The 71,101-nt window shown below is 51.1% G+C and overlaps 1 protein-coding gene across 1 annotated transcript; it reads left to right on the top strand.

Annotated features, from left to right (window-relative positions):
- Nucleotides 1-4,838: 4,838 nt before the first annotated feature.
- On the top strand, nt 4,839-34,392 carry FGF9 (fibroblast growth factor 9). Its single transcript, XM_038761888.1, has 3 exons — nt 4,839-5,319; nt 22,106-22,209; nt 33,143-34,392. The coding sequence occupies exons 1-3, from the start codon at nt 5,043-5,045 to the stop codon at nt 33,386-33,388; spliced, it is 627 nt and encodes a 208-aa protein (XP_038617816.1). The 5' UTR covers nt 4,839-5,042; the 3' UTR covers nt 33,389-34,392.
- The last annotated feature ends 36,709 nt before the right edge of the window (nt 34,393-71,101 follow it).

Here is a 71,101-nt window from a genome sequence, read left to right on the forward strand (position 1 = left end):
TCATTCACTCAATCGTATTTATTGAGCGCTTACTGGGTGCAGAGCACTGGACTGAGCGCTTTTGAGGTACAAATCGGCAACATATGGAGACGGTCCCTACCCAGGAACGGGCTTAGGTGCGGCTGCCGACGCTGGACTGCCCATCCCTCTGCCCATCCGCCAAGCTAGCTCTCTTCCTCCCTTCAAGGCCCTGCTAAGAGCTCACCTCCTCCAGGAGGCCTTCCCAGACTGAGCCCCTTCCTTCCTCTCCTCCTCGTCCCCCTCTCCATCCCCCCCATCTTACCTCCTTCCCTTCCCCACAGCACCTGTATATATGTATATATGTTTGTACATATTTTTTACTCTATCTATTTTATTTGTACATATCCTATTTATTTTATTTTGTTAGTATGTTTGCTTTTGTTGTCCGTCTCCCCCTTTTAGACTGTGAGCCCACTGTTGGGTAGGGACTGTCTCTGTATGTTGCCAATTTGTACTTCCCAAGCGCTTAGTACGGTGTTCTGCACATAGTAAGCGCTCAATAAATACGATTGATGATGATGATGATGGACTGTAAGCCCGTGGGGGGAAGGGACTGCCTCTCTTTATTGCTGTCTTGTGCTTCCCAAGCGCTCAGTACAGCGCTCTGCACCCAGGAAGCGCTCAATAAATACGATTGAATGAGTGAATTAATGAATACACATATACACACACACTCTCTCTCTGTCTCTGTCCCTGCAGCGGGTTGCTCCTCCTTCCCCTCCCCGGCCCCCGCGCCCCCCGCCCGGCTGCCGCTCTCGGAAACTTGTTCGAAGTCTTGGGGCTGAAAACGAGGTTTCCCCGTGAGGATCCGCAGCCGAGTTGGAGAAACAGCTGCCGCCGCCCCCTGCTCCCGCTCTCCCTAATAATAATAATAATAATAATAATAATAATAATGGCATTTATTAAGCGCTTACTATGTGCGCAGCACTGTTCTAAGCGCCGGGGAGGTGACCAGGTGATCAGGTTGTCCCACGGGGGGCTCACAGTCTTCATCCCCGTTTGACAGACGAGGTAACTGAGGCCCAGAGAAGTTAAGTGACTTGCCCATAGTCACACAGCTGACAAGTGGAGGGGGCTGGATTTGAACCCACGACCTCGTGACTCCACTGAGCCACAATGCGCCCACCCACTGGGGTCCCTGCCCCTGGCTCTCCGGGAGGGAGACCCTCGAGTCACGTCTCCCGCCCCCCGGGCCGGGTGTCCCCGGGCGTGGGAGCGTGGCTCAGTGGAAAAGAGCCCGGGCTTTGGAGTCAGAGGTCATGGGTTCAAATCCTTGCTCCGCCACTTGTCAGCTGTGTGATTTTGGGCAAGTCACTTAACTTCTCTGGGCCTCAATTCCCTCATCTGTCAAGTGGGGATGAAGACTGTGAGCCCCCCGTGGGACAACCTGATCACCTGGTAACCTCCCCGGCGCTTAGAATAGTGCTTTGCACATAGAACGCGCTTAATAAATGCCATCAAAAATAAAAATTCCCAGGCCTGCGGCCGCTCCCGCCAACCACCTCCTGCGGTGGCACCGGGGAAGGTGGGGGGGAATAACCGGTGCAGGCCGGGGCCTGGAGCAGCGCTGGGGAGGTTACAAGTTGATCAGGTTGTCCCACGGGGGGCTCACAGTCTTAGTCCCCATTTTCCAGATGAGGGAACTGAGGCCCAGAGACGTGAAGTGACTTGTCCAAAGTCACACAGCTGACAGTTGGCGGAGCCGGGATTTGAACCCATGAACGGAAAGAAGCGAGGAGGGGTCGCCGGCCCGTTTCGACCCCTCCGACGCGGCCCAACGCCGTCCCCTGGCTGCGGGGACCTCGCCCCCTCCCCAGGACCGGATTCATTCATTCATTCAGTCGTATTTATTGAGCGCTTACTGTGTGCAGAGCACCGTACTAAGCGCTTGGGAAGTACAAGTTGGCAACAGATAAGAATAATAATGATGGCATTTATTAAGCGCTCACTACGTGCAAAGCACTGTTCTAAGCGCTGGGGAGGTTACAAGGTGATCAGGTTGTCCCACGTGGGGCTAACACTCCTAATCCCCATTTTCCAGATGAGGTAACTGAGGCCCGGAAAAGTGAAGTGACTCGCCCAAAGTCACCCAGTTGCCAAGCGGTGGAGCCGGGATTCGAACCCATGACCTCTGACTCCAAAGCCCGGGCTCTTTCCACCGAGCCACGGTGCTTCTCTGTAGAACAGTGCGAAGCGCTTAGTACAGTGCTCTGCACACAGTAAGCGCTCAATAAATATGATTGATTGATAGAGACGGCCCCTACCCAACAGCGGGCTCACCGCCCTCTGGGCCCGAGGGGCCGCCCCCGCGCCCTCCCGTCCCCGGGGGCCTTTGAGAAGCAGCGTGGCTCAGTGGAAAGAGCCCGGGCTTTGGAGTCAGAGGTCATGGGTTCGAGTCCCGGCTCCACTGCTTGGCAACTGGGTGACTTTGGGCGAGTCACTTCCCTTCTCCGGGCCTCAGTTCCCTCTTCTGTAAAATGGGGATTAAGACTGTGAGCCCCCTCCGGTGGGACAACCCGATCACCTTGTAACCTCCCCAGCGCTTAGAACAGTGCTCTGCACAGAGTAAGCGCTTACTAAATGCCGTCATTCTTGCTGTTTGGGCGGGGCCCGGGCTGGGGGGCGAGGGGTGGCGTGGGGCCTTTCGGTCTTCGAGAAGCAACGTGGCTCAGTGGAAAGAGCCCGGGCTTTGGAGTCAGAGGTCATGGGTTCGAATCCCGGCTCCACCGCTTGGCAACTGGGTGACTTTCGGCGAGTCACCTCCCTTCTCCGGGCCTCAGTTCCCTCTTCTGTAAAATGGGGAGGCCCCCACGGTGGGACAACCTGATCACCTTGTAACCTCCCCAGCGCTTAGAACAGTGCTCTGCGCAGAGTAAGCGCTTACTAAATGCCGTCATTCTTGTTGTTTGGGCGGGGCCCGGGCTGGGGGGCTCGGGGCGGCGTGGGGCCTTTGAGTCTTCGAGAAGCAGCGTGGCTCAGTGGAAAGAGCCCGGGCTTTGGAGTCAGAGGTCATCAATCAATCAATCAATCGTATTTGTTGAGCGCTTACTGTGTGCAGAGCCCTGTACTAAGCTCTTGGGAAGTACAAGTTGGCAACATAAGGTCATGGGTTCGAATCCCGGCTCCACCGCTTGGCAACTGGGTGACTTTGGGCGAGAGTCACTTCCCTTCTCCGGGCCTCAGTTCCCTCTTCTGTAAAATGGGGATTAAGACTGTGAACTCCCCACCCCCCCCCCACGGTGAGACAACCCGATCACCTCGTAACCTCCCCAGCGCAGTGCTCTGCACACAGTAAGCGCTTACTAAATGCTGTCATTCTTGCTGTTTGGGCGGGGCCCGGGCTGGGGGGCGAGGGGTGACGTGGGGCCTTTGGGCCTTCGAGAAGCAGCGTGGCTCAGTGGAAAGAGCCCGGGCTTTGGAGTCAGATGTCATGGGTTCGAATCCCGACTCCACCGCTTGGCAACTGGGTGACTTTGGCCGAGTCACCTCCCTTCTCCGGGCCTCAGTTCCCTCTTCTGTAAAATGGGGATTAAGACGGTGAGCCCGCCCTCAGTGGGACAACCTGATCACCTTGTAACCTCCCCAGCGCTTAGAACAGTGCTTTGCACATAGTAGGCGCTTACTAAATGCCGTCATTCTTGTTGTTTGGGCGGGGCCCGGGCTGGGGGGCGAGGGGGGGCGTGGGGCCTTTGGGTCTTCGAGAAGCAGCGTGGCTCAGTGGAAAGAGCCCAGGCTTTGGAGTCAGAGGTCATCAATCAATCAATCAATCAATCAATCATATTTATTGAGCGCTTTCTGTGGGCAGAGCCCTGTACTAAGGGCTTGGGAAGTACAAGTTGGCAACATAAGGTCATGGGTTCGAATCCGCGTTCCACCGCTTGGCAGCTGGGTGACTTTGGGCGAGTCACCTCCCTTCTCCGGGCCTCAGTTCCCCCTTCTGTACAATGGGGATTAAGACTGTGAACCCCCCCCCCCCCCCGTAACCTCCCCGGCGCAGTGGTCTGCAGAGAGTCAGCGCTTACTGAATGGAGTCATTCTTGCTGGTTGGGCGGGGCCCGGGCTGGGGGGCTCGGGGCGGCGCGGGCGGCGGGCCCGGGCGAGCGCTAGGACCTCGCAGAAGTCTCGTCCGTGCCGGCGGCGGGCAGGCAGTCGGGGCTACCTTAAACCCAGCCCAATGTGTCTTCCTGCGCCACTCCGCCTCCTGGATGGAGCTCCCCCGCGGGAAGCCGCCGCTCCGGCTGGACGACAGCCTCGGCCCGGCGGCCGCCCCGCAGCGTCGACACCTGTTCCGGGGCCTTCGCCAGGGCCGGGCCCGCAGCCGGGCCGCGGGGCCCCGGGCCCAGGCCGCCCGCCCCCGGGCCCCGTTGGCCCGCTGACCCTCCGCAGCATGCCGGGGGCCCGGATCCGGACGGCCCAACCTCATCCTCCCCCCGTCGCTTTTCCCTCCCTCCCGCGGGGGCGAGGGAGGGGGCATCCTTCTCCTGAGGGCTCCTCCGCCTCCTCCTCCCTTAAGGCTCCTCGCTGATGCCCGCAGAGCCCGTTAGGGAGTGAGGACGGCGCATGCCTTCCTGCGGGCAGAATCCAGAAATCCTGACGCAGCCCGGTGCAGCCTAAAAAACCCCCCCGGGATAAGGCCCGGGCGCCGGACCTGCCGGGGGTCATTCCGGCCTCGAAGCAGATGGGGATTGCTGCCCTCGTGGGCTGAAGAGCGACCGGACCGCACCTATAGGGATCCACCCACCCACCCACCCGCACACACACAGGCACACACGCGCGGGACGTGTTTATCAATATGTCAGGGCGCCGGGCCGAAGTGGTGCTTTCGTAGACTCTCGGTGGTTTGACCTTGAACCCGCGCTAGGGAGGGCGGCCGGTGACTTTCCTCCCCGTGCGTCGGATGGATTGAAAGAAGGAGGCCTTTCCCGGCGGGGGAAGCCAAGTGGGGGCAGAGCCCGCCGGGGACTGCCACCGACCGACCCTCACCATTGTTCTTCCCCGCTCTCTGGAAGCAGGGCCTCCCCATGGCTCCCCTGGGCGAAGTTGGAAACTATTTCGGGGTGCAGGACGCGGCCCCTTTCGGGAACGTGCCCGTCCTGCCGGCGGACAGCCCGGGGCTGCTGAGAGACCACCTGGGCCCGGCGGAGGCGGGGGCCCTGCCCCGGGGACCTGCCGTCACGGACCTGGATCACTTAAAGGGGATTCTCAGGAGGAGGCAGCTCTACTGCAGGACTGGCTTTCACTTGGAAATCTTCCCCAATGGCACCATCCAGGGCACCCGGCAAGACCACAGCCGATTCGGTAGGTGCACCGGGAAACCCGCCCGGGCCTCCTCTCAGTGCCAGGCCCTCGAGGGCGGAGGGCGAGGCGGGATCCCCGCCCCCGCACCCCCGGGGTCTTTTGGGGGGGAGGTTGGATGGTGGGGTTGGGATTTGGGGGGCTCTTTAGCCACCTAAGGACGTGCCTCCGGGTCGAACTGCAGGGCCCAGAGCGCTGGGAGGGTGGGAGTTTATTAAAGCAGGGGCCGAGATGCCCCCTCTCCTCGGGGCCGCCCGATGGATGGGAAGGCGGTGGTTAGCAAATCGCCGCCGCGAGCCGGCCGATTCCGCGACTTACGAGGTTTTAATCATTAGCCACTGAAAAACTTAAAATACATCCCGCTTCCTGCGGGGAGTGGCTATCTTCCCGAAGCCAAATTCAGAAACAGTTGTTGTTCTGTTGGGTTGCCCACACGAGCGAGCTGCCGGGGTGGTGAACTGAGCGGATTGTCTTTTCCTGGTGCGAGTCCCCGGGGGTGGAGGGGGGGATGCCGAGAGAGTCGGGTTAGAGACGGGAGGGGCCGGGGGGTAACTTCAGCAAGGGGGAAAGCCGACTAGGTAGGGATTTCCTCTCGCAGGTACCAATCCAGTTAGGATCCGGACTCTTCAATTTCCATAGCAAGGAAGTGAAATACGGATTTCCTGGCATTCCCTCCCTCTCTCTCTGTCTCGATGTGTGTGTGTGTGTGTGTGTGTGTGTGCGTGTGTGAAGCTGGGAGCTAATTTTAAAGAGCATTCCGAAGATTTCATTTCCAGAGGACGCTATTTTGTGAGTCAGCATCGAAGGCTGCAGACGGGAGGGCTCACGGCTTCAGCCTCCTTTAAGTGCCTGGACACATATACACAAATACACACACGTGTCACCCGGGCCTGGTGGCCAGTGCGGCCTTAAAAACCCAGCAGGACAAATTAAAGGAACTGAGGCCCTTTGGGGCAGGAAGAGGGAGGAGGGAGAGGGGACCGTCGGTCTCCCCTCCCCCCCCCCCTTTTTCCCCCTTAGCGTTAGTTTGGGCCACTAGACTGTTGGAAGGAGTTAACTTTTGAGTGAACCCACCTGACAGCACTTAAACTAGGTCGTAAAAGCGAAGTCCTGTGGTGATTCTGTCCTGCATGCTTTAACGCCAGATGTTGAATAAGATCTAACTGCTGTACGGCTCTGGGGGTTGTCGATAATGCCGGCTTGGGGGACTGATCGCCCAGTAGGTGCAGGGAGCCCAGGAACAGGCCTCCCGGCCCTCTGCCTCCAGGGCAGCAAAGATGACATCTCCGGGAGGGAGCGGGGACCGGGCCCAACCAGCCGAGCTCCCTTCTGTTCAGGCCCCATCCCGTACCCCTCTCTCCCACGGGAGAAACCCACGTCCTGCACCAGTCTGCGCTCGGGTGGGAACACTGTTTCCCTGCCTCGCCCCCCGCACATCCTCCAAGCTAGCCCTCTTCCGCCCTACTGAGAGGCCTTCCCACACTGAGCCCCCTCCTTCCTCTCCCCATCCCCCCCCGCCTTACCTCCTTCCCCTCCCCACAGCACCTGTATATATGTATGTCTGTATCATCATCAGTCGCATTTATTGAGCGCTTACTGTGTGCAGAGCACTGTACTAAGCGCTTGGGAAGTACGAATTGGCAACATATAGAGACAGTCCCTACCCAATAGTGGGCTCACAGTCTAAAAGAGGGAGACAGAGAGCAAAACCAAACATACCAAGAAAATAAAATAAATAGAATAGATATGTACAAGTAAAATAAATAAATAGAGAAATAAATATGTACCAACATATATACAGGTGCTGTGGGGAAGGGAAGGAGGTAAAATGGGGGGGGGGGATGGAGAGGGGGACGAGGGGGTTTGTACGTATTTATTACTCTATTTGTACGTATTTATTCATTTTATTTGGTTAATATGTATTGTTGTCTGTCTCCCCCTTCTAGACTGTGAGCCCGCTGTTGGGTAGGGACCGTCTCTGGACGTTGCCAACTTGGACTTCGCAAACGCTTAGTCCAGTGCTCCGCACACAGTAAGCACTCAATACGTACGACCGAATGAATGAATGAATGAATCCTCCCCCTTTTAGACTGTGAGCCCGCTGTTGGGTAGGGACTGTCTCTATATGTTGCCAATTTGTACTTCCCAAGCGCCTAGTCCAGTGCTCCGCACATAGTAAGCGCTCAATAAATACGATTGATGATGATGATGAATGAAAGAAGGAAGGAGTTCGGGCTGCTATCTTGTTCTCCTTCCAGCAGCCTTGCCCAGGATCGAGGCTGGAAATGCAGAAAAGAGAGAGGGGGTGCGCACGCCCTTGCGGATGGAGGGCCGAGCATCGGGGAGCGCTGCGGGCCGAGCTGGGCCGGACCGGGCCGGACCGGGCCGGACCGAGCCGGACCAGGCCGGACAGCTCCCGTCGCCCTAGCAGGTGTCTTGGCCGCTTCGGGCGGGAGGCGTAGGCAACGCCTCTCTCGCCCGGCCGGGCTCCGCAGGGTCCTAGCTGCACCACCTGCTGCTGCGGCTCCTCCTTCTCCCTCACTAGGCCGCTTCTCTCTGCCCTGCACATGCTCGGACCGTCTATTTTTAAAAGTGGGTTGCCAGCCGCATCCGAAAAAGCCAGCAGTCTTCCTCCTGGACCAACTGTAGTCTTCAGCCCCCTCCTTTTATGTGCCCACGCGCGCTGCACCGATTTCCCCCCACCCACCTCTCTCCCTGCTTCATGGATGTGCGTGTTGGGGCTGGTCCATCCCTAGATTTGAGAGCATCCACCTTGTTGCGGGATCCAATCAATCGATCGTATTTACTGAGCGCTTACTGTGTGCAGAGCACTGGACTAAGCGCTTGGGAAGTCCAAGTTGGCAACATAGAGAGACGGTCCCTGCCCAACAGTGGGCTCACAGTCTAGAAGGGGGAGACAGAGGGCAAAACATATTAACAAAATAAAATAAATAGAATAGATATGTACAAGTAAAATAAATCAATATCATCATCATCATCATCATCAATCGTATTTATTGAGCGCTTGCTGTGTGCAGAGCACTGTATTAAGCGCTTGGGAAGTCCAAGTTGGCAACATGTAGAGACGGTCCCTACCCAACAGTGGGCTCACAGTCTAGAAGGGGGAGACAGAGAACAAAACATATTAACAAAATAAAATAAATAGAATAGATATGTACAAGTAAAATAAATCAATATCATCATCATCATCAATCGTATTTATTGAGCGCTTACTGTGTGCAGAGCACTGTACTAAGCGCTTGGGAAGTCCAAGTTGGCAACATGTAGAGACGGTCCCTACCCAACAGTGGGCTCACAGTCTAGAAGGGGGAGACAGAGAACAAAACATATTAATAAAATAAATAGAATAGATATGTACAAGTAAAATAAATCAATAGAGTAATAAATACGTACAAACATATATACATATATACAGGTGCTGTGGGGAAGGGAAGGAGGTAAGGCGGGGGGTTGGAGAGGGGGAGGAGGGGGAGAGGAAGGAGGGGGCCTTGGAGAGGGAGATTTTATATCCATATAATAATAATGATAATCACGGCATTTATTAAGTGCTTACTATACGCGAAGCACTGTTCTAAGCTCTGGGGATGTTACAAGATGACCAGATTGTCCCACGGGGGGCTTACAGTCTTCATCCCCATTTTACATATAAGCATATAATATATGTATATATATATACCTGCATATATATGGCTAAGTGGAAAGAACCCGGGCTTGGGAGTCAGAGGTCGTGGGTTCTAATCCCGGCTCCACCACTTGTCAGCAGTGTGACTTTGGGCAAGTCACCTCACTTCTCTGGGCCTCAGTTCTGTCATCTGTAAAATGGGGATTAAGACTGCGAGCCCCACGTGGGACAACCTAATTACCTTGCATCTACCCCAGCGCTCAGAACAGTGCTTGGCACATAGTAAGCGCTTAAGAAATACCATGATTACATGGGAGAGAGAGAGAGAGAGAGAGAAAGGAAGATGGGAGAGTGGCAGGGAGGGGGACTGTTGCCAAGCTACTTTCCAGGATTAGAACTCACTTTTTTGTTTCCCATTCGCATGGGTGGTAGAAGATGCCCCGTCCTCCAACGCCGCCCGCGCCCCCATCCCTGCCCTGGCAGGGAGCGGGGCTCCTGGGCCTCAGTTTGCCGTTTTTCCCCCCGCAGCCCGCGGCCTTGCGGATTTCCCGCGCCCTCGGGGTGCGGTGCGGGGCCCGGGACCGGAATAAAGTCTAACCCAGCCCGGGCCGCACCCTGCCCCGCCCGGACACTTAGTTTGAACCCATCCATCACCCCCCAAGGAGGATTTACTGGGAATCTAGAAACTCTGTAACGGGGATAATAATAATAATGGCATTTATAAGCGCTTCCTATTTGGCAGCCGTGTAATAATAATAATGATGATGGTATTAAACGCTTACTATGTGCAAAGCACTGTTCTAAGCGCTGGGGAGGTTACATGGTGATCGGGTTGTCCCACGCGGGGCTCACAGTCTTACTCCCCATTTTACAGATGAGGTAACTGAGGCCCAGAGAAGTGAAGTGATTTGCCCAAAGTCACACAGCTGACAAGCAGCGTAGCTCAGTGGAAAGAGCCCGGGCTTTGGAGTCAGAGGTCATGGGTTCGAATCCCGGCTCCACCACAAGTCTGCTGTGTGACCTTGGGCAAGTCACTTAACTTCTCTGAGCCTCAGTTACCTCATCTGTAAAAATGGGGATTAAGACTGTGAGCCCCACGTGGGACAACTTGATCACATTGTATCCCCCCAGCACTTAGAACAGTGCTTTGCACATAGTAAGCGCTTAACAAATGCCATCATTATTATAATTGGCCAAGTTGGGATTAGAACCCATGACCTCTGACTCCAAAGCCCGGGCTCTTTCCACTGAGCCACGCTGGAGGAGGGGAGAGCTGGCAAGGGCGGCGGTGTAGACCGGAATGGGGAGGGGGGCATGTGCCTTGCGTCGGCAAGGTACAAGCTCGGGAAGCTGCAGACAGCCTCTGCCGAGGAGGTCACAACCACCACCATTCATTGAGCAAGCGCTTAGTACAGTGCCAAGCGCTTAGTACAGTGCTCTGCACACAGTAAGCGCTCTATAAGTCCGAATAAATGAACTGAGCGCTCGCTGTGTGCAGCACACTGCACTAAGCACTTGGAAAGTACGATTCAGCCACAAAGGGAGAAGATCTCTGCCCACAACGGGCTCACAGTCTAGAAAAGGGGAGACGGGCATCCAAACAAGCAAACAGGCATCAAGAGCATTAGTTTAAATAAACAGAATTCGAGGTATACGTGCACACCAGAACGAGTAAAACAGGCGTTCATATCAATAAATAGAATGATAGTTATGGACATTAGAGAAGCAGCGTGGGTCAGTGGAAAGAGCCCGGGTTTAGGAGTCAGAAGTCATGGGTTCTAATCCTGGCTCCGCCACATGTCTGCTGTGTGACCTTGGGGAAGTCACTTAACTTCTCTGAGCCTCAGTTCCCTCATCTGTAAAATGGGGATGAAGACTGCGAGCCCCTCAGGGGACAACTTGATCACCTTGTATCCCCCCAGCGCTTAGAACAGTGCTTCGCACATAGTAAGCGCTTAACAAATGCCATCATTATATGCCATCAGAGAAGCAGCGTGGCTCAGTGGAAAGAGCCCGGGTTTAGGAGTCAGAGGTCATGGGTTCAAATCCCCACTCTGCCAATTGTCAGCTGTGTGACTTTGGGCAAGTCACTTAATTTCTCTGGGCCTCAGTTACCTCATCTGTAAAATGGGGATGAAGACTGTGAGCCCCACGTGGGACAATCTGATCACCTTGTATCTCCCCCAGTGCTTAGAACAGTGCTTTGCACATAGTAAGCGCTTAACAAATGCCATCATCATTATCATTATCATATACACAAGTGTTGTGGGGCGCGGAGGGAGGGGGGATCACCACCACTCCCACCGCCGCCAGGAAGGGGCTCCTGTGGGAACCGGGTTTAGGAGCAGGGAACAGTCCGGTCCAAGGGCGGACTGGACCGGACCGGACCGGCTGAGCTGGGAGGATGCCGGGGAGAGCGGGCTTTTAACGAGGGCACCTGCGGGGCCAATGGCCACCCCTTTCCTCCCTCCCTCCCCCCGCCCCGTTAGGTGATGCTGCAGGAAAGCTGCTGCTGAGCCCGGAGGTGACCCCGCAGCAATGCAGAGAGCCGCAGCAATGCAGGGACCCGCCAGCCCGCTCGGAGACCGCAGCAATGCAGGGACCCAGAGGCCGCAGCCACCCTCGCTGCCAAGATCGGAGGTCCGGTCGGGGAGCAGCCGGGCACAGGCCCTCGGGCCCCGGGCGGCTGGACCCAGACCTTGCGGCCGCTAGCTTGGCCGGAGGAAGCTGGCTGCTTTTTGAGCCAGTTTCTTTCAGCGCCCGCAGCCTGGCGGGGAAAGAGGAGGGTGCTCGGGAGAAGGGAGGAGGAGGAAGCTTAGTGCCAAGAAGAAAGGGTCCCCGTACCTGCCGGCTGCAGCCTGTCTGATCTCTGTCCTGGGGGACAGAGACAGGCCCCTCTAAGTGTCTCAGGGTAGGGGAGACCCAGCCAGGGATGGGGAGTCTCTGGCCAAGAAAGAGAGGGAGACATGGCCACGATAGGAGTTGCCTCGTGCCCCTCTCCCCCTCCTCCTCCGGCCTCCACGGTACCACCGTGTCACACAAAACAACACGATGTCACAAGTGACATTGTGCAGAAGAGCGTTTCCCAATGGCTGCCCTCCCACTCCACCACCACTCCCGAGCGCTCTGAGCAGCTCGGCTCCAAGACTGGTGTCACGGATCACCGCTGCCATCTTTGAAGGGGGCCTGACAGTCGCATCTTTAACAGAGTCCCCGTGACTCCCTCCTGCCATAAAGCTCCCTGAGGTGACAGCTTGCCTCCCCTACTTTCAGAAACTGGCCCCATTTGTTAAACAGGCTAGAATTAGTCCTGTTTGCCTGCCCATCTTTTAGCCCTCCTGCCAGCCCACTTGCCCATCTTCCCTCCCTGCTGCCCCCTTAGCTGCCTTCCTTTCCTCCCTCCAATTGGTAACCTTTGTTCTGTGGTCCTGGCTCTTTAGCCATTCTCCCACCCGGGGGGTGTCTGCAAGACTGAGGCAATGGCGAGGGAACCGCTCCGCTCTGGGGGCTCCAGGGACTTTCAGCTCTAGGTTGGAGGTTTGTCCAATCCATCTTCCACACCCACAGATAGCTCCCAGGTTTCCAAGTGTCCCCATCTGGGGTTGGCACCGGGTGTGAGTTTTGGTTTCATTAATCAGTCGTATTTAAACACTTACTATGTGCAGACCACTGTCCGGAGCACTTAGGAGAGCACAGTATAGCCATATAATAGAGGTGGTAGATACATTCCTTGCCCACAACAAGTTTACAGTCTGGGGGGGAGATGCACATTAATATAAATAAATTACAGATATGGACATAAGTGCTGAGGGGTTGATGGAGGGGTGAATAGAGGGCATAAATCCAAGTGCAAGGACAATGCAAGAAGGGACTAGAGAAGATGGGCTCGGTCTGCGTCCTAAAGTTTTCACACTCTGCCTGAACCTTGGAGGCGACAATCCCTGTGTGGCATTTGAAGGGATTGTCCTTGCTGCTTCACTTCCTGGGAGAGATGACTGTGAGCCCCATGTGGGACAGGGACTTTGTTCAACCTAATTAACTTGTATCTACCCCAGCGCTTAGAACAGTGGTGACGCATTGTAAGCGCTTAAAAGATACCGTAAAAAATGAAACTAGAGGGTGGGACCGGATTAATTTGTAGGTAACCCACCATTTAGTTCAGTGCCTGTGTCACAGTATACAAATACCACAATTTTTATTGTTGTTATTGTTACCACTAGTGGCACAGCCACCCCTGTGCCCACTGACTGCTTTCTGTCGCTTCTACTTTCCCACAGGCGGCAGGGGTGATGAGAGGGTCAGGGCTCCTGCTGGATTTCTTCCAGGCCCACGCCCGCTCACACCCCACTGCTGGCCATTGCAAACCTCTCTGTGAGCCCGTCGTGGGCTAATTCTGTTGTATAGTGCTCTCCCAAACCCTTCATACAGTGCTCTGCACATAGTGAGTGCTCAATAAGTACGATTGATTGTAACAATCCAAAGCTCCGAGTGTAAGCTCTTTGAGCTCCTATACTTTTCCAAGCTCTTAGTGCAGGCTGGGTTAAATGAGTGGTTAAATGAGTTGTCCAAAGTCACACAGCCAGCTACTGGTGACTCCCAGTCCAGGGCTCTCTTCTAAGGTGAGCAGGGACAGAGTGGTAACTGAGCAGTGAGTTAGACCCAAATGTCGGTAAAGGCTGTGATGGGCAGAGTGAAGACTGGGTGTTGATGGAGAGCTAGAACATCAGGATTTGTAAAATAGTTATATCAGAACACTCTAGAAAGCAGAGAAAGCAAGGGAAAAATATATTTAGAACCACACAGCATCAACAGTGTTCACTGTGCACCTGCTGTGTGCAGGGCACTGGACTGAGAACATGGGAAAGTTAAATGTTAAGTGATGCAATTTCGACTCGGAAGGTTATAATCTAGCAGGATTGGCAAACCCACATAAATCGCCAAATCCATTACAGAAAATAGAATAGACACAAATGACAACCTCCCCACCCCCACCCCCGCCAGCCCCGCTGCCACAGGAAAGCATCTATATAGGTGAATTGGTAAAGGTATGATTCCTGGGTGACTGAGGGGTGATGTGACCATCAGGATGGGGAACTAAGCAGGGGAAGCCTCCTGGAGGAGGTGGCTTTTTAGGAGACTGGTGAAAGAGAAAGTTGAGGTTTGGATGAGCTAAGGGAATATAAAGGAGGGGAGAGCAGGGGCCTGGGAAAACATGTTTGGGAGGCCTGAGATTTGAGAGTGAGAAAGTGAGCATGAGAGGAGCAAGTGAGAGAGCCATGGGTGAAGAGAGCCAATGAAGAGGATGGAAAAATGATGATGGCATCTGTTAAGCACTTACTATGTGCAAAACCCTATTCTAAGTGCTGGTGGTGGACAACTTAAAAACCATTCATTGGGAGCTTTGGCTTGAAGCAGTGAGAAAAATGGATTACATTGGACACTTTGAGAAGGGGAGTTGTAGAAGGATGCCACGTGTGGCTGTTGGGGAGGCAGGAAGGCCAGTGAAGAGGTGGCTATAGTAATGGAGCTGGGCTGGGATAAGGGGCTTGGAAGAATAATAAAGATAAAGAAGAAGGAGCAAATCTGAATCATATCATAGTAGAGCCAATTGGAATTAAGGACAAACTGAACTTGGGAAGTAAAAGAAGTAGTAGTAATGATATTTATTGAGGGCCACTGGGTGCAGTGCACTGTTCTAAGTGCTTGGGAAAGTACTACAGACACATGACCTGCCCCCCGATCACAAGAACTCACACTGCTGGGGAGACAAACATAGAAATAGTTACAGATGGAATAACCAGAATTCATGCATTCATTCGATTATAATTATTGAGCACTTACTGTGTGCAAAGCATACGATTGATACCCAAGTGCTAGTAAGGAAGGACTTGGGTTTGTACCCTTTATTCACCCCACCCTCAGCCCCAGAGCAGTATAAATATCTGTAACTTATTTATTTATATTAATGTCTGTTTCTCCCCCTATACTGTAAGCTCTCTGTGGATAGGGAATGCATCTACTTACTCTGTTATATTGTACTCTTCCAAGTGCTTAGTACAGTGCTCTGCACAGAGTAAGAACTCAATAAATACAACTGATTAAAGAAGGTTATAAATCCAGAAGCACGGATAGGTTGATGTGACTTGTGGTGTCGGGAGGTGATCGGGAGAAAAGTCCTCTTGTACAATAGAAGCTCCTTGTGGGCAGAAAATGGGTCTACCAACTCTATTGTATTGTACTAATAATAGCAACTGTGGTATTTTTTAAGCATTTACTATGTGCTAAGCACTGGGGTACAGGTCCCACATGGGACTCGAAGTAGGAGGGAGAATAGGTTTTGAATCCCCATTTTGCAGATGAGGGGACCAAAACGCAAAGAAGGTAAATTACTTCTCCAAGGTCACACAGCACATAGGTGACAGTGGGGATTAGAATCCAGGTCCTTTGACTCCCAAGCCCGTGCTCTTTCCACCAGGCCACAATCTGCTTCTTGGATCACTGATTGATTGGGGTGGGATTTTAGGAGGAAAAACACGAAGGAGTCAAAGGCGATCCTTAGGTCACAACCTTGGGGGCAGGGAGGATGGTGGTGGTGTTGACTAGGCTGGAAAAGTTAGGAGGAGGACTGGTTCAGGAGGGAAGACTAGGAATCCAGCTATAGCCCAGTTGAGTTCATCCAGATGGAGGTGAGCTAGAGGCCAGAGGAAAATGCCGGATCGTGGGGCAGGTGAGAAGTAGGAGCCAGTGAGGTAGATTTGGGAGTCAGCCACCATCGGAAGGGCAGTAACTGAAGCCGTGCGTGAGTAGGTGAGCTCCCTGAGGGATGGAGGAAAGGAGGAAGAGAGTGCGGTAAAAGAGGAAGGCAAACCAGCATAGAGCCCTGCGGGCGATGGTCCACCACTGAGGGGTGAGGAGAGGAAGATGGGCCAGCGGAGCAGTGAGCTGGGATAGGGTGACAAGGGAGGTTTCTTTCTGGATCGCCTGGGAGGCAGAAATCACCATCTTTCAAATGACAAGCTAGAGAGGGAGTAAATATAGATGAAAATTAATTCAGAGGGGACAGAATATCAGAGCAATGGGTGTTGAAGGAACCAGTGGTTTAACTTCACACTGTGTGTCTGCTTATTCTTAATGAGTCTTGAAAGTTCCTGGGGCTAATGTCATGGAGTTCAGTTCTTTTTAAAAGCCCTGTTCAGTGAACCCCGACTCGCTAAACTCTTGGTGCTGCCTCACCTAGAATTTTAATGTGTTCTATTCCCATAACTTAGATGTTATTTGTAGTCTTAAAGAAGAAAACAGTTGTTTGACCTAGCCCCAGAATACCCTGGCTTACATCCAGAGACCTATAAAAGTCCCTCAGTAATAATAACTGTGGTATTAAGTGCTTACTATACGCCAAGCACTGTATTAAGCCCTGAGATAAATACAAGATAGAGAAGCAGAGTGACCTAGGGCTAAGAGCAGAGGCCGGGAGCCAGAGGACCTGGGCTCCATCACCCTGGCTCCATCACTTGTCTGCAGTGTGACCTTAGACAAGTCACTTAACTTCTCTGTGTCTCAGTTCTCTCATCTGTAAAATGGTGGTTAAGACTGCGAGCCGTACGTAGGACAGGGACTGTGGCCAACCTGATTAACCTGTACCTACCCCAGCGCTTAGTACAGTGCTCGGCACATTATCCGTGCTTAACACATACAATTTTTTTAAAAAATGATTGGACACAGTCCCTGTCTAAGGGGGAGGGAGAAGAGGTATTTAATCTCCATTTTACAGATGAGGAAGCTGAGACACAGTAAGTTGCCCAAAGTCACACAGCAGCCAAGTGGCAGAACTGAGATTGGAACCCAGGTCCTCTGATTCCCAGGCCTGTGCTCTTTCCAGTAGGCCTCGCTGCTTCCCAGTAAAATGAACGGTCAGCTTGTGGACATTTAAAGCCTCCTCATCCTCATTCTGAGGAGTTTGTTTTCCTCCTTCAGGAGCTTCCTGGTTCCCTCACCCCCATAACTCCTGGAAGCTTCTTTGCAAGTTCTCCCTTCCCAGTTGCGGGCTGCAATCTTGCAGAACTTATGTTAGGGAAAACCTGCACTGTTGTGTTTGCCATGTCTGCATGTGTGCATGATTGTTTCTTCCCCATGTGACGCACTGCGCTGTCCAGACAGGCTAGCTCTGTCAGACAAATGTCTCCCAATGCTCCGGCCAGGACAGGCATGTTGAGGGAAGTGGGACAGGACTCTCTCTGGGTGGGTCTCTCCAACCTCACCCATCTCACTCTCATTCATTCTTTCATTCAATCGTATTTATTGAGTGCTTACTGTGTGCAGAACACTGTACTAAGCGTTTGGAAAGTACAATTCGGCAACAGATAGAGACAATCCCTACCCAACAACAGGCTCATAGTCTAGAAGGGGGAGAAAGACAACAAAACAAAACAAGTAGGCATCAATAGAATCAAAATAAATAGAATTATAGATACAGATCACTAATAAAATAGAGCAATAAATATGTACTAATATACACAAGTGCTGTGGGGCAGGAAAGGGGGTGGAGCAGATGGAGGGAGTAGGGGCGATGGGGAGGGGAGGAGGAGCAGAGGAAAAGGGAGCTAGATGAGGCCTCAAGTCTCAGTCCTATGGGAGTTGGAGGAAAACTATGGGAATCCCCTAGAGCATTCTTATGTGCCATGGGACCCGTGTGGATGTGAAGTGCTTCTGTGGATGCTGTCCATGCTGTGATATTGTTCGGTGCTGCAGAATCCACTGCAGGGATGATGAGGAGCCAGGTACCACCAGCTTGGGGGCACTGTGCCATGGCCGCGGAGCAGGGACAGTTCGGATACCATCACCTCCCCGGGCCCTATGCTTCTGTTGACGGGGAGGGATGATATGGATCTGGATATCATGTCCATGGACACCTTCCAAGGAATGTGCTTGGGATCCCCTCAGGGTTCCTGGGGGTGGGGGCTGTCAGGGAGAGAGCTGGAGCAGTGGAGTTCTTTCATTCATTTGTTTGTTCAGTCAGTCGATCTTACCTGCCATGTGTGGTGTGCTGGGGACAGCCCAGGGCGACACTGCGGTCTAATGATCTTGGCCCAAGAAGCTGACACGGTCAGTGGCTCCACATCAAAACTTAGGCTTTGAGCTGACCTTGTTTTTGTCTCTGGGGGTGTGGAGCGGTGTGGGCTCCCCAAATGTTGCCAGATGGCCACAGGGCTACAGAATCCTGGCATCGCCCTGAGATGGGCGGGGAGAGGCTGTCCCCGGTTAGTTATGCTTCCCACTGCCCCGCCACCTCATGGGAGTGTGCACATGGTTGAGCATGTGGCAGGGAACTCCTCGGTGTGCTCTTATCACAAGCTCGGGATGGTGTGTGTGTAGAGACCCCCAGGGCTCAGGGTACAGACAGGCGCAGCAGGTCCGGGAGGAGCGGGCATCACTTCAGGAGACTGATTTCCCCTGAGACTCCGGGCTTCGGGTATCGGAGATGAGGGAGCAAGGACCAATTGACTTGACTCTCCCTGTCCCAATTCCTAATATCTGGATGCTTCCTGATACCGCTCACCGGCCTGCCTGCACACACACACCCACGCTGTCACTCTCATATTCCCGACTTGTTCCTTGCAGATTTGGGTGAGGGAGAGTCTGTGACTGCCGGATGCACAGTGATTAGGATGGACTTGGCTCTCAGACTTTAGCCAACAAGTCCCCACTTTTTGGGCACTTCTCTAAGTGCTGTTTCTGAGTACCTGGCCTGAGTCCAGGAGGTGGAGGGAAAGAGGGGCTGGTTACTGACCAGGGCCACATGGTTCCTCAAACCACTGCCCTGCTCTGGCCAGCAGATTGGCTGGGCCCCCCAAACAGTCCTGCCTCATTTTCAGGGGGGCCGGCTGACCCCCCCCCCAGCAACACGCGGAGCCGCCCCTTTCTCTGGCCCCAGGTGAGAAGGCCCAGCTGTGATACCGTGCAGCCTTCTGTATCTACCCCGGGGACCCCAGTCGCTAGAAGCTCTCTCAGTTAATCTCTGGGATGGGGCACAGACGGGGCAGAAAGGGATTGGGGGCTGGGGGTCAAGGGGGAGGGAGGTTGAGGTTGGGGAATGCTGGTTTTGGAGGGAGCCTGGTGAATTGGGGGAACAGGTGGGGTAGATGTGAAGCCCCCGGCTCCTGCCCCTCTGGGTTGATTGCCTAACCAATGGCAGCCTTTACTGGGGGAAGAGTGAAATCTCCCCTGCCTCTAGACTGTAAGCTTGTGTCTACCAACTCTATTGTACTCTCCCAAGCATTTGGCCTAGTGCTCTGCACACAGTAAGTGTTCAATAAATGCAATTGATTGATTGATAGCCTCATCCAGAAAACCAGAGATCCCTCTGGGATCACATTCTTCCCTCGTGGGTGCTGGCTAATGAGCAGGAAACCTTGGAGGAAACAGGAGAAGGAGTACCCCGCTTACTGCGGGGTAGGAGGACCCGTGGAGACACACCATTCATGGGAGAGGGCCAATTCACCAAAGCTTTTAATGCACCAAAATCCAAACGCTTGCTTTGGAAACAGGAGCTACTTGGGCAGAGCTATCCCTTCCTTGGATGCATTCTTTATTACCTTTTAAGACCAATTGACACTCACTAGTTATCAGCCAAATCTATCTGAGCACCTATTGCATACAGAGAACTGTAGTAAGTGTCTGGGAGAGTACCCAGAAACCAAAGACCTGGTTTCTCCCCCTCAATCTAACAGGAGAGACGAGCGCACAAATTTTTACACATGGTGGAAGCCGGCGTAAGAACAATTTTTCACCTCGTGGTAAGGAAGAGCCTCCAATGATGAGCTCAATGACTGTGTGAAAAAATATGTACTGCAATAACCTGAATTGGTAGAGCACTTTTTTTTTCCAAAGCTGTCCAAAGGTCTGACTGTTAGTCCAAGTTCTTCCACTGCCCTGCTGCGTGACTTGGAGTAAGTCACTGGACCTCTCTGGGTTTCTGGCTCCTCAGTGGACATTAGGGAGAAGATCCCAGATGTCCCTCCTTCTTAGGTGGTGAGTCCATGTGGGACTGAGACTGCACCCGATCTGATGATCGTGCATCTGCTCCAGTGCTTAGCACCATTCAGGCTGATGTAGCTAACAATGGAGCACTCTGGGTGCGAAAAGTAAAGGTGATTCCGCTCCCCCACCTCTCACCTTCACTCTCACACCAGGATGCTGTGACCGGTCCAGTTGGACACCTGGACATTTCCCCCTCCCACCGAGAGAACAGGGACGGGGAGAAGAGGGAGGTGGTCCGTGGTTGCCAACTGGGCTCTTCTCCTAAGGACCTGCGCACATCTCCTTCCAGGAGTTTGGTTTCACCTTGTCATCCCCCTGAGTACAAAGTTTTCTCTTGGGTTTCATCCTTTGCTTTATTAGATTGATGCGTTCCACGTCTGTTATCGATCGCTACGCCGTCTGTTTGGTGAGAGATGTGAAATGAATTGCTGAAAAGTCCGTGAGTGCTTTTTTATTAGTCACTCGGGACCTCCCGCCTGCAGGGCCGACGTGCTGCTGCGCCGCTCGGGGCGAGTGCGGCCGTCAGCCCCCGTGGCGGCCCCGTCAACGTCGCTGGGCCAGAGCAACCAGTGCTCTGGCTTAGGCGCAACCTGCTCTGCCAGCTCTGGGCAGGGGTTAGCTTAGCCAGGAGAGGCCCAACCCACTTCTGGTTCACCTGAACAGAAGCTGCCACCTGTTCCTGAGGGGGTCTTCTCCACTTAGTGGCCAAGGGCCAAAGTAACCGTTTCCTGTAGGACGAGCTGGGCCGACGCCATCCCTAGCGCTACTGTGCGAGGGGTGAGATGCCACCTCGGCCCTCCCACTGCCAAGGGCACTGTGGAACCAGCCCCCGATGGCCAAGAGGCTCGAGCCCCACTGTGGGAGGGGGTGGGGATTAGGATCTCCTGTCATTCAGGTTGAGATGACTCCAGTGGTCCCACTGTGGTCAGGTGGGCTGGGAGCTATCCCAAGGTCTTTCCAGTGAGCATCCTGAATCCCAGAGGCTGGACTCTAGGAAGAGTTCCCCCTCTAGCCGTTTCACTATTCTCCAGTAAACCCCCCTCCACGCAACCTCTGGATCACAATTTGTAGTAGAAGAGCCCACTGGGTGCAGAGCCCTGTGCTAAGGGCTCAGGAAAGAAAGTACAGCAGAAGCAAGGTGTACTCTCTCCCCTAAAGGACTTCACTGTCCAAGGGCAGATCTGGGCACAATGCAAAGGGTCAAAGAAAATGGCTCTTAGCAGATATTAATTTGATAATTTGTTCTACTGAAACTTGGACCTTTCTTTAGGATGGTAGTAGTAGTAGTACTATAAGTGTTTATTAAGCACGTACTGTGTAAAGAGCACTGTATTAAGCCCTGGGAATTAGACAAGGTCCCTGGGGGGTGACTCACAATGTAAGACCATAGATGGAGCTTTTAAAAAGTTTATTAAAAATTCAAGTTTGCTATTGCGTTTTTGTTCCTTTTTTGCAATAAACTGGATGTGGATGGAAGCAAATAACTCCACCACTACAATTGGCCAGTAAAGCCGATTTCTTTAGAAATTTTACAGAATGGGTAAAATCTTTGCAACAGACACAATGTTGCTCCATGAGGGTGGGGCTGTATACCCAAACTTGTTGCTTGGAGGTAGATATTTTCTCTGGCAGACAGGCAAGCCTGTTAGTTTACTTTTGCTTGACTGATTAGTGCGTGGTTTTATGAGTTTATTTGGCATGACACTTTTACCAGTACAATTAACATTCATAAAGAAGCCTCTTCCTGCATAGCTAGCATTTTTATTCTTGGAATTTATGGTCTGTGGTGCAAATCGGAATAGTGTTAAGTGTTGTGTAACACTGTCAAGCTGTGAAGTTTTGTTTTTTCAAAAAGAGCTCTGGGGAGTGTTCAGAGCCAACTCCCGGCTGGGACTCCCCAGAGCCAGCTGCCGTGCAGGGCTCTGGGGCTGATCGATCGATTGATTGGCTTCTTCATCTGTGTACTTTATGGTCCTTTGGAAGATGCCCTTTAAAGTGGCAAAGCCCTTTGAAGGTATTGCCAGTGCCAGCCCGAACTTGACCCTAAATGATCACCCCTCTTTGCAAGCCAAGTCTACACTGTCCTGTTCTTTGTGCTGCATTTTGTAGGTATTCTGGAATTTATCAGTATAGCGGTAGGCCTGGTCAGCATACGTGGTGTGGACAGCGGACTCTACCTCGGCATGAATGAGAGAGGGGAGCTGTACGGATCGGTGAGTACCCTGAGACCCCCTGGGACACCCCCGTGAGCCCATAGGGCACCCTCTTGGACTCTCCCGCTCCTGCAATCTAGGTGAGGTCTTTCTTTCTCCCGAGGAGAGTTGCCATGGCTGCTGAAAAGCAGGGTCTCTTTCTCCAGAGAGGGGCCCAGGCAGCCACCCGCCCTGGTCAGGCAAGTCCCTTGGGTGGGTATGTGGGGGGAGCAGGGAGGAAGGACTGAGATTCCTGGCTATCACCCCCAAGCAGCTGCTTGGGACAAGACTCCTCCATCCACTTGCCTTTACTTAGTCGGGGATTCTCTGTGCCCCTCAGAGAACTTCGGCAGCTAGCGGTCTGTGGTATGTGTCCCCCCCCGAGAGTCCCCCTGCCAAGCCTTGGGTTATATGGTGTGAGAGCTCTGTCCCTGCCATGCCCTGACATTGCCCCTTTGAGGTGGGTTCCCCTTCGGGCCTGGACTGGACAAATAAAACTTTTTATTTGAAAATAATGAATAGTTCCTGGGCCAACCTGCCTTCTCCATTAAACTGAGTTTCCTTTGCACATTTGAGGTCCCACCATCCGACGTGCCAAGGGAAGCGTTTGAAACTCTCTTCCAAAGCTCTTAGGCCAAAGAGATGGCAGACCGGCTAATAGTAATGATGGTATTTGTTGAGCGCTTACTATGTGCCAAGCAATGTTCTAAGCGCTGGGTCGTGCATTCAGAAGTGGCCATGACACTTCGGTGCATAGCGGAGCGAGAGGGACTCCCGGGAACTGAAAGACTCGAGCCCCCAAATTTGTCTGGAAATATGTATTTGTCTTTTGTTTTGTTTTGTTTTGTTTTTTAACGGTACTCAAGTGCCTACTATGTGTCAAACGCTGTTCCAAGCGCTGGGGTAGATATAAGTGAATTAGGTTGGACACAAACCTTAACCAGCCAAATGCTTTTTGTCCCACATATCAGGGGCCCAAATCCATCTAAGACAGGATTTTCATAAATGGGCACCGACACAAAACTGCACGTTGGATAGAACCCTGGGACAGTATTGGAGAGATAAAGGGGACATCACTGGGAGTGAACTCTTTTCCTCCATCATGCCACAAGCACTGGCAGAGGTATTTGTTCTGTTAAGCCCAGATGCCCCCGTCCCCACAGCAGGGCTTCTGCTCCTGGCAAAGGCAGTGAGAGCAGGACTGCTCAACTTCCTGATGAACTTCTTTGGAACAGAGATGTCTTGTGCCTTTCCATGGAGTCATTTAAAATGTTGTCAGTTATAGAAGCATTGTGTCCTAGTGCCCGTGCCTCTTATCACGATGCTGGTGGGATGCTGGACTCCACAGTAAGTGAGGAGAGTGACTTAGGTGGCAAGGTGGAGAACAGGGACTTTTTTTTAGGAAGAGAGGCAGCATGGCGTAGTGGAAAGAGTCCTGGCCTGGGAATTTGGGACTCTGGGCTCTAAACCTGGCTCTGCCACGTGCCTGCTGTGTGACCTTGGGCAAGTCACTTCTCTGTTCCTCAGTTTCTTCCTCTCTAAAATGGAGATTCAATATCTCTTCTCCCTCCTTAGCATGTGGGACGGGTACAGGCAGAACACGATCTACATATTGGGGCGAGGAGATTCAGTGCAGGAGGACACGATCGTGTGGGTGTCAGTCGCGGCACGATGCTGCTTCACGTCCCGGCCTCCGCTTCACCCTGTCTGCACAGTATCAAACAGGACTTTGGGTTTCTGTGTCACTCTGCAGCCTAATGCAGTGAAATAGCAGTGAGTGCCAAGGGCATAAAAAAAATGTTCTGTAGTGCTGGACACAAGCGCTAATATAGGGATTTATATCAAAGGAGGTCAGTCATGGTGGATCTTGGAATCATACACCCCTGAACCCATTCTCTCTCACTAAGTCAGTGGTTACTGGAATTGGATTTCTTTGTAAGGTGATGCTCTTCAAGAATGCAGCATTGGCGTGGTTTTTTTAAATGGTATTTGTTTAGCACTTACTATGTGCTGGGCACTGTACTAAGCGCAGGGGTAGGTACAAACTAATCAGGTTAGACACAGTCCATGTCCCACCTGGGACTCAAAGTCTTAATCCCCATTTTACAGATGAGGTAACTGAGGCACAGAGAAGTGAAGTCATTTGCCCAAGGTCCCACAGCAGACGAGTGGCAGAGCCAGAATTAGAACCCAGGTCCAACTGACCCCCAGACCCATACTCTATCCACTAGGCCACATTCTAGGAGAACTGACGGTTCAGAGACCTTTCCCAAGAAGGACGTTGTGATAAAGGGCTTTAGGAAGATGGAGAGTGGTAACGCCCTGCTGAAAGTGCACTGATTCTTGGGGTACGACTCACCTGCCCAGTAACCACAGCTGCCCGTGAAGGGCTGAGATGATGGCAAAGTGGGGACTAGCTTTCCCCAAGGCAACCATCTAGAGCCCAGGCACACCTGCTGCCTCCAAGAGCTCGCCAGAGGATGGCAAGGCAGGCAAACCCCTGGCGTGCTAGGCCAACTCTGGACTGTCTTGTCCTGGGCCTCCCTTGCTGGCCCTTTTTTCTCCTCCAGCTGAATGGCCAGCCGGCCACAGTCCTCAGCTTTCTGCCTCTGCCTCCCTCCTGCCTGACTTCCACCATCTTCCCTCCAGTGGCAGGGGCCCAAAGGTGCTGGCCCGGGAGATTGATTCAGCCTACCTGTTTCCCGGGAGGCTCGGCATGGGATCGAGACCGAAAGAAGGAGCCCTCGTGCTAGGGTAGCCCGGGGTGAGAGGGCCGGGGGAAGGCTGAGAGAGGCTGGGTCTTTCCCCAGATCTGCAGCCAGACTGAGTTCAGAGGCCTTTCCAGAATCCACCTTTCTCTTCTCCCTGGCCTCTCTTCTCTCCCTGTCCTGAGTCACACCAACTGCAGCACCGTGGGGACGGTCATGAGAAGCCTGAGGCCGACTCCTGAGTAAGAGGCCCAGGACAGATTAGTGGAGGGGAAGTCAAGGGGCCAGAAGAACCTCTGCTCTGGACATGGGTGTCTTGCCAATTTTCCAGCACCCTCCGGTGCCACTGTGGGAGACAGAATGTTGTCCAGAAGGGTCAGCATCCTAGTTCCAAATAGCTTGGCCTGTGTTCTCAGTTGGTTCTTGCAGCCCTGCTATGGGTGGGCAAAGGGAACAGCTCTGCGAGTTGGTAGACCCGGCCCCAGGCCCGGTTCTGCCTGCTGAAGTTGGGACCTCAGGAGCGGAGATTTCTGACCGGAGAAGCACGATGGCATTCCTTGAGGTGGACAGGTCCAGCAGGAAACCTGAAGAAAGCTGGCTAACGTGGGTGGTAAAGATTGTGGTGGCTATCATGAAGCAACGCTTCCCGGATCTTGGCGCCCTTTGGCAGTCTTTTTGACCATCCATGGGTCCTGCACTTAAAACATCTTCACGTACCCTTGGCCTGTGCTGTGCCCTGCCCACCTACCCGTGAATTTGAACTCAGACTGCAGAAGGAACACGATGATAGAGAGGAGAGAGGGTGCGAGTTGGTTTGGACTAGCCTTTAGCACTAGCATCTGTCCCTCTGGGCAGGCACTCAGCCATGAGCTCTCAGCACTTAAGCTCATTGCTCTCCACCCTTGATGGGAGATTCCATTGTCCATGTTCCTCCGTTCCTCCTTTGAGTTTCCATCTTTGACCTTGGGTTCCCTGAAAGGGGGTAAGGAGGGGACTTCTCCAGGCTTTGCTCATAGAGAGAGTCAGAAGTTTGCCTGAGACTGGGAGCGGATCCTCCCGCTCTCCTCATCCTCCTGTGGATTTTAGTTCAGTCTTCTCCACAGGCTGGTGCTCTCTTAATTTGTGGTTGTGGCCCCCGGACCCTGGTTCATATGTACGTACACACACATGCATACACAAACACACACACACACACAAACACACACACGCTGCCTGTTGTTTCCCGAGATGCAGTGAAGGCTGGGGGGCGGAGGGGTGGGCTTGTCCAGAGCATGCTAGAGGGGCAGCTGCCTTCGTGGGGGATGGGAAGGGGTGACTGCAGCTCTGAATGCGACCACCATGCTGCATTTGAAATTCGTGCAATTTGCTGACAGCTAAGGGCTGTGGCGTCTCTGCGGAGCTGCTTTCCTAGCCGGCAGACAGCTGGACGCAGAATTCATTTCTCCTGAATTCTCACTGGTCCCAGCTGGGGTGTGTGTGTCCCGGGGGTTCCTGATTCTATCTCCGTTCTTCTTGTGAAATCCAACCATTTCTTCTCCCGTTTGGAGCACTGCTGAGCTTACCCTCAGACAGCATGCAAGAGCACTGAAGGTGGTGGAAACACAGTCTTTGGGGCGACCAAGGCGAATCGCCCTGCCCCTTAAACATGCTTAGCAACTTCCAGGCCTTGTCAGGCAGTTGGAATGGATTTTTCAGTTAAAATTCCCCTAGTGAACTTGAAATTTAAGTGGAAAATCAGATTCGGTCTCCTTCATAGCTTCTGTGGCCTTGCCCTTATGTCCAGATTTTGATCAGAGGCATTTTCTCGCCTGTTGCTTTCTTTCTTGATTCTGGTTTCCCAGAGAGTAGTGGTTGGGTTCTATTTACATGCCAGTATCCATGTAGGCTGTCTCTTTGTCCTTGTTTCATTAGGGGCAACTCAGCAATGGTTTCCAGGAGTGACACATTGTCCTGTGTCACTCTAGTTCCAAATATTTTATGTCCTCATTAAAGCAGAAGCTCCTTGAGGGCTGTGGCTGCATCTCTTCTTTGTGTTCTACTGTCCTAAACTGTGGCTGCTTCTCTTCTTTGTGTCCTACTTTTCCAAACATTTAGAACAATTCTTTGCACCCAGTGGGCCCCGCTCAAGGACACAGAGTGATCCAGTGGAAGGAGCACAGAACTAGGAGTCAGGAGACCCAAGTTTTAGTTCTAGCTCGGCCTTGGCCTGCTGTGTGACCGTGGGCAAGTCACTTAGTCTCTCTGTGTCTGTTTCCTCCACTGTAGAATGGAGATAAAATACCCATTAGACTATGAGCCCCATGTGTGGATGGATTGGGTACAATATGCCTATTTTGTATCTACTGCAATACTTAGCACAGGGCTTGGTACAAAATAAGTGCTTAATAGATACCATCATTATCGTCCCGGAGAGACCAGCTACCAACTCCAACTTTCCCCTCTAGAAATCCATTAGTAATCTCTAGGCCCTGAATTGGATGTGAAAACTCTTTTCGCATGAATGATTTTTTTCCTGTGAGTTCTTTCTGTCCCTTTCTTCCTGAAGACAAGATTGAAAAAACAGATCACTGTTTCCCATCTACCAATCTGGGAGGAGGGGGGTGGGATTTGTATTACCCCCTGGAGCAAGTAGTCCCCGCTCCTGCCTTGCTCTCTCCCTCGCTCCCTCATTTTCCCCACCCCTGCTCCACAATTTGGCAAGTGTTAATTTCGGCTGCATCTCTGCTACCTGCATTACTTCTCTGCAGTATCATCTGATGCAGCACAATTTGCTTTGGTGCCTTCCCCTCTCTCCTTCCCATTCCACTGCAGTCTCCTCTATTCTTTCCTTCAGAATCAAGGGCAGTTTCCTGTTTTTCCTCCATTGTCAAATCAGGTTTCCTTTCACTAAGGTCCCTTTTTTTACGGTTTGTTTGTCCTGGTTCCCATTACACTTAAGCCAGTGTTTCAATTTTCACCAATTCCTTTCTTTAAAAATGAGCAGTTCTTTACCAGGGTGAATGCAAGTGGCTCACAGTTCTTCAGCTGGATCTTTAAATGACCAGTGTATTGGTGGGAATGGGAGGCTTCATTGTCCTTCAATCAATCAATCAATCGTATTTATTGAGCGCTTACTGCGTGCAGGGCACTGTACTAAGCGCTTGGGAAGTACAAGTTGGCAACACATAGGGACGGTCCCTACCCAACAGTGGGCTCACAGTCTAGAAGGGGGAGACAGAGAACAAAACAAAACATATTAACAAAATAAAATAAACAGAATAGATATGTACAAGTAAAATAAATGAATAAATAGAGTAATAAATGCATAGTGCTTGCTGGCCACGGGTACCTCAGTGCTGTAAGCCAGACTCCCAGAAACCTCACTCACCCCATCTCTCAGACTAGGCCTGAGCGGTTCCAGTCAGGCATGCAAAGACCCAAGATTGCAGCTTTTTAGACCGTAAGCTTGTTACGAGCAAGGAGCGTGTCTGCTAATTATGTTGTGTTGTAGTGCTTAGTACAGTGCTCTGCACATAGTAAGCGCTCAGTGGATACAATTGATTCACTGTCCTCATCCTTTCATCCCTATGACTCCACTCTGTCCTCAGTGAAGTTCCCATCTAGGCTGGGGTGCATGGGTGGTAAAGGGTGAAAGCAACCCCGCGTGAGGGAAGACCGAGGTCGAACCGCACACAAATCAGGAAACTCTCTGTTTGTATCTGCTCTGCAGAGGAGCCCAGAACCACAAGGCAGGTGCCATATTTCAGAACTGTTTAACCTCCCCCATCATGATGTGAGGAAAAAATGGGTGAAAGCATGTTGGAGAAATGAGAGGGCCTGACAAATTCCAAGGGATTGTGAGCACCAACATGTAAAAATCATGAATGCAAATCGACCCCAATATCAAAATCAGAATAGTGCCTATGTGAACTACATATTTCTGAATTTCCTTACATTTTAAATTAGTTTCTTCACAGAGAAATGTCTTTTCCAGATAAAATTATCTGGGAGACCATAATCATATAGTCTCATGTCTTTTGTAATCTATTTTGCTCACGCTTGTTATTTTTCATGGATCTGTTGCATATTTTGGTATGTTAGTTTTTCTAATTCTAACAACTGCTTGCCCACTGTTGGGTAGGGACTGTCTCTATATGTTGTCAACTTGTACTTCCCAAGCGCTTAGTACAGTGCTCTGCACACAGTAAGCGCTCAATAAATACGATTGATGATGATGATGATGATGCTTGAGGGGCAGAGATGAAATGGGATCAATTTGTGTTAGACTGGGCTAAAATGGTTAGTAGTTCCCAAAATAGCTAACTTTCCCTAGGTTTTCTTCCAAGGCTCCCGAATTGAATCCACATTCTCCATCGAGGCATGGTGATAGCATCAGATAGTTCAAAGTTAAGTATTCTCTGAACATCCAGCATTGTCATCCAAAAGCGAAGGTGAAACATGGAAACCAAATAAAATGAGTATCGATTCCTTTATAGTGGAATACTCAAAAAATGGCCTCCTTTGGAAAGCCAGCTGTGTTGCAGTCTGTAAATCTGAGCCGTTTCCCCCTCCGTGGGCGTGTCTGAGTACAGCAGTCCCACTTTTGCCCTTCTTTCACTCCAGGGTATTGTTTTTGCTTTATAAAATCACAGTTAAGGATTCAGTGAGACAGGCTGAGACCCCCCCGTCTCCCATTTGAGAACTGGGAGTCGTTAGTTACTGTAGGCAAATCAGTCCTTTAATTGGGAAAGGAACTTCCCTGTTGGAGCAGAAGCTTTGTAAAGACAGAGAGACAAGGAGAGAAAAGTGAAAACGATGCCAGGCACTGTACTTTCCAAGCACTTAGTACAGTGTTCTGCACACAGTAAGCGCTCAATAAATACGATTGAATGAATGAATGCAGATCGTTAAACCCAGAATGTACACCATGGGGTGGGGGGTGGGGGGCACAGAGAGGGTGAGAGAGGTGTGTGTGTGTGTGTATGTGTGTGTGTGTGTGTGTAGAATATGAGCTCGTTGTGGGGAGGGCATCTGTCTACCAACTTTTGTACTTTCCCAAGTGCTTAGTACAGTGCTCTGCACATAGTAAGCACTCAATATATACAATTGATGGATTGCTAGACTCTACTCCTGTAGCATCAGTGCCCCACTGCTCTTGTCAGTTTTGTCATCATCTTTGTCTGTTTTATATCGTGTCTCCTTTTATATCTTCTACATCCCCATCCCCATTGATATTCTTAGGTGGTCAGCCCCTTGGGGGCCAGGGACTAGGTCTCTGAATGGCCCAGCGTGTCAACCCGTGCTGATCGGAGTAGCTGGTTAGTGGCTCGGCCTTCTCTGTGCACACCTGAGTGTCCCCCACTTTTATCTTTGGCTGATGTCATCTCCCCTTCCTTCCTTGCCCATTTCCTCTGGCTGACATCTGCCCCAGTTCCCAGCCAACATCCACTCCTGGCCAAAGAGACAGAGCTTGATTGGCAGCCTACTTACTGGCGGCACTCCTTGGCCACTGGCTAAGGGGTTGCTTAAGAAGTGCTGGGCTCTCTGCAAGGTTCAAGCTAATTCTGTTGCTCTCCGTAGCACTGCAGAGAACACAGGGCCAATGGAGCCTCTAGAAAGAAGCATTGGTCCCCTCCCTTGGCTACTTACAGTACTGATTGATCAATTTGTCTTTTTAAATGATATTTAATTGCTTACTATGTGCCAGGCACTGTATTAAGTGCTGGGGTAGATACAAGTTAATCAGGGTTGGGCACCCTCCACATCCCAAATGAGACTCACAGTTTTAATCCCCATTTTACAGATAAGGTAACTGAGGCACAGAGAAGTGACTCATCCATGGTCGCTCAGCAGATAAATGGCAGAGGCAGGATTAGAACCACTTCTAGGGCACAGAATGGGAGAACAGTACAGGGGACTCAATGTGTGGTGGGTTTTTTGGTGGCTTTTTGTTTGTTTGTTTTTTGATATTTAAGCACTGACTTTGTGCCAGTCACTGTACTAAGCACTGAGGTAGATACAAACTAATCCATGTCCCACATGGGGCTCCCAACTTTAACCCCAAGATTACAGACGAGGTAACTAAAGCACAGAGAACTTGTGACTTGCCCAAGGTCACACAACAGACAAGTGGCGGAGCCAGAATTAGAACCAGGTCCTTCTGACTCCCGCCCCGTGCTTTATCCACTAGGCCACTAGAACTGCTTCTCTGAGTTCACGGTAAGAGAGGACTAAGCTCTGTACTCAGCAGTAAACCCAGAACAAAGTGAATAAATTGGATTGCCTGTGAATAAATTGGATTGCCTGCTAAAGAAAGTTGTAAGTGTCTGACACCCCTTTAGGATTTTTACCCTCCTCTGTCACAGTTTACTGAAAAAGCTTTGTAAGTCTGTTTTGATTTTTTTTTTACTAAATTAACCAATAGTAATGGCATTAAGCACCTCCTAAGTCCTTAATACCAAGCTCAAAAATGTGTTCCGTGACCACAAGGAGCTTTAACTCTAACTGCAAATAGAGAAAAGCAACAACTTTTTATATCCAGTATTTGCATACAAAGATGGAATACAAGAATTCAGGATTTCATGACAGCAGATGAATTTAGATTCTTTTCCTGTGTAGTCACTATTCTGGATGCCTGGAGTAGAAATAAGAATGATTTGCGAATCACTATCCATTGGCTTTCATAATGTTCTGACCTGCTTATCTCATTCAAGTAACTGACTGGAGTTGAACTGATTTAGAAGCCTAAAGGAATCATTGGTTTTATCAGCATCACCAGAAGCATTTACTGAGTGTCTACTGTGTATACAGCAGTGTACTGAGCGCTTGGGAGCGTATATTAGATTTAGAAGACACAGGTCCCTGCTGTCACAGAGTTGTTTTTGGAAGACTATCCTTGGTTTTCCAAAAATAGTTCCCCATCTTTCTTGCACGTCGTGGCTGGCAAAGATAAGAGAGGAGTTGAAGATTTTTCTAGTTGACTTCAAACCTGCACAGAACTGGTGGACTGTTTTTAGGACCCTCACAAGCCCACGCTGGGTCACCCCCATCCCATCTAGTGCGTTGGACCCCCTCGGTCCCGAGACTTCGGGACCGAGAGCCCACACAGAGGAATTGATTTTTTTTAAATGGTATTTGTTAAGCACTTACTATATACCAGGCACTCTACTAAGCCTTGGGGTAGATACAAGCTAATCAGCTTGGACACAGTCTGTGTCCCACATAGGGCTCCCAGTCATAGTCCCCATTTTACAGATGAGGTAACTGAAGCAGAGAGAATTTAAGTGACTTGCCCATGGTCACACAGCAGGTAAGCGGCAAAGCTGGGATTAGAACCCGGGTCCTTCGGACTCCCAGGCTTGTGCTGTATCCACTAGGCCGTACTGTTCTGGTGCGAGCGGTTTGCACGGCACCTCTCGCAACCTGTTGTCTCTGCCCTCCACGTTCCCGCAATGGCAGCGAGCAAGTAGGTGGGCAGAAGCAGAGTGGTGGTCCATCGGTTCAGTTCTCCGTTGCTGACAGTGGCTGCAAGGCCACGGTGTATTTTCCTAAGTGCTCAGTACAGTGCCCTGCGCCCAGCGGGCACTCAGTAGATTCCATTATCGCTCCTTAAAGATGTGAAAGCCCTCTCGGTCACACCCCTCACCTCCTCTCTGGTGACATTCGATGGTCATCATCGTCATCATCCGTGGCATTTATTGAGCATTTTCCGCATGCAGAGCACCGTACTAAGAGTTTGGGAGAGTACAGTACAGCAGAGTTGATGATGATGGCATTTGTTAAGCGCTTACTACGTGCAAAGCACTGTTCTAAGCGCTGGGGAGGTTACAAGGTGATCAGGTTGTCCCTCATGGGGCTCACAGTCTTCATCCCCATTTTACAGATGAGGGAACTGAGGCGTAGAGAAGTGAAGTGACTTGCCCAAAGTCACACAGCTGACAAGTGGCAGAGCCGGGATTTGAACCCATGGCCTCTGACTCCAAAGCCCGGGCTCTTTCCACTGAGCCACGCTGCTTCTCCAGAGCAGAGTTGGTAGACATGCCCCCAGCCCGCAACAAGTTAGCAGTCTGGAGGGAAAAAGAGGCATTAATATAAATGAATACTTTATAACCTAATTTACAGATGGGTAATTACTGCTAGTTATTAATATTTTATTGATAGACCCGTTATTGATAGACCTATCGCCCTGGGTCCATTCAAACCTCCTGTCTTCAGAGAAGAAAGTAGCCCTTTTTTAGTGACAATTCTTTTCTTTTTTGTCTTCACAGGAAAAGTTAACCCAGGAATGTGTATTCAGAGAGCAGTTTGAAGAAAACTGGTACAACACTTACTCATCGAATCTCTATAAACACGTGGACACCGGGAGGCGATACTATGTTGCATTAAATAAAGACGGGACTCCAAGAGAAGGGACCAGGACTAAGCGGCATCAAAAATTTACACATTTTTTACCCCGGCCAGTGGACCCGGAGAAAGTACCCGAACTATATAAGGATATCTTAAGCCAAAGTTGACAAAGACAATTCCTTCACTTGAACCTTTAAAAAGTAACCACTATAAAGGTTTCATGCGGTGGGTTCTTATCGATTAGCTGTGTCATCACATCAGCTCCACTGTTGCCAAACTTTGTCGCATGCATAATGTATGATGGAGGCTTGGATGGAACATGCTGATTTTTGTTCTGCACTTAGAGGTTTGTCCTCCTGGAGGAGGAGAACCTGCGCCCACTTGCTTGATTATTACGGAAGAGAGGAAAGAGTGGGAGGTGGGGAGGGAGAGAGAAAGGAGAGAAAGAGAAGAGAGAGACAGAGAGAATGATTGTGTGAGCGAACGGGTGTGAAGGGGAGACTGGAGGAACCGAAGCGAAGAGGAGAAAGGCCTGATGCATGCTGGAAAATAGGCCCGCTTTTAAGTTTTTGATCAGTTGTACTTCATCATATATCAGCATAGCTGCCGTACTTGGACTCATCAGGATTTTGGGCTGGTGGCATTTCCAGAAGCGTGGAGAGTGCAGTCTCGTTAAACAAAAGACTTTTCAGTTAATGCTCGCCGGGGTCACCCCGGTGGGCCTAGAGCAAAGACCTCTTAGTAGAAATAAAAAGTTAAATTTATTTATAGAAATTCCAAAGGCAACATTTTATTTATTTTATATATTTATTTATTATATAGAGTTTATTTTTAATGAAATCTGTACAGGCCAGATAGGCATTTTGGAAGCGCTAGGCTCTGTCAGCGTTCCGTGGCTGTCTTCTCCGACCATGTGGTTGACTCATGCCAGGGAACTGGCCGGGGCGTGGATGGAGGCCTGGCGTTCTCGGGACCCCGGCGTCCTCCCGGCGACAATCTCTCTTGTGCCCACATTATTGTAAAAGTCCGCACATTACTCCTGACACTGAGTATTCACTCTTCCGACTGCTTGTTTCCTAGCTGATCGCCCTCCCTCCCTCCCTCCCTCCCACCCCTCTGCAGAGGATTAAAGATCAAACTGGGTCTTGAACTTCTGTTCCGTGTCTGTAATGTTTCCTCTCTCAGGGGGTGTCCTATCCCCTCGTTGTGACGGCGCAGTCGTGGAAAATAGAAGGGTTGGTAGAGAGTGCCCTTGTTCAAGCTTATGGCAGAGGATACCAAAGCTAAATGAAAACTCTGCCTTATCCTAGCAAGGCTCCAGCCCACAGGGCTAAAAATCTACCATTGTACTCACTGGAGGTGATGAAAAAACAACAGAAAAAACCAACACAAACACAGCTTCCCTAGCCCTGAATTTGTCTTCGAGGGACAAGGATCAGGTTAACGTGTCCCTCTTCTAAACTTTTTATTTTTGAACTTGGCCAGCAACTGGAAAATGATACCTGTTCTGCAGGGGCCATTGTAACGTCTCTGATGGAAAATCGTTTTCAGTTTAAACTGTCAGAATGCCTGATGGAAGCTCCCTTCTTAGAGTAAAAATGTGCAAAATGAAACAAATACGTCTTTATCCATACTGACAACGGGAGGTTGAGGGGGTGGTGGTGGGGAGTATATTGCAGCTGATGGGGTTTTGTTTCTCAAAATGGACTCCACAGCACTCCGGCTTTCTGATGAGGAAGGGTCTCTTTTACGAGGTTGTTATCACATTTGATTTATGGTATTAAGCACAGGAACGCATCTTTCTTTCAAGCAATAATTCTGGACCTTGCTCCGGGCAAGAGAGAACCATTCTGACTCTGTGCACAGAGCAGTAGAGCCAAATTCTTACAGCAATATTGAACGACGTGGAAAAGGGCACCAGTCCCCCGGGCCTCCTCCTCACCCTTCCGGCCAGGGACTCGGAAATGCGGGCGTGTGGGGAGGCAGCCGTTGGGAGGGATGCACTGGTGGCCTGGTTGGGTCTGGGGACACTCCTGCTCCCCGCTGGAGAAAGTCCTGGGGCAGCCGTCGCACCCAGAGCCCGTCAGCTGCCAGGAGGGGCACGGGCGGCCTCTCCGGCATTCGGGAAAGCTTCGATTGGTCACGGCGGCTGCGTGCCGACATGCATCGCGAGGAAACGCAAGCTAAACCGGTGGGATCAGGTAGCCACTGGGGCCCAGGGTGGTGGGAGCGGGAGCCGAAAAAACAGAAAGAAATGTCCTAACAGGAAAGGTAGAATCGTCCTCTCGTTGACTGGCCCAGGTTCGTCTGAACAGCCTGTGGAGAGCTGCATTTTAGCAGCGGGGCTCAGAGCGTTCGCGTCTACTGCAAACCCTTTGCTGACGCTGCTACTGCTGCTTCCGCTACGTACGTACGATCCCGTTTCCATTTCCTACAAAACTCTTGAGTGGCAAAGGAACCCTAGCTGGCCCTAAGGGAGAACCAAGCTTCTAGAGTGTCACTAAGTTCAACGTTCTGCGCTGAAGAGGGTAACTTCAATAAAATGCAAGAAGGATCATTAAAGTAGCATCGAATCAGCACTCCGTCCGAAAGGGTAGGAAAGTTCATGGAAAAGGCTACGCGTTTGGAGTTGGTACAAGAAATCTCCTTTAATGCAGTTTTGAGGGGGGCTTGGCAAGAGGAAGTTAATTTTGTTTCGGTATCTATTTAAAAAAGACGAAAAACAAAAATAAATGTTATATGCTTTTGGCAACTGATACAGTAAAGTGTAATGGATTGATTCCTATATCCTCAGCGGTGTGTAAATAAATACGTACTGACTTATGCGATTGGTGTAATCAGCCATTTTTGGGAGACCAGGGGGCTCAGGGTTTCAGCATGGGCACGGCTGGGACATTTCACCGGCCGTCGGTAGGCTCCGCATTCAAATGTGATCCGGGTTCAAATCCGAACCGGTGGAGAGAAATCGGAATTGACTTAATGGTGTCTCCCAAAAGGACGCACAGACAGTGGGTTCTTTGTGGTCTCACATGGCTGCGTCACCAGGTTGTGGTCGTGGTATTCACTAGGTTCCCGCTGAGTGCAATTCACCGGACTAAGCCCTTGGGGAAGTTCATCAGAAGCACGGATATGTTCCCTGCCCTCAAGGAGATGCCACTCTGGTGGGTGAGGCAGGCATCGATATACTCACAGGGAGGAGAATCAGAGCCATTGCCCAGTTGGAGTCAATTTTCCTGACCTCCCCTCTTTCCCTCAGACCTCCCCAAAAGGAAGAAGGACTCGGGCAGGGTAGACCAGGAGACTTGGTCCAGTTCTGAGGAGAGGTGTAAGTCCTCTGTTGTTTGCTGACTTGATACCCAGGATCATCACTAAAATTTGACTTGACATGAATGCTATTTACTTGATAACTTGCAATTTTATGTAAACACCCACAGAATGATGTAATTTACGTAAATGTATGATTACAGAAGTTTGGAGGTTGCTATTTTTTCCTTGTTGTCCATTTTGGAGCTGCTTCAGGCAGTGGTGCCCATGTAACTGAAGGTTTTGGAAGACATGTTCTCCTTGCTCTTTCAGTCATGGGTGGATTTGGAGGCATGGCAGGGGAGACAAATCCATCCAGGGGTCTTTTCCGTTCTGGTGGATAAAGGAGAAAAGAATTCCTGAGGATAGGAACCATGTCTTCTAATTCTATCACGCTCTCTCAAGTGCTCCAACGGAGCGTTCTGTATTCAGTAGGCACTCAGGACATAGCGTTGAGTGGTTGCTTGGTTTTAGAATCTCTGTGGGACATGGTGTGGATGTGTATGGATGAGCGAATGAGAACAAACGGCTGAGAGTCCAAGTTCTTTTTCCTGCACCATTCCACTTGGATCTTGTTTCCGGACGAGGGCTTGGTGTCGATCATATGGAAGGCCGGGTTAAGGCTGAGGCAGGCCTGGGGCAGAGGAACTCTGCAAACCCCAGACTTGTATTTGTGACACCAACCTTCCTTCCTCCTTCAGGGTGTCCTGCTCCGGGGTCCCACTCCCCACCCCCTGATGCTCCTGAGCTAATTTAACCCACCAGTCGTGGGAGTGGAGGGAGGATGGGCAGGTGCTGTCGGGGAGCTGCAGGGCAGCTCCTGGTTTGCCACAGAAGGGCCCCCCGAGGATGGTGGGTCTAAGATCGCTGCTGGTTGGCCCCATGGTTATTGTCCAGAGACATACTGAAACACCCCCCACCCCCAACCCATGGTGCTGGCAAGGTGAGAGCTATGAGGCCCAAGGAGTCATTCTCCACTCCCAAGAAACTCACTGACCTCCAGATACACCCATGCAGCCTGGCAGGAACCACTTGAGACTGCCGAATCCACCTGGGGACGAATGCTGACCAAATCCAGGTCACCTGGTTTGTTGGTTTGTTTTATGGCATTTGTTAACTGCTAACTATGCATCAAGCACTGTTCTAAGCCCTGGAGTAGCTGCATGCAGAGATCTCAAGTCAACCCAATCAGTCTCCTGGGTCTGACCCTGCCCAGTGGGCCCCTGTGGCACCAAGGGGTGGGACTAGGGGAGCCTGAGGCCCAGGCCCTAGGAGTTCAAAGAAAACGTGTGATAGGAACATCATATGAATGGAAAGCCCATTCTCCCCCTGTGCCTCCCCTACCCCCCAGGGGTTGGCCTGGAACATGAAGCCAACCCCAGTCACACTACCCAAGTGCCGGGGGCCCTCTTTATCTGGACCTTAGCCTTTGGCTGAGACCTGGCCTGGGGCTCTGTGCGCTCAACCTGCCCCCTTACGCCTTTGTGTTTCTGGAGCTCTTCCAGAGCACTGGGAGCAAGCGGCTTTTCCTTCTCTTACCTGTAGTAGTAGTAGAAATGGTATTTGTTAAGTGCTTGTTCCTTGCAGAACACCATGCTAAGTGCTGGGAGAGAATAGACATGTGAAAAGTTAGGCATGGTCCCTGTCCCCTGGAGGACTCACTCTCAGTTACGTGCACAGTCCATTCTTTTATCTGGGGACAACATCCAAACGAAGCCAGCATTACAGCAAGTTTACATGGAGCACTCACATCTTGCACACTGCTGTTTGTTCCCAAGCCCGTGGCATATGGTCTGAGGACTGTCCCCTATTCTTGAGAGAGAACAATTATTAATCCATCAGTGGTACTTATTGAGAGCTTATTGTGTGTAGACCACTGTATTAAGCACTTGGGAAAGTACAACAGAGTTGGTAGACACAATCTCTGCCCATAATTCCCTGCCCTTGGAGCTTACGATCAAATCGGGGAAGACAGACAGACTGATGATTTGCAAATAGTGGGAGCAGGAGGAAAATCAAAGATGCGTCAGGGAATAGCATGAGTAGGTTGGAATGGAACTGCTTAAGGCACAATTGAGTGGACTAATAAACACACATCTGGACATATGTGCTCAAGTGAGGATATGTAATATGGACGTGCCACTGAGCACCTCATGGTCCCTGCGGGTAGCACAAGCAGGGTTTCTTGGTCTAGGTGTAATCGGAAAAGCTGAAAGAAAAAAAAAAGGTCTGAGTTTCCCCAACTTGGTCTATCGAGCTTAGGGAGAATTCCCTGGCTGCTGTCAGAAGCCTCGTGGGTAACCCGCTGTTTATTTCCAGCTCTCCAGATGGTGCTGGGATAAAGCCGTCTTGTTCGGCACTTGTCACCCAGGGAGTTGGTGTCCTGCCTGTGGATCTCCGGTTTGGAATCTGGTGGCTTGTTGCTGGGGCTGGCCATGCCCGCATGTGAGGATCAATCAATCAATCCGGAAAATGCAGGGCAGAAACGTGCAGTGGTGGCAACAGGGAGGCCAAAAGGATGATGCTTCCTTGCTTCCTTCATGCTGGCCACAGATTCATGGCTGTGTGGGAGAAAGGGAAGAACACTTTGCCCATAAAGTCATCAACATCCATGCTTTGGTAACACGCACCCACACGCACACACACATTTGGTTGCCACAGCGTTTCCATTCAAAATAGAAAATGAAAAGAAATATGTTTTTGTTTTTATTTTGTTATGTAACGAGGTCTGGATTGCTAAAGCCTTGCCTGATGAAAAATCTCCAAGGGAAAAACTAAAGAGTGCCCAAGCGAAAGAATGCAAAGTGTCTCGGGGTTTGTGGGAATGACCCTTCAGGACCCCCCCACCCCAACTCCCTCAGCATCAGCTTCCTTGCCGTCAGCCTGTCCAGCCTCCTCACTGATTTCTCTGTCTCCAGTCTCTCCCCTCTCCAGTCCGTACTTCTTTCAGCTGCCTAGATCATTTTTCTAATGTCATTCTGCACACATCTCCCTACCCATCAAAACCCCGCAATGGTTACCAGTTCCTCTTCAGATCAAGCAGAAACTCCTAATCATCGCACTTAAGGCACACAATCAACTCTTCCCTCCTACTTATCCACTCTCTTCTCCCACTACACTCCAGCTCGCACTTTTTGTTCCTCTCAAGCCAGCCTACTTACGGAGCTCCTCCGTGCCGCCTCTACCATTCCTGCTTGGGAGGGTGCGGCTCCCTCAGAAAAGTGGCAGATGCCTGTCACCGTGACTAGCCAGCTACCGCTCTATCGGGGCTGGTCTCACGGAGGCCCAGGCTAAGCCGGCTGTTTCTATCCTTCTTCGTGGTCCCATTTGGGTGGGATTGATGCTCCTTCCTTGTGGAGCCTCGGTGAGGTGAGGCTCCGGAGAGTCGAGGGTAAGTTGACAACATTGCTTCTGGGTGGCCGCTGGGTCATCCGTGGCATAATCTGACAGGGTGGCCCGTGCCCAGCACAAAGGCCATGCCGCCATATGGCATGTAATCCTGCGCTGGACCTCTGCCCAACCAAGCTGTCCTGACCACCACCGGGAGAGCAGGCTCCAGAGTAAGCTGTTCATGGGGGGACCTTCTCTGTCCCAGTCATAGTGGGCCCAGGAGGAGCTCGGGCAATCCAGCCGGTTAGAGGGCTCTGCCCAGCCCAAAGGGCAAGGGGCACATGCCTCAGGGAACTTCTTGGGGTCCTGGAGAAAGAGCCAGGGGCTGAGGGGGGAGAATGGCATAGCTTTTCATCCCATGGGGCCTTTTTAGGGGAGTGAGGGGACCTTCTTGGCATTGGGGGAGCCCCTGCCCCTGTACTGCCTGTCCCAGCCAAGCTGCAGTGCGTGCTGGGCCTATAGCTCTCTATTGTAAAGGGATTCCTGATTGATTGATCGATGGTGTTCACATTTGGGGCCCGTGGGCAGTCATGAGTTTTCCCTAATGAGGGGAGCCTGAAAAGCTGTATCTCAGTGGAAGTTTTCAAATCAAAAATAACTTGTTTTGTTTCTCGGTGGTTTACTCAATACGTGAAAAACTCTGCTTAATCCCACAGGCTTATCCAGGGCTCATAACGTGCTTGAAAAACATACCATCAATCGATGGTATTTACTGAGTTCTTACTGTGTGCAGAGCACTGTACTAAGCTCTTGGGAGAGTACAACACAACAGAGTGGGTAGACACTTCTCCTGCCTACAAAGCAGCGTGGCTCAGTGGAAAGAGCCGGGGCTTTGGAGTCAGAGGTCAGGGGTTCAAATCCCGGCTGCGCCAACTGTCAGCTGTGTGACTTTGGGCAAGTCACTTAACTTCTCTCGGCCTCAGTTCCCTAATCTGTAAAATGGGGATTAAAACTGTGAGCCCCCTGTGGGACAACCTCCCCAGTGCTTAGAACAGTGCTTTGCACATAGTAAGCGCTTAACAAATACCATCATCATTGTCGTCATCATTACAAAGACCTTACAGTCCAGAAAGAAGTGAAGAAACCTAATGAGGAAACATCCTCATTCTGAAGCACGCAGTTGCTCGGCCTGTGGGAGATCTGATTGCCAGCACCCCGTTGACACCCCATGATGCTTCTCTGGAGTTTGTGCTTCCCTCAGAGAGACAAAGAGAATTATGAACCCAAACCAACCAAAAAAGACAAATCTCGTGGGACACCCATCCCAAATCCCTCTCCCCTCCCATGATGAAGCATGTTCCAGCCTTTGTTCTCATCCTACTGAGGAGAAATAGAGGTATCAAGTGGGCATGTGGCTTATTCAAGGATGGGTGAACAGGGGATCCAGGAAGGGGGTTTCTGACACCTGGACTCCATATAAGAATTCTGCCCCGGTGCTACGTAAGTGCAGTAAAAACTCTGAAGCTAGATTGTAAGCTCCTCCAGGGCAGGGATCATCATCATCATCATCATCAATCGTATTTATTGAGCGCTTACTATGTGCAGAGCACTGTACTAAGTGCTTGGGAAGTACAAATTGGCAACATATAGAGACAGTCCCTACCCAACAGTGGGCTCACAGTCTAAAAGGGGGAGACAGAGAACAAAATCAAACATACTAACAAAATAAAATAAATAGAATAGATATGTACAAGTAAAATAAATAAATAAATAAATAGAGTAATGTCAATTAACCCTTCTGCACTCTCCCAACTGCTTAGTATGGAGCTCTGCACACAGAGGGCATGATTGATTGACTGGAGCCTATCCTTTTAGCAATCTCCCATTTCAATCAATTAGTGGTATTAACTGAGTGTCCCCTGGGGACTGAGCACTGATGCTCGGGTGAGTAGGCTAGGAGGGGAAAAGACCCTGTCCCTGCCCTCGCAGGGGTTTACAATCTAATCAGATTTCCCATCCCGCTGTGTTCCTTCCAGAATCTACAAGCCCCACGGTGACCGGCTGGACCAGTCCACGTTTGAAACACCTTCAGACACCAAAACACCTTCAGACACTGGCTATTGCCCCCATTTGAGTTCAGAAGCCAACTCTTGGTGGCAGTGGGTAAACTGTGGGTGGAGATTTCATGAAGATTGGCGCTGCTAAATTACTCTGGGGTCCTGCTGCTCAATCTCCCCCCTTATTTGGCATCTCCTGATTTACATCGCTTTGTTAGGAGACAGGGCTGGGTAGTACATCACTGCTGCCGCTGCTCCAGCTGCCTCCATTGCTCCTGCTGTTGTACTTGCTGCTGCCGAGCTGCTAAATGGAGCCAGAACCACACAATCGCCAAGTGTCCGAGACTCATTTGCAATCCCTAACCCACTTTGATCCCAATCTGTCGAGCTCCGAGATAGCATTTAAAATTGGCTATTTTTGTCTGGAAAACATGTTCAAAGTTGTCAGAAATGCTTACGGCTGAATTATCCCACGCTTGCGCGAATGGCAGGAGAGGGAATGAGCGGCAGTGAGCCCGCCCAGCTAGGTCTGAGCTTCATGACCTTGGCGGGCCAGTTTCACCGTTTGCAACCGAAAACAAGGACGAGGAATTTTAATGAAACTGCAGTGAACAAGCCAGCAGACTGGCTTCCGCCTGGAGAGGTGTTAATCATGAAGCAGAGGGAGGTCACAGCGTTGGAGTGTGTGTGTGTGTGTGTGTGTGCTGTTCAACTGCATGGAGGACACACCCCAGAGGCCCTCCAGAAGTTACCCACCGATTTCAAACGACTTTCCCTGGACACTGTAAGCTCCCTGCGGGCAGGGATTGTGTCTACCAACTCTATTGTACTCTGCGCACAGTAAGCGCCCAATAAATTCTTTTGATTTCCCTAGTGGGAGAAGCTGGGAGGGTGCTCAGCACAGGTCCCCGTCCCCCCCCAAAGAAAGGACTGGGTTGATGTAAGGGATCATCGTCATCAATCGTATTTGATAATGATGTTAAAAGGGATGTTAAAGTGCAGAGAATGAGGATATTGGCAATAGGGGCAGGCTTGAAGTTCAGAGCCCGGAGCGGAGGGCATTATTTTCTGGGCATAAATCAAGGAGCAGCTTCTCCGGGCACTTTCTGGCTTCCTGATTCTGGGGTGAGAAAGAAAGTGAATGAGGGAGTGAAAGGAATGATGCCAAGTGTTCATCAGTGGCTTTCTCCTGTCGTCCTCATCTAGTCCTGGCTGCTTGGTGGTCTGACAGCCATGTTCTAGTCCCTGAATTTATCTCTCCTCTGAGGCCTGTCTGTGGCTGCGGACATAGGTTGGTGCCAGTACGAGCTCGGGTTAGGAAACCCACGCACAACTGAGTGTAAACATGCACCTTGGCTCAGATGCTGCTATGGTGCGGGGCTCCGGCCTCCCACTCCTCTTGGTCAATGTTACCAATGGCCCCACTGATCAGTCTGGTCAGCCTGAAACTTGGGCCCCCTCCCACAGGTCCACCCACAGGTCCATGATGATAGTATTTGTTAAGCGCTTACTATGTGCGAAGCACTGTTCTAAGCTCTGGGGGGGATAGAAGGTGATCAGGTTGTCCCACGTGGGGCTCACAGTCTTAATCCTCATTTTACAGATGAGGCAACTGAGGCACAGAGAAGTTAAGTGGCTTGCCCAAGGTCACACAGCTGACAAGTGGCTGAGCCAGAATTTGAACCCATGACCTTGGTCTCCCAAGCCCGAGTTCTTTCCACTGATCCACGCTGCTTCCCCATCCACAGGTCATCATCATCATCATCATCATCAATCATATTTATTGAGCGCTTACTGTGTGCAGAGCACTGTACTAAGCGCTTGGGAAGTACAATTTGGCAACATATAGAGACAGTCCCTACCCAATAGTGGGCTCACAGTCTAAAAGGGGGAGACAGAGAACAAAACCAAACATACTAACAAAATAAAATAAATAGAATAGATATGTACAAGTAAAATAAATAGATAAATAAATCCACAGCAGCTAGTGGAAAGAGCCTGGGCTGGGAATTGGAGGGCCTGGGTTCTAATCCCAGCTCTGCCACTTGTCTACTGTGTGACCCTGGGTGAGTCATTTCACTTCTTTGTGCTGTGAGCCTCATATGGGACGTGGACTGTCTAATCTGATTATGTTGTATCTACTCCAGTGCTTAGTACAGTGCCTGACACATAGTAAGTGATAAACGAATATCTTTTTTAAAAAAGTAAAACACCACTCCTCGCCGAGAAGGAGCTTATGATCTTATGATCTAATATCTAATTGAAGCCACATTGAAGGTTAGGCACGCCATCACCCAGAACAGAGCGATGGCTTAATAATTATGGAAATTACTAGGTGCCAAGCACTATGCGAAGGCTGGAGTAGATACAAAATGATCAGATCAGACTCAATCCCTGCCTTTCACGAGGATCCAATCTAAGGGGAAAGGCGCAGGTATCTTATCTCCATTTTATAGCTGAGGAAAATGAGGCCCAAGGAGGCTAAGTGACTTGCCCAAGATCACACAGGAGACCAGTGGCAGAGGGGCTGGAATCCTGGTCTCCTGACTCCCACTAGCACCCTCTTAATGAATCATACATGGGGCTTACCATAACACATTTTGTACGTAGCACTGGCATTATATTTGAGTTTCTTCAGCAAGTGGTCAGGTTGTTCTCAGCAGTTTAATTATCACTGACCAGAGGATTGAAGTCAGAGTGGAGCAGGATGTGAAGTAGATATTTTGCCCAAGCTGTCCTGAAATGGAAAGCTGGCACACTGACATCAGGTTCAAAGCGAGTTAGAGGCTACCTCTGCTGGAGAAAAAACGTGATTGAATGAGGCTATCTCTGCTGGAGAAAGACATGATTGAAAGCCGCGGTGTCACCGCTCTGATACCCGAGGCCGTGGCACTGGGCCACTGGCGGCGGCCGGTTGAAAGCGTTACTACGTAAGCAGTTTCGGTCGACCTTGGAGCTTGTAGAAAGTGCCAGGGCTGGGGTGGGAGCGATGATCCATGCTGCAGTAAGTCAGGAAAAGGGAGACCATAGCTGCAGTCCCACTGGGTGGCTGGCTCTGAGCTGGGCTGGGGCCTGGAGGAAACTCCTGCAGGGAAACGATTCCTGTATTACCGTCCATGGGAGAGGTGGACAGGCCAGCAGGGTAGGTCCAGAGGGATGGCAAACTTTTCTGCTGGGAAATGAGATGAAGAGGGAGAGCGGTTTGCTGAGCTTTCTTGACTCGGCTTTCACAGGATCACTGCCCAGGACCCCCAGCTCTGACTCTGGCACCAGTGTTATCAAGGACTATTACCTCTTTCTCATCCCTCCCCGAAGAGGCAGCCAGGAGTTGAACATCTACAACATTGCTCTTCCTTCCTGCTTCCTTCCGTTCCTCCATTTTCCCTTATTTTCTCACTTCCTCCCCTCCCTCCTTTCCATCATTCCTCTCTCCCTTCTCAGAACTTACTGTGTGCCAAGCACTTTGCCAAGTGCTGGGGTCAATGCAGGATAATGAGATTTGACAGACAACACAGGGCTTACAGTGTAAGAGGGAGGGGGATCAGGTAGCAGTCATTCATTCGTCTTTATTGAGCACTCACTGTGTATTAAGTGCTTGAGAGAATACAATGTAACAGAGTTGGTAGACACATTCCTGGTATCAATGCCCCAGTTTTCAGGTGAGAAAACCGGGGCTCAGAGAGGCGAAATGATTTGCTCAACTTCATCATCATCATCATCATCATCATCAATCGTATTTATTGAGCGCTTACTGTGTGCAGGGCACTGTACTAAGCGCTTGGGAAGTACAAGTTGGCAACATATAGAGACAGTCCCTACCCAACAGTGGGCTCACAGTCTAAAAGTCTAAACTTCACACAGCAGGACAGGGGCAGAGCTGGAAGTAGAGCCTGGGTGTCCGGGCATTCAGCTCCATGCTCCATCTACTAGGCCATGCTGCATCTGTTCCCTGCAGATTGAATTATGGCAAGAAAATTGAGGACATTGGGCACAATTCCTGTTGCTTTGGATCTGGGCATGTGACTGTGAGCCCACTGTTGGGTAGGGACTGTCTCTATATGTTGCAAACTTGTACTTCCCAAGCGCTTAGTACAGTGCTCTGCACACAGTAAGCGCTCAATAAATACGATTGATGATGGTGATGTCCATGCATTCTCCGTTAGGTGCAAACAGAGATTAACCATTTTGTGGGGGTGACAAATGGCGCAGAAATAATGCTGTTTGTCTATAAGTCAAAAATATTGGTGGAGTGCCTATACTGTGTTTACGAGACTATGCTAGAGTTAGACACAATCCCTGGCTTCAAGGAGTTTAAAATCTAGTGGGGGAGGGACCCTAAAATAAACTACAGATTGGCAGAAGCAATAGAGTATAAAAATATGGACATAAATGCTACAAGAGGATGGGAGTATCCCAGTGCTAACTCTCTAACGAATGTACGGTTGTTGGTTCAACGTTGTTGTTGGTCCAGTGGAAATAGCCTGGCTCCTGGAAGCAGGAGACCTGGATCCCAGCTCTGCCACATGTCTGCTGTGTGACCTTGGGCAAGTCACTTAACTTCTCTGAGCCTCAGTTACCTCATCTGTAAAATGAGGATTAAGACTGTGAGTCCCACGTGGGACAACTTGATCCTATTGTATCCCAGCGCTTAGAACAGTGCTTTGCACATAGTAAGCGCTTAACAAATGCCATTATTATTATTATTATTATTCTAAGGCTGGTTCTGCCTGCAGCTGGCCATGTGGGTGAAGACTGCACATTTCCTGAGCAACGCGCTGCCTCACTGCCTGCCTACTTGTTCGTTGGCCCAGCGGGAGCCCGGCGGGGAAGCGAGATTGCGAGAGGCGCCGTCCATCTCTTTGGAACTAGGATCAATTCTTCCCTCGGGCCTCCCTCTTCTGCCTTGCCTCTTTCAGAGTTTTGTGGGTGAGGGATCGAGGGTTTGTGTAAATATCCTGGCTTTGAGCTCCCAGATTTCTGGTGTGGGGACCTGAGGAAGACTTGGGTTGAATTCTTCCTCTCTCATCACTTCTCAAGGCAGAAGGTGGTTCCTGAAATGGAACGGCTATCCACTGGCGATCAGAAGACTTCAATGAAAATTGCGGTATTGGTTAAATGCCGAATATGAGTCAGGCGTTGCACTAAGCACTGGGGTAGATAAAAGATAGTCAGGTAACACACACACACACATGGCTCACAGTCTAAGGGAGAAGAGACATTGAATCCCTATTTTGCAGAAGATGAAACTGAGGCTCAGAGAAGTTAAGTGACTTATCCATGATCACACAGCAGGCAAATGGCATAAGCCAGGATTTGACCAGGTCCCCTGACTTCCGTACTCTTTCCACCATGATATGCTGTAAGCTCATTGTGGGCAGGGAATGTGTGTGCTTATCGTTGTATTGTACTCTTTGAAGTGCTTAGTACAGTGCTGTTCACACAGTTGGCGCTCAATAAATATGATTGAATGAATGAATGAATCTCAGAAAATAGAAGGGGAGTGGGGAATAAAAGCAGAAGGCCCTGCGGTGGGGCAGGGGTCGAGGCCGAGGCGCAGAAGAGGGGGCACCGGTAAGTGTCCACCAGCAGGGCCGCTGAAGGAGCCTCACTCTAATAATTAATAGTCATTATGGTATTTGTTAAGCACATACTATGTGCCAAGCACTGTTCCAAGCGCTGGGGTAGATACAAGGTAATCAGGTTGTCTCACGTGGGGCTCACAGTCTTAATCCCCACTATAATAATAATTATTATTATGGTGCATGTTAAGCACTTACTGTGTGCCAAGCACTGTTCTAAGCACTGGGGTAGATACAAGGTAACCAAGTTGTCCCATGGGGGCTCACAGTCTTAATCCCCACTATAATAATACTAATACTAATAATGATAATAATGATAATTATGGTGTTTGTTAACCGTGGTTCAGTGAAAAAAGCCTGGGCTTTGGAGTCAGAGGTCATGGTTTTGAATCCCGGCTCCGCCAATTGTCAGCTGTATGACTTTGGACAAGCCATTTCACTTCTCTTTGCCTCAGTTACCTCATCTGTCAAATGGGGATTAAGACTGTGAGCCCCAAGTGGGACAACCTGATCACCTTGTAACCTCCCCAGCGCTTAGAACAGTGCTTTGCCCACAGTAAGCGCTCAATAAATACAATTGAATGAATGAATATATAATATAATGGCATTTATTAAGCGCTTACTGTGTGCAGACTGTGAGCCCACTGTTGAGTAGGGACTGTCTCTATATGTTGCCAACTTGTACTTCCCAAGCGCTTAGTACAGTGCTCTGCACACAGTATGCGCTCAATAAATACGATTGATTGATTGATTGATTGATTGTACTAAGCGCTTGGGAAGTACACGCTGGCAACATATAGAGAAGCAGTGTGGCTCAGTGGAAAGAGCTGGGCTTTGGAGTCAGAGGTCATGAGTTCAAATCCCGGCTCCGCCAACAGTCAGCTGTGTGACTTTGGGCCAGCCACTTAACTTCTCTGTGCCTCAATTACCTCATCTGTAAAATGGGGATGAAGACTGTGAGCCCCCCGTGGAACAACCTGATCACCTTGTAACCTACCCAGCGCTTAGAACAGTGCAATGCACATAGTAAGCGCTTAATAAATGCCATCATCATCATCATCATCATATAGAGAGGGTCCCTACCCAACAGCGGGCTCACAGTCTAGAAGCGTGTATATATATGTATAAGCAGGTACTGGGTGCGAAAAGCTGTTCTAAGCGCTGGGGTGGAGACAAGGTGATCAGGTTGTCCCACGTGGGGCTCACAGTCTTCATCCCATTATAAATTATGAATTTATCCCATTCATCCCAAATTATGTTGCCAATTTGTACTTCCCAAGCGCTTAGTACAGTGCTCTGCACATAGTAAGCGCTCAATAAATACGATTGATGATGATCCCCATTTTCCAGGTGAGGTAACGGAGGCACAGAAGTGGTTTGGCTAAGGTCGCACAGCAGCCAGGTGGAGGAACGGGGATTCGAACTCAGGTCCTCCGAGTCCTGGGCTGTCCAGAGCCGGGCGCCCCCGTCGGGGTGGGCCGCCCTCCCAGACGCCTCCGCGCGGGCGGCCCGCGCCGCCCCGGACCGGACCGGACCGGCCCGGACCGGCCCGGACCGGCTCGGCCCGGCCCCCGGCCTTGCTCGGCGGCCCCCTGGCGGCGCCCGCACGCCCTCACACCCGGTTCGAGACCCTCGTGCCGAGGCGGCGGGCCCCGCCCCAAGAGCAGCGCCACGGGGCCGGCCTCACCCGGCCTCACGGGAGGCAATGGTCCGTCCTGCCCCGGCCTCAGGGGAGGCAGTGGTCCGTCCTGACCCGGCCTCGGGGGAGAGACACTGGTCCGGCCTGTCCCGGGCTGAGGGAAGGCGCTGGTCCGTCCTGCGGGGGCTGAGGAGATGCTCAGTTCGGCCCTGCCCCGCGGCCTGAGGGGAGGCACAGGGCCGTCTTGCCCCGGCCTGAGGGGAGACACTGGTCCGTCCTGTCCCAGGCTGAGGGAAGGCGCTGGTCCGTCCTGCCCCGGCCTGAGGGGAGGCAAAGGTCCGTCTTGCCCCGGCCTGAGGGAAGACACTGCGCCGTCCTGTCCCAGGCTGAGGGAAGGCGCTGGTCCGCCCTGCCCCGGCCTGAGGGGAGGCAAAGGTCCGTCTTGCCCCGGCCTGAGGGGAGACACTGGTCCGTCCTGCCCCGGCCTGAGGTGAGACACAGGTCCGTCCTGCCCCGGCCTGAGGGGAGACACAGGTCCGTCCTGCCCCGGCCTGAGGGGAGACATAGGTCCGTCCTGCCCCGGCCTGAGGGGAGACACTGCGCCGTCCTGTCCCAGGCTGAGGGAAGGCGCTGGTCCGTCCTGCCCCGGCCTGAGGGGAGGCACAGGTCCGTCCTGCCCCGGCCTGAGGTGAGACACAGGTCCGTCCTGCCCCGGCCTGAGGGGAGACACTGGTCCGTCCTGTCCCAGGCTGAGGGAAGGCGCTGGTCCGTCCTGCCCCGGCCTGAGGGAAGGCGCTGGTCCGTCCTGCCCCGGCCTGAGGGGAGGCACAGGTCCGTCCTGCCCCGGGCTGAGGGGAGGCACAGGTCCATCCTGCCCCGGGCTGAGGGGAAGCACAGGTCCGTCTTGCCCCGGCCTGAGGGGAGACACTGCGCCGTCCTGCCCCGGCCTGAGGGGAGGCACAGGTCCGTCCTGCCCCGGCCTGAGGGAAGGCGCTGGTCCGCCCTGCCCCGGGCCTGCGGGGAGACACTGCGCCGTCCTGCCCCGGCCTGAGGGGAGGCACAGGTCCGTCCTGCCCCGGCCTGAGGGGGCTGAGGAGATGCTCAGTTCGGCCCTGCCCCGCGGCCTGAGGGGAGGCACAGGACCGTCATGCTCCGGTCTGAGCAGAGGCACTGGTCCGTCCTGCCCCGGTCTGAGGGGAGGCATTGGTCCGTCCTGCCCCGGTCTGAGGGGAGGCATTGGTCCGCCCTGCTCCGGCCTGAGGGGAGGCACTGCGCCGTCCTGCCCCGGTCTGAGGGGAGGCACAGGTCCGTGCTGCCCCGGTCCGAGGGGAGGCATTGGTCCGCCCTGCCCCGGCCTGAGGGGAGACACTGGTCCGTCCTGCCCCGGCCTGAGGGAAGGCACAGGTCCGTCTTGCCCCGGCCTGAGGGGAGACATTGTTCCGTCCTGCCCCGGCCTGAGGGGAGGCACAGGTCCGTGCTGCCCCGGTCTGAGGGGAGGCATTGGTCCGCCCTGCCCCGGGCTGAGGGGAGGCACAGGTCCGTCCTGAACTGAGGGGGCTGAGGGGAGCCATAAGTCTGTCCAGCCCCGAGCTGAGGGAAGGCGCTGGTCCGCCCTGCCCCGGGCTGAGAGGAGGCACAGGTCCGTCCTGTCCTGAACTGAAGGGGCTGAGGAGATGCTCAGTTCGGCCCTGTCCCGGGCTGAGGGGAGGGGCAGGGCAGTCCTGCCCCGGCCTGAGGGGAGACACTGGTCCATCCTGCTCCGGCCTGAGGGGATTCACTAGTCAGTCCTGCCCCGGCCTGAGGGGAGACACTAGTCCGTCCTGCCCCGGGCTGAGGGGAGACACTGGTCTGTCCTACCCCGGGCTGAGGGGGCTGAGGAGATGCTCAGTTCGTCCCAGTCCCGGGCTGAGGAGAGGCACGGTACCGTCCTGCCCCAGTCTGAGCAGACACAATGGTCAGTCCTGCCCCGGCTTGAGGGGGGGCACAATTCTGCCCTGCCCCGGACTGAGGGGAGGCACTGGGCCGTCCTGCCCTGGCCTGAGGGGAGACACTGGTCAGTCCTGCCGGGGCCTGAGGGGAAGCGCTGGTCCACTCTACCCTAGGCTGAGATGGCTGAGGTGGGCCGAAGGGCGGCAAGTGATGGCCACCGGGACAAATGGGGCCTTCCTGAGCAGCCCCTGGGAGACCAGCTCCTCGCACACCAGCTCCCTCGACGGTTCCATGGTGGGACTTGAATCCCGCTCTCTGCCTCAAGGCAGGTGTGTCAATGGCGGGGCGGGGGCCGCTCTCTCAACCCTCAACTTTGGGGTTCAGGTTTTCCAAAAAGGAGGGAATGACGGGGGCCGGGGGGAGAATTAGTGGGCAACTCGCTTTGGATTGTATTCGAAAAAGAATTTCGTGTACTGGTCACCACCACAGCATCAGGGGCCGGGGACTTTTTTATGGGGTGCGTGGTCTCCCCCAAGGCTCAGCTGTGCTGCCCAGCTGCCCTGGATTCCTCACGGCTGTCTATTGTCGTAGTTACCGAGGATGGAGAGAGGCGGTGTGGGCCGGCTAGGAAATTGAATTGTATTGGGTGTGTATGTGAATGAGCGTGTGTATTTTTATCCCATCTTTTCGGTATTGTTCCATGAAGTGTCTTTTCTCTCCTGTCAAGTCTCGAAAGGCATTTGAGCGGCTAATTTGAGCTGTTCAAGGCATTCTTGCTGTAATGCAGCTATTCTTTTGAGGAATACTTAGCTATTTTTAGTTCTGTTGCTCTCTAAATTGGCTGGAGCTGAATGGAAGTTCCCCGCATCATTTTTAAAACACATTTGTGTGACTATTCATGGTTCTGTCACCATCCGCCCGATTTCGGGGGCAGAATTCGAAGCACAAAACAAGCCAACTTGGTACGTGTTCGTCCGGGCAACGTGCATCTCGACCCCTCCCCAGGCTTCTGCACTGCAGTTAAATAGAAAAGGGGGGAAAGATTCAATGGACGATAAGAGAAAAAAGCAGAGAAGATGCCAGTCTATTTTTATGGAAAACTTACCACAGGAGAATCGGGGAACCGACGTAACCCATCAAGGGGAAGATCCCGACGTAGGTGCTCTTCAGTGTTGCCGGTGTCTATCAGAGTGGTGCTGGTAGTTGTAGTAGCAGCAGTAGCAGCAGCATTTATTGGACACCCCCTGGGCGCAGTGCACTGTACTAAACGTTTGGGAAATACAAAGCAAAGATAATAATAATTATGGAATTTGTTACGTGCTTGCTATGTGCCAAGCAGCGTTCTAAGCCCTGGGGTAGATAGAAGGTAATCAGATTGTCCCATGTGGGGCTCACAGTCTTAATCCCCATTTTACAGATGAGGGAAGAAGCACAGTGAAGTGACTGTCACACAGCAGACAAGTGGCAGAGCCGGGATTAGAACCCACGACCTCTGACCCCCGAGCCCGTGCTCTTGTCACTAGGCTATGATGCTTCTTTCATTCCCGAACCACAAGGAGCTTCCGCTCTAACAGAGTTCAGAGGTTAAAAGGGAACTTCTATTAATTTTATTTTGTTAGTATGTTTGGTTTTGTTCTCTGTCTCCCCCTTTTAGACTGTGAGCCCACTGTTGGGTAGGGACTGTCTCTATATGTTGCCAATTTGTACTTCCCAAGCGCTTAGTACAGTGCTCTGCACATAGTAAGCGCTCAATAAATACGATTGATGATGATGATGATGATGATGATGATGATGATGAACTTGGACAGGGGCAGGAGAGAATTTGGCCGGACCCCGTGGCGGTCGGGAAGCGAAAGTCCTAACGCAGGCCATGAAGGGAGGTCGCAGAGGGGAGCAGTCCGTCCTCCGTTCGATGGTTCGATGTACTCACTGGCTCCCGCAGGGAATGGGCTGGGCCTGATCATTTCCAAGTCCCCCACAGGATTATTCTTCCCGTTGGTTGTATGAGCCTAAGCAATTCTTTCACACCCTCAGTATCACCCTGATTATTAACTCTTAAGAACTAAGAATAATAATATACAATAATTAAAAAGCGTGACACTGAGGAGGTGTCTACACTTAAAAATACCATCGTAATGCTTTCTAGTGCCAGTGCACTGTGCTAGGGAGATACAAGATAGATCAGACACGGTCCCTGTCCCACATGAGGTTTAGAGTCTACGAGGAAGGGAGGCGGGTATTTCATCCCCATTTTTCAGATAAGGAACCTGGGGCCTAGCGAAATTAAATAACTTTCCCAACATCACACAGCAGAACCGTGGCAGAATTTTTTTATGGCATTTAATATTTGTTACGGCATTGTTTATGGAATCAATCAATCAAAATCGTATTTATTGAGCGCTTACTGTGTGCAGAGCACTGTACTAAGGAATGTGTCTGTTATTATAGTGTACTCTCCCAAGCGTTTAGTACAGTGCTTTGCGCACAGTAAGTGTTCAATAAATCCGATTGAGTGAATTTAAATTTGTACCATGTGCCAGGCACTGTTCTAAGATACAAGATAATCAGGTTGTCCCACGTGGGGCTCACAGCCTTAATCCCCATTTTACAGATGTGGCAACGGAGGCACAGAGAAGTGAAGTGATTTGCCCAAGGTCACACAGCAGACAAGTGGCGGAGCCAGGATTAGAATCCAGGTCCTCCTGACTCCCGCCCTTGCTCTATCCACTAGGCCACAGTGCTCCCCTGGGAGTAGAACAACTGGGACTAGAACCTAGTTCTCCTGACTCTCAGTGTTGTCATCCTTTTTACTAGGCCATGGCTGGCTGCTTCCTTTAGTTATATCTTGTGTGGGCTCTCTCTGCATTTATTTCTCCTCCAACTCCTCCTCTAAATTTGCTTACAGCTCTTTTCCCTGGCTCTTCCATCTTTGATTATTTCTTCATTGTAAGAAGAGGTCAGGAATCCTAGATAAATTCATATTTTCCTGGTCATGTGTGTGTGGGGGTGTGTGTGTCGGGGGGCGGGAGGGTTGAGGGAAGAGTTCCACAACTGAGATTCTTCCAAAGGCCTCCAATACCTCTAATGAAAATGATCTAACTGCCCCCAGGGAAGTAAATCACTGGAGGGGCTTCTTTATGGTGTAGGGGTGGGCTGCGGGATGGGTCGGGGGTCGCTGGACGTGAGAATAAAGAGTTCTGTCTGGATGTGCTGAGGAGATTGAAACTAGATCTTAGTCCGAAGTCCTTGAGAACAAGCTTATTTCTTCATCAGGAAAGGAACCACTCAACGACCTGTTCTTCTCCCTTCTTCTGTCAGTTCTAGAAGGAAGGATAAAAGAAATAGTTAAATCTGGGCTGCTTCCTTCTAGCTTGGGACTCTATCGGAGGAGAAGAATCCTTTGAAATTTCAAATAAAATTAAATTTGAGGGCCTATATCACTTGCAAGTGTCACCATGGAGACAGCATGCTTGGTCACCATGGAGACCCGCGCCCACCCTCTCTATCTGAAATTATTACCATATATAAATCAGATATGGCTTTGGTTATGGGAGGAAAGAATATATACATGCATGTATGGATCTATTCTTTGACCGTAATGAGATACCAGAGCGGGGTGATGAAACAGATTGGGCGGTGGGATTGAAAGAAGGCTTGACACCCTCAGACATTTCTCAGATTAAGCCCCCGACTCCACCTTCTCACTTCCTGCGCTTGGGAAGATCTGGTTGGTAGATCAGAGCCGGATGATGTGGAGGATGGACCGGGATGAAAGGGAGGTTTCTCTCCATTTCTGCACTGTCGAGGCCCCAACCGAGTGAGTTTGAACAGCTCCAGCTGCTCAGAACTGTGCTGGTGTGGTGGACATTGGCAGGGAATGTGGCCTTGTGGAAAGGGCGCAAGCCTGGGAATCAGGAGAAGGGGTTCTAATCCTAGCCCTAACACTGACTTGCTGGGTGACCTTGGGCAAATCACTTAACCTCCCTTGGCCTCAGTTTCCTCAACTGTAAAATAGGAATACAATACCATTCTCCCCCTCCCTCCTAGATTGTGAGCCCTGTGTCTGGTCCGATTATCTTGGGTCTTTACCCTGGTGCTTGGGACGTAGTAAGAACCGTACAGTCCACGTTTCTCCACTCCTCCAGTGGTTGCCCAACCACGCTGCGAAGCAGTGTGGCTCAGTGGGAAGAGCACAGGCTTTGGACTCAGAGGTCACGGGTTCAAATCCCGGCTCTGCCAATTGTCAGCTGTGTGAAATGATTCACTTCACTTCTCTGGGCCTCAGTTACCTCATCTGTAAAATGGGGAGTAAGACTGTGAGCCCCCCATGGGACAACCTGATCACCTTGTAACCTCCCCAGTGCTTAGAACAGTGCTTTGCACATAGCGCTTAATAAATGCCGTCATTATTATTATTATTATTATCATTATTATTATCTCAGCATCAAACAGAACCTCCTTACCATTGGCTTTAAAGCACTCAATCCATCTCCTTGCCCCCTCCTATCTTACCTTGCTGATTTCCTGCTACAATCCAGCCTGCACACTTTGCCCCTCTAGTGCCAACCTATATTAATTAATTAATTAATTCATTCAATCGTATTTATTGAGCGCTTACTGTGTGCAGAGCACTGGACTAAGCGCTTGGGAAGTACAAGTCGGTAACATATAGAGACGGTCCCTACCCAATAGCGGGCTCACAGTCTAGAAGGGGAAGACAGACAACAAAACAATACATATTAACAAAATAAATAGAGTAGTAAATATGTACAAGTAACATTAAAATAGAGTAATAAATCTGTACAAACATATATACAGGTGCTGTGGGGAGGGGAAGGAGGTAGGGCAGGGGAGAGGGGGAGGGGGAGAAGGGGGAGAGGAAGGAGGGGGCTTAGTCTGGGTATACTCTGTACCTTGATCTTGCCTATCTCGCCACCGACCCCTCGCCCACATCCATGTATATATGTTTGTACATATTTATTACTCTATTTATTTATTGATTTTACTTGTACATATCTATTCTATTTATTTTATTTTGTTAATACGTTTGGTTTTGTTCTCTGTCTCCCCCTTCTAGACTGTGAGCCCATTCTTGGGTAGGGACTGTCTCTATATGTTGCCAACTTGTACTTCCCAAGCGCTTAGTACAGTGCTCTGCACACAGTAAGCGCTCAATAAATACGATTGATTGATTGATTGATCCTGCCCCTGGTCCTGAACTCCCTCCCCCTACAGACAACAGCTTACCCCACCCGCGGCGGCCTGGGACTTACCTGGTGGGGAGAGAACTGTGGTGTCAGGTCTGCTCCACCGGCGGGGACCTGGAGTGCTCAGCCCAAACCTGGGCCTTTTGGCGTTGGGCTCATTTCCCTGAGCAGAACCAGCCCCCTGTTTCCAAGAAAAAGGACTTGGAAAGCTGGTACTTTGGGTGGAATCAGCTCTTGCAAGACGGCATTTTGGGGCTTCAGAGTATGATAATAATAATAATGATGGCATTTATTAAGCACTTACTATGTGCAAAGCACTGTTCTCAGCGCTGGGACGGTTACAAGGCGATCAGGTTGTCCAACGGGGGTCTCACAGTTTTAATCCCCATTTTCCAGATGAGGGAACTGAGGCCCAGAGAAGTTAAGTGACTTGCCCAAAGTCACACAGCTGACAAGTGGAGGAGTGGGGATTTGAACCCATGACCTCTGACTCCAAAGCCCGCACTCTTTCCACCGAGCCACGCTGCTTCAGAAACACTTGATGATCAGAAACACATTGGCTTGGGCTTCCAGAAAGTTTCAAGGGTTATTCCTAGGACAAGAAATTCCCAGTGAAGCTCCTCAGGAAAATAATAATCGTGATAATGAGAATAATAATAATAACAGTGGCATTAGTTAAGTGCTTGCTTTGTGCCAAGCACTGTACTAAGTGCTGTAAGTGCTTGGAAGATAGAAGTTAATTAGCATGGCTCAGTGGAAAGAGCACGGGCTTTGGAGTCAGAGGTCATATGTTCAAATCGCGGCTCCGCCAACTGTCAGCTGTGTGACTTTGGGCAAGTCACTTAACTTCTCTGGGCCTCAGTTACCTCATCTGTAAAATGAGGATTAAAACTGTGAGCCCCTCGTGGGACAACCTGATCACCTTGTAGCCTCCCCAGCGCTTAGAACAGAGCTTTGCACATAGTAAGCGCTTAACAAATGGCATCATTATTATTATTATTATCCCATATTAAGCTGACATTCTAAGTATGAGGGGGAACAGGTAGTGAATCCCCATTTTGCATGAGGGAACTGCAGCACAGAGAAGTTAAGAGACCTACCCAAAGTCACACAGCAGGCTCGTGGCAGAGCTGGGATTAGAACCCAGGTCTTCGGGCTCCCAAGCCCGTGCTCTTTTACTGGACCATGTGGCTTCCCGATTTGGGGAGGAAGAGGGAAGGTGGAATGGCTCTGAAAGTAGCATTATTTCACTACTGCTACTGCTGCCATTGCTGCTTCTACAGTGCTCTGCACACAGTGGGCAACGTTATTGATTGACTGATGGATCGACTGTTTAGAGAGCCCTTTTGCCTCCCCTCCAAGATGCCTGGAAGGAGCTTCGTGAAGGAAACTGAGTTGTGGCCATAATTGCTGTCTTGACGTCCAGCAGGAGAGGGGAGGTGGTGTGGGGACAGGTGGTGGAATGGACAGGAACGCGCTAGTTGACACTCATTTCCTGTTGACTCTGCTTGTCCTAATTACAACGAAACCTCACAGAAGCCAGTATCAGTTTATTCAAAACAGTGATAATGTGAAGAAACCACTTTTCCCCCCCCGATGACTCGCCACCGTATTGTTCTTGAAGAAAACGATCATCGGACGTTCCGTCCTTCCCCACCCCTCGCATTCCCAACAAAGGACACTGACCGCGTTTGCCGTCTCGGAGCCGAGCCCCAGCTCATTAGCGGAGGGCAGGCTTGCCACTCCAGGCTGGCTTTGACAAGGTTCCCTGAATAGCTCCCCCCTCTTCTTGGGATGCCGCACTCATCTCCAGCGGGCTGCGGCAGGCCAAAAATAGCGGAGCAGGATCCCCGGGGCAGGGCCGGCTATTTTTACTTAGCCCAGTGGGTTTCTAGAGAAACTACTCCAGAAAATGGGAAAATCCTCGTTCCAAGCCCCTCTAGCTTCCTCTCCTGTGGTCCGCTGACCTGGTTTCTGGGCACAGCAAATGTGGCTTTTGTTTCTTAACGGCAATCGGGGTAATGCAGGTCCAAAGCGAATCCCCCAGGGTGAGAGGTGCTGGAGCCCCATTGGAGAAGCATCAGCGGAGCCCGGATGCAGTGAGAAAAATCCCAGGATTCCCCCTGGTCAGCCCTTTCCCAGCTGAGCAGAGCTGATCCTGCGGATTTTTGGCACACGCTCGATACGGGGAAGACAGGAAGATGTTCCCCACATCTCTGAGTCTTCGATGTGGCTGTTACAATGGAAATTGCGACTTCATCTCCCCCTCTCCACCATTAGGGTCCTTTGTTCACCCACAGAGGCCGTCTGGGGTGGACTTTTTCCAAGGGGTTAGCGCTGAGGAAGTAAGGAAGTTTGCGTTATTCATTTATTTATTTTTTTTATTTTTTCTCTCTAGCACTGAAGTGCCTCGCCATCTTTGGGAAAATTAAGAAAAGAAGATACGGAGCTGAAACATTTTTCCAAAGAAGAAAATTCTCGGTAAGACATGGGTCATTGTGATGAAGTCGGGATTTGACTGACTCAGTAGTATTTACTGAGCACCTACTATGTGAAAAGTACTGTACTAAATGGATGCTATTTAGAGCAGAGATGTTAGAGACGAGCACAGATTCCCTGTGAAATTGGATCTGAAAGACATGTTCTGCCCAACATGCCTCTCTCTCTTTCCCGCACTCTCTCCCCCTCCTCTTCCCCTATATCTTTTGTTCTCTCTCCCTACCAGCTCCCTTTCTCTCTCCTTTTCTATCTGTCCCCCTCCCTCCCAGTTTCCCTCCATTCCTCTTTCCCTCCCTCCCTTCCGTCCCCCCCGCAACCCCCGCCTCCCCAAGATATTTATTTTCACAATAAGAGTCGACTCAGTAGGACAGAACCCGCGCTCTCTGCCTCAAACCGAGAAGACGTGGCATTCCGCTCGACCACCCATGGGAGATGTTAATCTCTCTGAACTTGCGGAAAGGGGAGATGGACTTGACAGTTTGAGGCCTTCCTTTTCTCAGTCATAATACCAAAAATCCCCCCAAACAAAGTTCAAGAAGCGATGAACATGTTTAGACAGAAAACCTGGGTTTTTCCTTTTTCCTCCGGCATTCTTCCCCAGGCTTAGCGTGCCGTCGGAAGGGGTGGGAGGAGAATGGGCTTTAAGGAAATCCTATCTTGGGCCCCGTAATGCCCAAGCCAGACTGGACGTGGGAGACGACTTTGCTGCTGAACTGGTAACCAGATTGTTCCTTCAGTCGCCCATTGGCCGCTTTGTTAAGGTGATGGCAGGGATCATCATCATCATCAATCGTATTTATTGAGCGCTTACTGTGTGCAGAGCACTGTACTAAGCGCTTGGGAAGTACAAGTTGGCAACATATAGAGACAGTCCCTACCCAGCAGTGGGCTGGTTAGGAGCTGGGCAGCAGTTGGGCTAAGCTGCCTTTCAACAGGCCTTTGCACCACTGTGGCCTGGTGTGGTGGGGTCAATAGGCTTGTGCCAACAAGGTTGGAATAGGCCCAGTGACATATCCTCCCCATTGCCCCCTCCTGCTATTTCTTTCCTTTGTCACCCGGAGGGGTTCCGCTCCAGATGAGCGACTCTGTCATCGCCGCCACTGCCACCATTGACCCCACCCATCACCCCCACCATTACCGTGCCTGCCACTGTCGTTGCCGCCACGCACACTGCCCCCGGGCCCTCGCCCATCACGGCCAGCATCACTGCCACCACCGTCCCCTGTGCCGCTGCCCGTCACTACCGCCATCACTATCACCGCCCCCACCAACGTGGCAGGCCGGACGCTCATGAGCCAGGGCGAGGAGTTGAAATTAGAAAACTCCCCCTTCCTCAGCCGGGTTGCATGTCTGGGCCCTCCCCAGCTGGCTGGCTGGGAGGGAGAGGAGGAGGAGCATTGCTTCCACAGAGAAGCCAAGCTCCCCAACGAGACACGAGTCAGCAGGCTGGCACAAAACCTCGGGGCTGGCGGAAAACCGCGGTCTTCATTAGGGAGCACCACTGGGCCCAGGGTTTCTGGAGAGGAACCCCGGGTGAGACCGGTGGAGGGGCAAGGCTAACTCGCACCCTCTCCTCCTGCCACTTACATGGAACCCTACACCGCTCTCTAAACACAGATAATTGCCATGGCAACCACGGTGTTTCTCCCCTCGCCCACAACACTTGCACCTTTCTTAAAGAAACACAGAGCAGTGGAGAATTCAGACAGTAAATCAAGTGCGGGTCTCTAGCTGTGGCCCCAAGGCTGCCTGAACTCAGAGCAGAGCTGGACACCGTCACCCCTCTCAAGAGTGGTCAAAGGACAGAGGGTTTTTACACCTGATCAAAACACAGAGTCTTGTTTGGAATGGGGCGTGAGGGATGACTGGAGGAATTTCAGATGTCAGGCCCAGGAGATTCCTGAGGAGAGGAGCCTTTCACCCATTTTAAGCTCACAAAGCAGGGAACACAGCAGCAAGTGCCACATGGACAGACCCAGAGTGACATTTTTACTCTGAGCATTACAGGGCATTAATTAGACTGTGGACATATGCACACTGTCTTTCAGAGTGGAGGAAGCTCATAGATTTCGGCAGTTTCTGGGGACCAGTGGGGGTGTTTCCAGATGAGTTGTTTTTCTACTGACTGTTTTCTTCTTTGCAATTCATTCGTTCACTCATTCAGCAATATTTATTGAGCACCTGCTTTGTTCAGAACACTGTACTGGGCATGTACTCTGCACCCAGCACTGTCCTAGAGGCTTGGGAGATGCAGAAGCAGAAGCCTAATGCAAGTTCCCTGCCTTCAAGATGCTTGTAATCTCATAAGGTCAAGATTTATTACAAATAGTCCGAGGTGGAGGGAGAACAATGATACTCCTGGTAGTAGTGAGAGTCTGGAAAGGTGAATTCATAAATAAATAGGTGGGGTCTGTGTATGGAAATATACCCGAGGGCTAGCAGGGATTGCTGGGCTGATGTGATTGTCTGGAAATATACCCGAGGGCTAGCAGGGATTGTTGGGCTGATGTGATTTGGAGGTGCTGAGAATTAATCAGGAAAGATTCCATGGAGGAGGTGGGATTTCGGGAAGGATTTGAAGATGGGGAGACCTGTGGTCAGGCAGCTCTGGGGAAGTGGGGAGTTCCAGGTGAAAGGGGGTGGGGACTTTGAGTGAGGGTTCAGGGACGAGAGATTTGAGAGCAGAGTGGCATTGGAAGGTGAGATTCAGGGGAGTGAATAGAGCGACCTAGGACACGGCAGATGAAGGAGGCTGGAATGGAAGAGGAGCTCCATATCCGATATGGCTATCCCGTGTCTGCCCTGGCGCTTAGCACAGTGCTTGGTGCCAGGCAGGTGTTTGTAAATGCCCTGGTCATTTGGTCTCGCCATTGTCAGTCCTTGTACCCCAGAGCCACACTTGCTCTTACGGCAGTGGCAGCAGTGAGGTGAGCTCTTCTTGCAGTTCCCATGGCCTCTGGACGGTTCCCGCTCCTTTCTGCTTCCCAGCAAGCCACCACCCCCGCCGCCGTCCCCCTCTCCTCCCTCACTTCTTCTTTGCCCCACTTAGTTTTTGCAGACTGACTTGACATGGCAGCCGATTTGAAACCCAGATGCTGGTCTGGGAGTTCCGAGGTGGGAACTCTTCTGGCTCGGGGCGGGCAAAGAGCCCAGCCATCTCCTGGTAGAGAGCAGTGTGTTTTTCCCTTTCCTCTGACCAGAGATTGGTGTCCCCTGGGCAAGACAAGCACCCTAACCTGTAGATCACTGGCTCTCCCTGCTCCCTGGGCTCTGGGGAAAGGATGGCATGACCCTGGCTTGCTGCTCCCCTTTGTATTGCATCGAGACTGACTCGTGAGAGCCTGGACTCCATCAGTAGCATTTTCTGAGCACTTCCTGTGGGCAGAGTGCTGTGCTAAGCACTTGGGAGAGCATAGCATAGACAGAGGACATAGTCCCTGCCCTCAAGGAGCTTCCAGGACAGAACGGAGTCCCGGCCCCTAGGATGCAGTAGGTTTGGGAAGCTGAGAGTTGGGAACATTGAGTTCCCGGTCACCGAACGGGACAGGGAGAGACTTGCCCTCCTGGTCCGACACCTTCAAATTTCAGCTTTCCGGTGTTACTTGGCGCTGGGATCTGCTCTTTCCCCAGGCTTCCCCGACTTCAGTCTAAATTTCCCAAGACCCGCCTCCAACTCAGAAATAAAACACCCCTCGTGCTTCACACAACAGGGCCTGTGGTGGGCTGGTTCAGTTCAAAGTGCTTTGCAAACATTAACTCCAGACCCATTCTGCCTCTCCTTGACCCGGGACCTTACACCCTTGTTTAAACATTACGGTTATCCTAGAGACTTGAGTGCAAAGCGGTAGCAGAGGAAATGGGAGGAAGCTGGGAGGCTGTAAATGGATTTCTCTAGGGCGTGTTCTCACCAATGTTTTCTCTCCAGTTACAAGTCCTAAACTCTCGTTGTTTTGCAGAGAAAATCATCAGTGAAAATACATGGGTGAGAAGGGACTCAGGGTCTTTTCATGGATGGGGAGCGTTTGTGATGATGACGGACAGTCTGGAGCATTTCCAAGTCAGAGTATCTGAGAAAGGTTTTATTACCAAGAGGAGTTCGGTGCAACATTTCTGAAGACTCTGTCTTAATCACAAAGGCTAGCGAGTCTGATCGACGTCCCTGGCTGTGTCTGTGAAGCAAAGGCCCTCATTTATCGGGTTGCCAGGTTGAACGTTGCTTTTCTGTCTGGAGAGTGCTTTCTGCCGTCGCTTCCCTGTTCTCCTTTGGAATTTGTTTCCCAGGTCCATTCCCATCCCACTCGGGAGAAAGGAATTTGAATTGTTTCCCCTCCCTTTCAGTTATCGAGACTCTTTACAAACAATGCCTCAATGCTTGGTACAGTACCTGGCACATAGTAAGCGCTTAATAAATACATTAATAATGTACAAATGCATCAGCCGAAGTGGTCAAGCTCCTTCTGGACTCCTCAGGAGGACAGTGACAAGAACTAGATGGATTCCCTGAGGGAGGATGGCCGAACCGCAGGGGATCAATGGGGGTTGTTCTAACTGGGCACAGAGCTGTTGTGCAACCTGGGCAACTGGGGACATCCGAGGTGGCATGGGCAGCGGGAGGATATGGCAGATGTGCCCCGGCCCTGCGGTGGCTGGAACAGTCAGGGGCCCTGAATGGAAAACACCTCTGCCCCTGCTGTGGGCTGCACCCCTGCCCATCTGCTTGCTCATCGCCTGATCTGCCCCAGTGGGAAGATGATGAGCAGGGGTGCGAATGAGACTGGGCTGCCCTAGCTACCCACAGCAAGAATCAGTTTCTCCACTCAGGTGCTCAGCCCTGAAGTCTCCAGTCTGAAGGCTGGCCCCTCATGCCAGACAGCATGACGTGGATAAAATTGTCCCCTGTTCTCCCCCAGATCTCATCCGATACGACAGAGAGTGCGGTAATGTTCTCTGTCTTTGCATCCCTCTCTCACTCCCTTGGTTTCCCCCTCATTTCTCTCTGTCTCTATTTCATCCTCTCTTTCCATAATTGAACAGTGAAGCTAATAGACACTGGGAAGAAAAATGGAAACGTTGATTTTCGAAGCTTTTCTCTTTCTCAGACTCCAGGCTCTAACTCCCGCCAGCCCATTAGTTTCTCCCTATTGGATCAAGTTCCCCAAAATCAAACACTTGGTGATAACCAGAGGACTTCGATTTCCAACCTTTCTGACAGACTGAAGGTTTATCTCTGATATTTTTATGGTATTCATTTATATTTGGCTTCCCCTGGGTCTTCTCTGCAAAGCAGGCCGATCAAGCCAAATCCAGAATCGTTGGCCCCCGTGGAAGGAGCGAACCTACTGGAGTCTATGCCAAACAGTTCAGAACCTTATAAATTTGTGGAGGGAGGTGCCCAACTTGACCAGCTACAGTCTGGGAAACTGGCACTCCCGGGGCTTTGTCCACTTGGGCAACAAAACAGCCGATGGAATTATCTGGGTCTTCCGGCCAAATGCAGCCTTGCTTTGGAGGCGGGAATGGGTATCAGGAACCCTTGATGGGAATGCTGTAGCCTAGTGAATAGAGCAAGGTCCTACAAGTCAGAAAGACCTGGGTTTTAATCCCGGCTCTGCCGCGTGTCTGCTCTGTGACCTTGGGCAAGTCACTTAACTTCTCTGTGCCTCAGTTACCTCATCTGTAAAATGGGGATTAAGATTGTGAGCTTCACGTGGGACAGGGACTGTGTCCAACCCGATTTGCTTGTATCCACCCCTGTGCCTAGAACAGTGCCTGACACGTAGTAAGCACTTAACAAATACCGCAATTATTATTACTGACCTCCGTGGTCGCCTAAAAATGTTGTCAAGAATTGGATGGATTCCGCATACCCAGGTCTGGATCCCCAGGGTTTTGCCTGATTTAATCTGATTTCTACCCTCTGAATTACTGCCGCTGGTTTAATTAGTCCATATCCTTCCCAAATCAATCAACCAGCGGTATTTACTGATTGTTTACTGCTCGGCCTTTTGCTAGGCTCTTGGGAGAGAACAGTACAGTTCAGTTGGTCTGCATGTTCCCTGCCACATATAGAGCTAACAGACTAGAGGGGGAGATCGACCTTAAAATAATTTACCGATGGGGAAGATGGAGAGAGTAGCAAGCCCCCTGTCCCTCTACATTTATTTCTATGACATTTTGCTGTGTTTTTCACAGCACTTTCCTTGTTATATCTTTGTTCTTCCTCCTGCTCCCTCTATTGGTAAATTATTTTAGTGTGACCAGGATACTGGGATGATAAAACAGGCCAGGCCAGGACGGAGCAAACCAACCCGGCCCTCCTGACACCTCACAGACACCCAGGATGGTCCATCCATCTGTCCGTCTATCTCTGGGTCTGCGAAGTGGGGTGCCTAATTCCAGACATCAATAGGGCAGGATCCCCCCTTGTCTGAAGTCCACGTAGAACAGGGAAAATTGAGAGTGAGCAAGTATCTTGGCAGCTGCCAGGCTGGAAGAGGTTAATGGGCCATATTTGTACCTGGTGCCTAAGTACACACAGGGATCCTTAGGTTCCCAATCACCAGCTCCTTGGGCACTGAACCAGCAGCTGCTTCTTCCTCAGAAAGCTGGAGGTAACTGAAGATTTGGGTGGGACTCTAGGAAGTCTCCGGTGAATTCCTTCATTCACTTCAAGCTCCACAAAACCGCCAAGGCCCTGTAATGAGCCCGTACAGTCTCTGCCCTGATTTTCCGTATGAAGAAGGACAACGATGGTGAGTGAGGGCTGAGAATTGAGTTGTCAGGGAGAGAATTAGAGGCGAAGTTTTCCTCTGAGAAATTTGATCAAAGGGCACTGAACTGGCTGCCTTGACCTTGTGCTCCCAGCACCTGCTCTTCTGGCTGTGTTCCCCCCGACCCCCGCCAGCAGCCTCTCTCTACAGGTGTTGGAACAGCACAGAGTCGGCCTCAGTCTTTCCTCAATGCTGCTGTTGTGGCTTCTGTTGCCGTGGCTAGCATCAGCCCATCAGCAGGATCGCACGTGCTTGTGTCCGACTAACCAGAGTCCAAGGTAGAGTCCGGTGGAATGAACGTACCCACCTGAGACGGAGCTGCCTTCCCTCATTCCTATGAAGAGATCGTTTTCTGGAAAAGAGGCTGGATGGGCCACCCCTCTGAAGGTGGACGGCAAAAGAAAGCTGAAACACCGTACTTTAGACAGCGGATGGTGTGTGGCAGCAAGGCTGAAGCTTTCACACAAAGCCTTAAAGGCTCATCGTGGCTATGAACAAGCTCTCCAGTGGCCCCCAGCCTAGGCAGGAGCCTAATTCCCGGAGTCGGGGTGTCTGTGGGTGTCGGGCCTCAGCCTGAAAATGTGGGGCTGTGTATTCAAATTCCATCCTGTCAGACAGGTAATTTTTTTCAAATGGTATTTGTGAAGCACTTACTATGTGCTTACTGTCCTAAGCACTAGGCTTGATACAAAGTGATTGGGTTAGACACAGTCCATGTTCTACGTGGAAGTCGTTGTCTTAAACCCTATTTTACGGATAAGGTTGCTGTGGCACAGAGAAATCAAGTGACTTGCCTAAGGTCACACAGCAGACAAGTGCCGGAGTGGAAATTAGAACACAGATCCTTCTGAGTCTCAGGACCTTGCTCTATCCGCTAGTCCACGCTGCTTCTCTATTTCTGGGCCTCGGCTTTGGGTTGTTGACAGTGAGAAAAAGGAGAATTCCCCGATGGCCGAGCTGCACACGGCCTTGAACTGAAGGCATGAAGATGAGTGAGGTCGCTCAGACCAGGCTGGAGGGAGGGAGGGAGTGAAAAAGTGCCTCTGGAGTGCACATCGGTCCAGCCTGCCCAGAGATCTTTACGTTTGGCTTTACGGAGCTCCAGGCTCCATTCTCTTATAACCCGTGTTTGGAGATACCGTGTGCTGTGACATCCTCCTGTCTGCTGCCTGGTACATGCAGGCTTGGCGCCGGGTCCAGACGAATGCTTTCAGACGTTCCCCGGTGGCATCCTGGCCACCCTGCCGAGCCAAGGTCCTTGCTGGCCGAGCTGAGTGAACATGTCTCTCAGATCTGGGCTGTGCTGGGGGACCAATCAAATCCAGGTTTGGCACGTCGCTCCGAAGGTTCACGAGGTGCCTCCCGTTCCGTGTCTGCCACATCATTCCCACCGTGTGAGAACTTTCCACCCATATGCGACCTAAGAACCGAGCAAACTGGAGCTGTACTGGCACTGCTGTGGGTCCAGGGGAGAGAGCACGGCTCTGGGAATCGGGAGACCTGGCTTCAACTTCCGGTTCCACCTGTCACTGGCTCACATGGGGGAAGGCCACACACTCACCTGGCAGTGTGCCCTACCCCTTCCTGCCTAATCCTCTGTTGTACCATACCAGTGGGAGCACAACCCAGGGGACAAGAGAAAGCCAGCGGCACCAAGCAACCCGCTAGCACTCGCGTCAGTTCCTCCGTGCACGTTCCCGCTTTGGAAATTTTCAGACTAAATCTCATCCGATATTTCCTAACGGGAGACCCCATCATCGGCAGCGGCTTCATGTCTGTAGGGAGGAGGAGGAGAACACCGTTTCTTTGGAATGGAGATTTCTAGCTTAGCTCTAGTGCTGCCATTCGCCAGGGGCGAGGGTCCACCATAGCACTGTGCCTGGATTCCCAGCCTTCCTCGTCCTGGACCTCAGAACAGCCCCAAGAGTTTCCAGGCAGGGCTGGGGCAGACCCCGGATGGTGACTTTCTGGCCTTCCGGCCTGTTGACTCTTTAAATCCTGCCCCCTCCCTACCTCTTCTAAAATCTGTCCCACCCACCACACGCGCACATAGTGGAGGCTCCGCAGACGTAGCCGACAACCCGGTCTGAGGAAATTCAGAAACTCCCCAGCCAATGAAACATCATCCGGAACACGTTTTACTCTCCAGGACCGTCAAGTGAGTCTAGGCGGCCGTTGAAAGTACCGGGCAGCAACCGGCACCGAGGCCTGGGCCCTAATGCAGATGAGATTTCCATCCAAACAGTAAGGGCGACTGGAAGCTTGAGATTTGCTTCCCCAGAGACCCTGCTGGGCTTCCCGCTTTCTACAGTAAAAAATAAAGAGGCTCCGGGAGATTTTACGTGCGTCCAATTAGCTTTTCCAGTTGGCTGCAGCCTTCTCTGGTTCCTGACTCCCACCATGGTCGATGGTGTTGCTTGACTGCTTTTTGGGAGCAGAGCCCTTGGGAGAGGCCGATATTATAGAATTTGTAAAAAAGATTTCTGCCCTCAGGGAACTTACTTTCGGTAAGCATTTCAGGTTTGTGTTTGTTCTTGGGATTAAGCTCTATATTTCAGACAGTCAGCAATTAAAAAAAAATGGAATCCAAGCCTATTTTCCTAATTCATCATAAATGCAGAATGTACTTGATCACTTGAGATTTACCACTTCTGAGTAATTTGGTGTAGGGAATCTCCCTTACACACCATGTCCATTATGCTTTACCTTGGCCCTGGGGTGTGTAACAAAGGACGTTTTCTTCGTCTTCTAAGAAAGAGTTTCTAAACTTTCTTGTTCCTTGATAGCTGAGAGCAGAAGCGGGGGAGTACTACTCTATGGTTTTACTTGTGAATAAAAGTCACGCCAAGCAGTTAAGGGAACCTGCACGACGGAGTTCTATTCAAATCCGACACTCCTGTTTGCCAAGTCTTTTATCATAAGTCTAGCAAAACAAGGTCATTACAGCTGAAAATTATGTAGCACTCAAATTGTTAGAGTGTTGGGAAATTTGAAGAAGAAAGCAAATACCTATGAAAACCTGACTGATAAGACTTCAAAACTATGGAAAGATTTTCTGCCTGAGTTAAGAAAAATAATAATAATATTGATTCCAGAGATTTTGTAACTGGAGGGACCGAGGTAACTTGTTTAAAATGAGATTTGACGGGCAGCGTTATCATTACTGTTTCCTGAGAGACAGTTTCTGGAAGGTGGTTTTATGATGCATTCCTGAAACACCTCCAGACTTCAAATATGCAATATAAACCACCTTATGAACAGTGCATAACTTCCCCTTGATTTATAAATAATACCACACCTACTGGGCCTCTCAGTCCTGGTCTGGTCAGTTAGTCTAGTAAGAGCCCAGATGGACCCAGAGAGAGTCGGACTGACCGCAGAAAGTGAAGCGCTTGGTGGGACGCGATCTTGTGAGCCTTTAATCAGTTAAACTCCCCGGGAAGAGGGGCCTGATGTGATAGTTGGGTCCTGTCCTCTGGGAGCTTGCTTTGGGAAACACAAGGCACGGGCAGGTGAGGTGGGCTTTACTATTGTGGGAGATGGAAGGTTAACGCCTAGTATGTTGCCAACTTGTATTTCCCAAGCGCTTAGTACAGTGCTGTGCACACAGCAAGCACTCAGGAAATACGATTGAATGAATGAATGAATACAGTGCTCTGCATTTCACCAGCGTGCAGGTGAGACCATTGATTGATTTTGACTTATTGACGGTGTCCACCTTCCGGCCCGTGCAGCAGAAATCAATCAATCAATCAATCAATCGTATTTATTCAGTGCTTACTGTGTGCAGAGCACTGTACTAAGCGCTTGGGAAGTACAAGTTGGCAACATATAAAGACAGTCCCTACCCAACAGTGGGCTCACAGTCTAGAAGGGGGAGACAGAGAACAAAACCAAACATATTAACAAAATAAAATCAATAGAATAGATATGTACAAGTAAAATAAATAAATAAAATAAAGTAAAATAAATAAATAAATAGAGTAATAAATATGTACAAATATATATGCATATATACAGGTGCTGTGGGGAAGGGAAGGAGGTAAGACGGGGGGGATGGAGAGGAGGACGAGGGGGAGAGGAAGGAAGGGGCTCAGTCTGGGAAGACCTCCTGGAGGAGGAGAAAGAAATGGAGGTGGAGTTTCCTCTTGCACCTTTCCGTCGGCTCATGGTGCCTGGTCTGACTTTAAGAGTTTGGGTTTGAAATGATCCTTTCCCTGTGGACCAAGTGCTTTGGTTCCAGGAATCTGGATCTCTGTAGCCCAGAGTGCTAAGATGAAACGGTTCTCCCCTGTGCCACCTGTTCTGGTATGCTGATTTGAGGGTTCATGAGTTTAGTTGGGGCTGGGTTGCCCCCCTCCCTCACCGCTGAATCCTGACAAGGCCCTTATATCCCAATTTTGACAGTGCACACCTCTCCCCTGCCTGCCCCCTCCAAGCAATGTGCACATTAGCCCGAGTTGTGGCTGTGACTGAGGTTTCCAGAGAAGGGTGGATGTGTGGTGTCAGAAGCCTGTTGGGCCCACCCGCTGCCCTCAAGACTGAGGTCTAGCCTCAGCTGTCCCCACCTGTCCCACCTGTCTACTTGTTTTGTTTTGTTGTCTGTCTCCCCCTTCTAGACTGTGAGCCTGCTGTTGGGTAGGGACTGTCTCTATGTGTTGCCGACTTGTACTTCCCAAGTGCTTAGGACAGTGCTCTGCACACAGTAAGCGCTCAATAAATACGATTGATTGATTGATTAATACCGTGCTCTATGCACAGTAAGTGCTCAATAAATACAGTTGAATGAATGAATGAACCCCTCCCCTCCAATTCCATGACAGCTCTCCACCTGTAGCCTGAGAGTGGGGAAGGAGGAGTTTCCTTTCCCCTCTCCTCTTTCTCCTGGAAAAATGGAGCAGGCCTGGTGAAAGCGAAGGGAGAGAGGCCTTAAAGAGGGCTGGAAGATAATGACACGATCTGTGAATAGACAGAGAGATCCAAGGCCCTACTGAGAGCTCACCTCCTCCAGGAGGCCTTCCCAGACTGAGCCCCTTCCTTTCTCTCCCCCTCGTCCCCCTCTCCATCCCCCCATCTTACCTCCTTCCCTTCCCCACAGCACCTGTATATATGTATATATGTTTGTACATATTTATTACTCTATTTATTTATTTTACTTGTACATATCTATTCTATTTATTTTATTTTGTTAGTGTGTTTGGTTTTGTTCTCTGTCTCCCCCTTTTAGACTGTGAGCCCACTGTTGGGTAGGGACTGTCTCAGTATGTTGCCAACTTGTACTTCCCAAGCGCTTAGTACAGTGCTCTGCACACAGTAAGCGCTCAGTAGATATGATTGATTGATTGATTGATTCCGTCCTTTTGGAAGGAAGGTGGACTGGCTTAGTACAGTGCTCCGCACACAGCAAGCGCTTAAGAACTATGATTGAATGAGTGGCAGGGAGCAGGTGGAAGGGGAGGCGGATTGAATGGCAGGGAGGCTTTGATCCACTGCAGAAACCTTGTTCCATCCAGAAGAACCGTGGGATGGCGGGGAAGCCTGGGGAGCCTCCTGTACGGAGACAGCAG

The sequence above is a fragment of the Tachyglossus aculeatus genome, chromosome 20 (genome assembly GCF_015852505.1).
Source record: "Tachyglossus aculeatus isolate mTacAcu1 chromosome 20, mTacAcu1.pri, whole genome shotgun sequence".
Classification (NCBI taxonomy): domain Eukaryota; kingdom Metazoa; phylum Chordata; class Mammalia; order Monotremata; family Tachyglossidae; genus Tachyglossus; species Tachyglossus aculeatus.

Coding starts and splice junctions, on each gene's coding strand:
- FGF9 (XM_038761888.1), top strand. CDS start 5,043: ATGGCTCCCCTGGGCGAAGTTGGAAACTATTTCGGGGTGCAGGACGCG. Junction 5,320..22,105: donor GCAAGACCACAGCCGATTCG/GTAGGTGCACCG, acceptor TGCATTTTGTAG/GTATTCTGGAATTTATCAGT. Junction 22,210..33,142: donor GAGGGGAGCTGTACGGATCG/GTGAGTACCCTG, acceptor TTGTCTTCACAG/GAAAAGTTAACCCAGGAATG.